The 72,089-nt window shown below is 39.5% G+C and overlaps 1 protein-coding gene across 3 annotated transcripts; it reads left to right on the forward strand.

Annotated features, from left to right (window-relative positions):
• Window positions 1-32,125: 32,125 nt before the first annotated feature.
• On the forward strand, window positions 32,126-57,195 carry UPP1 (uridine phosphorylase 1). 3 transcript variants are annotated; one of them, XM_077118866.1, is made up of 8 exons: window positions 32,126-32,241; window positions 40,859-40,926; window positions 45,968-46,082; window positions 47,633-47,791; window positions 49,931-50,045; window positions 55,519-55,728; window positions 56,047-56,193; window positions 56,819-57,194. In XM_077118866.1, the coding sequence occupies exons 2-8, from the start codon at window positions 40,880-40,882 to the stop codon at window positions 56,956-56,958; spliced, it is 933 nt and encodes a 310-aa protein (XP_076974981.1). In that variant the 5' UTR covers window positions 32,126-32,241; window positions 40,859-40,879; the 3' UTR covers window positions 56,959-57,194. The 3 variants fall into 3 exon arrangements, with proteins under 3 accessions (XP_076974981.1, XP_076974997.1, XP_076974989.1); XM_077118882.1 differs by lacking the exon at window positions 32,126-32,241 and adding an exon at window positions 32,707-32,965 and having other exon boundaries at window positions 56,819-57,195; XM_077118874.1 differs by lacking the exon at window positions 32,126-32,241 and adding an exon at window positions 39,763-39,982.
• The last annotated feature ends 14,894 nt before the right edge of the window (window positions 57,196-72,089 follow it).

Consider the following 72,089-nt stretch of genomic DNA (forward strand, 5'->3'; position numbering starts at 1 on the left):
CCATTATATCCTCAACTAATCTCCTTGGCTCTTTACTCTTCTCTTCTCCTTCTGGGACACTGATGATTCTCATATTTGTGTGCTTTGATTTGTCCATCATTTCCCTGAGATCCAGTTCAAGTTTTTCCATCTTTTATGCCATTTGCTCTTTTGTGTATTTGAAATCAGTTGTCCTATCCTCTAGGTTGCTTATTCTTTATTCTGCCTCTTCAAATCTGCTGTTGTGAGTCTCTAGTATATTTTTAATTTGATGTATAGCATCTTTAATCTCTGTGATATCTGGCTTTTTTCTATTTATTTTTTTGAATTCTTCTTTATGTGCTTCTAGTGTCTTCTTGATCTCCTTTATGTCATTAACCAACCAGTTGATTTTTTTTAGTAGAGTTATATGAACATCTTTGATTAGTTGTTCCAAAGTCTGTGTCTCCTCTGGTGTTTTAATGTGGTTATTAAACTGGGCTATATCTGTGTGCATCTTCATATGCTTAATGATCTTCTGCTATCTTTGAGGAATGTAAATGTCTTGATAGAGTTACTTTGGAAGTTAATTTTCTTCCACAGTCTAAAGCTCTGTATTTGCAGAACAGGTATGGAGCAGGATGTGGGGCACGGGGAGGGGCATGCAGTGCAATGATGGGTTGTGGTGCAAGTATAGGCATGAGTTGGGGATGCTACACTGGTGCCTGTGAGTGTGGAGTGTGGCATGCGGGGTTGTGGAGCTGCTGTACAGGGGCCATGGAGGGAGGGTGCAGGCAGGTCTTTGAGCACAGGAGCAGGGTGCAGCATGGGAGACACAGAGGTAGGGCATGGTGGGAGGCAGATGAGTGGAGCTGTGTGGATACACAGGGGCTGGTGCACAGGAAGGATATGGGTGGGCATGTGGAGCATAGGGGTCATGGGTATCAGGGTGTGGGGTATGGGACACAGAGGCTGGGGCACAGAGAAGGCATGGCATGGGTGTGTCCTTGTACAGGGGATGGGGCCTGTGGGGCTGGGAAGCAGATGTATGAGTGTGCAATTGTGGGTCACAGGTGACGGGAGTTGTAGGGCATAGGTCAGTGTGGGTGATGTTAGGTGGGTGGGGCCCTGGTGCAGGTGCAGAAGTGTGGGGCAGGGGTACTCATGTGGGGGTTACCTGGAACAGAAGTGCATGTGAGGACCTGTAAGATAAGGGAGTAAGGTGCTTGTGCCAGGGCAGGGAGCAAGGATGTGAACATTTGCTGGGCAAGGGGGTTATGGTGCAGGGGTCAAGAGGTCAATGCACAGATGCATGGGTGCCCAGTGGGGAGAATGTGGCTGTGAGCATGCATGGATCTGAGTGGCAGGGCCCTGGTGTGCAGGTGCACAGAGCTCAGAGACAGCAGGGCACAGTTGTGCCTTCATGGGCTGGGGGTGGGTTTGGCCCAGATACACAGGTTAGTGGTTGCCCAGAGTGGGGGGTACATGTGTATGCTGGTTTGGGGTGGACAGATGCTGATACATGCATGTGCAGAGCTCATGGGTGGCTGGGCAGGGTTGCCTACTGTATGGGCTGGGGACTGGTATGACCCAGGTATGTAGGTGAGTGCCTGCAGCCTAGATATGCAGGTGACTCCCTGCAGGGAGCAGGGAGATGGGTGTGTGGGTCGAGGGTCTGCTCATGGGTGTGTGGGTCTAGGGAGGGGCAGGGCAAGACAGTGTGCTTGCATGGGAGGGGTGGGTTGGGCTCGGGCAGGCATGTGTGCATGCACGGGGCAGGGATGTATGGGGGTGGGTAGTGGTGGGGGTATTTGGGGCATGGTGGGGGGGCATATGATGGGGTTCAGGTACGTGGGGTGTTATAACTGAGAAATCAGGATTTAGGGGATATTTTGATTACTGAATCATTATATAGATATTCCTTTTCTGCTTTCTGGTATATTGGAGTTGACAGAGAAAAATTTTTGAAATCTCGAAATTGTAATTCAGCTGCCTTGATCTCTGATAATGATTATATGGCCCTTATCTTCTGCCCCTGTGATTATGAAAACCTCATGACTCACCTTCATTTGTACCCAGTTATTCAGTCTTTCAACTTTAGTGTCTTGTAATCACTAAAGACAGCCCCTAATGTTTATTAATGAATGGTCTTGGGCCAGCCCAGAACTAACCCGTTTTTAGTTTGTAAGCTGCCAGGATGTGATATACCTGAAATGGAAAGGTTTTTAAAAAGGGGAATTTATTATGTTGCAAGTTTACAGTTTTAAGGCCATGAAAATGTCCAAATTAAAGCAAGGCTATAAAAATATCCAATCTAAGACATCCAGAGAAAGATGCCTTGGATCAAGGAGATGATGTTCAGGATTTCTCTCTCAGCTGGAAAGGCAGATGGCAAGAGCTGTTAGCTTCCTCTTCAGTGGCTTCCCCAGGGCTCTGTCTGTGCTGTTGACTCTGTCTGTTCTGGTGGCTCTAAAGCTTTTTCCAAAATGGTCCCTTCTGAAAGGGCTCCAATAAGCACCCCCACCTTGAACAGGTGGAGACACATCTCCATGGAAATCATCTAATCCAAGGTTACCACCCACAATTGGGTGGGTCACATCTCCATTGGAAACAATAAAAAAGATAGCACCCAGCAATATTGAATGAGGATTAAAGGACATGGCTTTTCTGGGGTACGTAAAAGATTCAAAGTGGCACACAATCCTAAATCCAAAGTAATCTTGATAACTGAGACTGGATCTAATCAAAGTAGGCCCACATGACATGTACAGTAGATTAGACTTTAATCTGTAAGTCCCCTTTACTTCATTCTGCCATTTTCTTATACATATTCTGTGACTAAGCATGTAATCAATCTGTGCATTCTCAATAATTAGATCACCTCTAAGTACATCATCCAAGGCCACTGTGCTCATTATCCTAAATCTTGCCTATATTTTCTCTAATGAAACTATTAGAATTACTGCAGTTTGGGGAAACAGGTTTTTGGCCACTAGGCCATCTGTACTTCTACTATATGCCTAGTAATAAATTCTTTCTCTCTTTGAAATCTGGTGTCTCAGGAATTGGTTATTGAGTGCATCAGGCAAAAGAATCCATGGCCTTTGTCCAGTAACAGTGTGGGGGGAGTTGCAGATCATGGGATGGGGATGGTGCATTCAAGGAACATGGCTTGGCTTACTTCCTTATCCCCATCTCCCCATCTGTGCACTCCTGAGGGCTCTGGGCCTCCATTCGGAAAGGGGAGTGTTAGGATGTTTGCACTAGCCGGATGGTCTCTGGTTCTCTGCATCTCAATTCTTCAGCTTTTGCAACCAGGGCCTCCCTATGTGGTGTAAAAGACCCTCCCAGATCACTTAGAACCTGGATTCACCATCCCAGTCATTTTCCTGTCCCTTCTCTAGCTGTTTCTTGGAGCAGAGGTGAACTAGACCTTTCCTATTCCACCATCTTCCCGGAACTTTCTTAACTTGCTTTTGTGTTCACCCTAGACGAGTGTCACCTTTTCCCTTCCCTCCTACCTTTTGAATGAGATGCTATCTGATTCATGACTCACTCAATAAAACTGTGAGATCTTAAATTGCATGAAAAATTTTTCTTTTATTACAATAAAATATAATATATAATCCTGGACAGGATCTAACAAGGGAAAAAAAAAGACTCAAAAGGACGTTATAGGGACATATGAACAAATTGGAATACAGATGGTAAGCTTTGTATCAGTGTTAAATTTCTTGAACTTGATAACTGTACTTAGATGGTTGCATAAGTTAATATCTTTGGTTTTAGGAAATGTACACAACAGTATTGAGTTCAAGGAGCATGATGTATTCAACTCAAGTGTTCAGATAATTGAAAGATTAGATAGATCAATTGGTCAATCAATAGATAGATCAGTCAATAGATAAATGATAGATAGATTGATAGAATGATGCAACAAATGTGACCAAACGTTGAAGGTGGTGGATCTGGGTATCTGCAGGGTGGGCTGTGGGACGTAGGGGCGGGAAAAGTATATATTGGAGTTCTCTGTTGGGATTAGTATTATTTTTGTAACTGTCTGGTAAACTTGAACGTATTTCAAAATAAAGTTAAACTAATTTGTTAATTAATTATATTCTCATGGAAGTGGAAAGATAAGGATGCTAATTTACTTAATGTTTACATTTTGAAGACATGGCTTCCAGGTCCTCTGAAAAGACAAACCTGGGTTGTAAATACAACAAAGTCTTATTTAGCTTTTTAAAAGATTTATCTACAGCTCAAAAGTACAGAGAAACAATTTACAGTTACAAGTTTCCTAAAAAATGCTCTAAGAAAAGGAAAGGTTGGTGGGGTGGTGGTGGGAAGTCTTGTTCCTTTTATGTGTATATATATCTGATTTGTACTTACCCTTATAGTATATGCACAGGTGTGTAAAGTACAATAGAAAGACATGACTCTCATCATTTTTATCCCTCTCACATTTTTATCTCTCTTACATTTTTATTACTCTCACTTTTTTATCCCTATACTTCCCAATACATCCTTCAATGTATCAGTCATTTCTACTATTTTTTATTTTATTTTGTTCCCACCAAATCATTTATATTTCAAAAACTCAAAGGGGGTGCAAGGGTAGTTGAGTGGCAGAATTCTTGCCTGCTGTGCAGGAGACCTGAGTTCAATTCCCAGCCCATGCACTTCCCAAACAAACAAGCAAACAAATAAATGAAAAACCAGACAAAAATTCAACAAATGGTGCTGCAATAAGGAGATACTCACATGGTAAAAGAATGAAATGTGACCCCTGCTGTACAGCATACAAAGAAAAAAAAAGCTCAAAGAAGCAAAATGTATTTATGAACCAAGAAGGCATGTACCCTGAGGCTGGGTGCCCATCCTGTATTGGGTGATAACTGTTGATGGGGTGGAGGGTGTGTATGTGTGTGTGTGTGTGTGTGTGTGTGTGTGTGTGTAGGAGAAAGAGGGGAGCATGGGGAGAGAGAAATCAGCACTACCAACGTTCCATACATATCTGAACCTTATTATTATTATAACCCCTATGCTTATTTTCCTGTATTATTGTCCTTTGTATACTGGATATCTTGTATAGCATAGAGTATATAAGTATAAGTTAGGATTCCACCAGAAAAACAATGAGTAAGATATATGTTAAGAGATTTGTAGCAAGGAATTGGCTTATGCGATGGATGGAACTGGTCAGGCAAGTCTGAAATCGGTAGGACAGCACTTGGGGAAGGCCAGGCTGGAAGTCTCAGGCACAGGCTGATGGTGCCTCCACAGGTGGAATTTCTTCCTCAAAGAAGCCTTACTTCTACTTTCAACTGAGTGCATCCAGCTCAACCAAGCTATCTGAGACAATTTCCCCAATTTAATGTCAACTGATTATAGAGCCTCATCACATCTATGAAATATGTGTATCCCTAGATGAGTGTTTAAGTTGGGAATATCACCTTGCCAAGTGGATGCAAAAACTGAAGGTCACAAGTAGTTAGTGTTCAACAAATGATTGAGGGCTTTACTTTCCTTTTTGGTCTTTCACTTTTCAAATGAAAAAATAAAGCATATATAGAAGAGAACCAACCATAAATGCACAACCTAATAAACTGTTATGAAACAAACTGTCTTGCAATCACAGCCAAGGTCCTCAAACAGAGCAGTGCTAGGAAATCCATCTTTACTTATCTGAAATTCATTTCCTGCTTTTCTTTATAGTCTTCCTCTTCCTTATGAGTCCTAGACAATATAGTTTAGCCTTGAGTTTGTTTTTCTTACTTTAAGTAAACAAAATCATACAGTATGTATTTGTGTCTTTCTTTTACCCAATATTATGTTCTTAAAACTCCCCTATCAATTGTTCATTTGTGCTATATGTGTGTTGTATATTATTACACTGTGTAAGTATATAAGTATTTTCTTTATCCATCCTAGGATTGAGGGACGGGACTGTTTTATATCCAGCTATTGACAGTGGTAATTTATAAATAAATGAAAAATAAAATAAATATTAAAAAATTAAAAATAACACTATCAAAATATTCTTGAATAAGTATCTTGCAATAGTTAAGCACACATTTCTGAAGGGCATATACCTAGGACTGGAACTGCTGGGTCATGAGATACAGTTATTGTTAATTTTACCAGATAATGATTATTTTCCAAAGTGGTTGAACCAGCTGACTCTTCTACTAGCACCTTATCCAAGAAAACATTTGGTTTTTGCCACACTTCTAAAATTTTTGCTAATCTGTAGTCCAGAATATATAAAGAACCACAAGCAAAGAAGACAGACAACTGAATAGAAAAATGGGAAGGTGCCTTGAACACACACTTCTCCAGAATATCTAATGATCAATAAACATCTACCAATGTGTTTATAGTAGTCATTCAGGGAAATTCAAATTAAAACCAGAATATCTATGATTTAAAAATAAGATAGTACAGTGTTGTGAACATAATTAACACCACCGAATTATATATTTGAGGAGAAATTTGAAACTATATATAGGTTACTAGAATAAAAATTTAGAAAGCAAACCATAGGACTTAGAGCACAAACAGTGAACCCTAATGTAAACCATGGACTAAAGTTAATAAAATTATAATAAAAATTTTTTTAAATCAATTGTTACAAAGTTACCACACTAATGCAAGGTATTAAGAATTAGGGGGTGCAAGGGTGTATAGGAACTCTATTTTCTACATGATTTTTCTGTAAACCAACCACTTCTCTAATACATATATATTTAAATGGGGGAGGGGGTACAAGTGTATTCCAGTGGTAGAATTCTTGACTTCCATGTAAAAGATCTGGGTTCAATTCCCAGTCCATGAATTTTCCAAAAAACAAACAAACAAAAATTCAATAAATGGTGCTGCAAAAACAGGATACTCACATTGAAAAATAATGAAATGTGACCTCACCATACAGCATACAAAAAAGTAAAATTGTGGGAGGCTGTGGAGACCCAGAGCCTTGGGCAAGCCAACTTTGTCCAATGTGACGCTCTCCCCACACTATTTTGTAAAAGAGTTGATGCCTGAAGGCCAGAGAGCTGGGGAAATGAAGGGAAGAAAATCTTAGCATGCCAGAAGCACCGCCCTTGCCTCACAACTTTGCTCCATACTTCATCCACCTTTGAGCATTTAATACTCACTCATATCTCATTCAGCATATATTCATAAGTATTTACAGAACAGGTATTGTTAGAGGTACTAGAGATGCGACTGCCATTAAAATAAGGTCTCAGTTCTTGGGGAAGTTCGTATTCTAACTCAAGAGACAGTGTAAGTACTATAAATCCCTTCCTGAGAAGTCCCTGATAGATCGATCCCCTTCTTCCGGCTCTGCCCTGCTAAATACAATGCTAAACCTTGGAACTCACTCAAGCAACAACAGAGGACATTTCTGAAGGGCGGTGAAAAGGTGGTGAACTGGTGAGGCCACCAGGCCTGCAGTAACAGCGGCAGGATGATGCAGTTCCCCATTCAACAGGAGAGAGAGAACAGGACCCCACGTGTCCCCACCCAGCCCCAGCAAGGAGTGAGCATGGGCAGCTTACTGGGGATTGACTGGGAACCTCTTCCCAGCAGAAAACAGCTGCCAGGGGGCCAAGAAGCCAAGGGAAGAGCTTGGCCTAATGTAGGAAGCAATCTCTATTACCCAAAGGCAGGAGAACCTGCCACAAAAATGTCTGGCTGGTTGGTCAGGAAGCCTCTTTGTCCCCATGGGATCCAGTCTCCCTGTCCCCACCGTGAGACACTGGCATGGGTGGTTGAAACTACCCAGTTGGAAAGTCTCTGTCCTCAGGGGCCCTGACCAGATACACTTGGGATGCTGAGGGGCACTTAACACTTAGGCATGCAGCCAGGGACGCCCCTTTGTTCCTGTAGGCAGCGGCCACGTGTTCAACCTAAGAGGGATAACTGCCACCCCCACCACCACCAACAACAAAAAATGAAAAGATTGAAATAGGACCTAGAGTCTCCTGACATAGTAGAAAAACTGTCCAGGTTACAACTGATAAGCCCCCATCATATCTAGATGCAGGAAATTGACACTTGAAGTGAGAAAAGATAACTATAAATCAGAAGTTGAAATTATCTGATAAAGAATTCAAAGCAGCTATTCTAAAAAGAAAAGCCTCTACAATTACAAATTCTCTTGAAACAAATGAAAAGAAATAGAAAACTTAGCAAGAAACAGAAGTTTTTGAAAAGAAACAAATGATCGTTATTGTTATATGAATGAAAAATACACTAAAAGAAATTTTAAAACTCAGACAATGGGCATAGAACTAGAGAGAGATGAAAGAGGATAGAATCAGTGAACCTGAATCAATAGAAATTACTATTTTCAACAAAAGGGAGAAAATAGGCTGAAAAATAAATAAGGACAGAGCCTCAGGGACCTGTGGAACAATGACAAAGCTTTAAAATTCATGTTCTTAGAGTTACAGAAGGAAAGGAGAGAGAGTGGGGCTTAATTTGACAAAAGATACAAACCTGCCTTTCAAAGCTGAGCGAACCACAAGTCCGATAAACCCAAATAAATCCATACCAAGACACAGCATATAAACTTGTTAAGAATATAGCCAGAGGAAAACAAACCTTGAAAGCAATGAGAGAGAAATGATATGTTAGCAATAAGTGAACACCTATTTGAATGACAGCAATTTCTCATTAAACCATGGTAGCCAGAGAAAGTGAGCCAACATTTTTTTCAAGTGCTGAAAGAAAGGAGCGATCAACCATAAATTCTATATAAGGTGAAACAATCTTTCAGGAATGAAGGGGAAATAAAGACATTCTCAGAATATGGAAAACTAGAAGAATTTGTTAGTAGTAGGCCTACACTGTAAGACTGACCAAAGGAAGTTTTTCAGACAGAAAGGAAATGATAAAAGAAAAAATCTTCTTGGAGCCTAAAAAAAAAAAAAAAGGGAGAAAGATCAACAGAGCAGAAATACGGGTACATAAAATAGACTATTCTATTCTTTATGAAATTTGTAAATAATATTTGATGACAAATAACTATTATAATCCTATCTGATACTGAAGACAACACTATTAAAAATGGGAAAGTAAAAGGAACCTAAATGGAAGTAAGATTTCCATACTTAGTAGAGTGTTGTTATCAGTAGACTGTGCTGTCACATACGCATAATGTAATACCCAGAGCAACTACTAAGAAAATTATAAAGAGACATAAATTCAATGACATAAATAAATCAAGATGTAATTCCTGCCAAAATGTTCAGGTAAATCATAGGAAAGAAAGAAAAACAGAGGAGTGAGAGACAGGCAAAGCAAATGGGAAACAAAATAAAATGATAGCTTAAACACTAAAATATCAAAGATAAAGTTACGCTAAATATAAATGGTCTAAGTAAACAAATCAAAAAGAAGAGATTGTTAGATTGGATTAAAAAAATAAAAAATAACCACTACCTAACTATAGAATGTTTAAAAGAAATTTACCTTCATGTGAGTAGATTGAAAGTAACAGGATACAAGAAAAAAAAAGGATAAACCATTCAAAAATTAATTTAAAAAAAGAGTAGGACTGGTTACATTAATATCTGATAAAGAAGACTTTAGCCTTTAGAGCAAATAAAATTACTAGAGACAAAGAGAAACATTACATGATGATAAAAGGAACAATACAGCAGGAAGATATAAAAATCTCAATGTGTAAACACCAAACAGCAGAATGTCAAAATACATGAAGAAAAAACTGATAGTGCTGGAAACTGATGAACTGTATTCTAGTAGCCTTGATTCTTGAAGATGATTGTATAACTATATAGCTTTTACAATGTGACTATGTGATTATGAAAACCTTGTGAATATACAACTAACTATGTGATGATATTGTGAGCCATTGATTGTATACTTTGGATAGACTGTATGTGTGTGAAGATATCTCAAAAATATATAAATTTTAATATTTTTATTGTAAACAAATGAATATACAACATTCTTGACATGCTTATAATCAATGGCTCACAATATCATCACATAGTTGTGTATTCATCACCATCGTCATTTTTTGGAACATTTGCATCTCTCCAGCAAAAAGAAATAAAAAAGAAAAAACTCATACATGCCATACACCTTACCCCTCCCTTCCGTTGAACTCTAGTATTTCAATCTACTCAATTTATTTAAACCTTTGTTCCCCAATTTTCATTTCTTATCCATATTTTTTACTCCTCTGTCCATATCTTAGCTACAAGGTGTGTCAGACACAAGGTTTTCACAATCACAGAGTCACATTGTAAAAGCCATATCATTATACAACCATCTTCAAGAAACACAGCTGCTGGAACACAGCTCTATAGTTTCAGGCACTTTCCTCTAGTCACTCTAGTACACCATAAACTAAAAAGGCATTATCTATATAATACGTAAGAATTACCTCCAGGAAAACCTCTTGACTCTGCTTGAAATCTCTCAGCTACTGACACTTTATTTTGCCTCATTTTTCTCTTCCCACTTTTAGTCAAGAAGGTTTTCTCAATCCCTTATGCTGAGTCCCAGCTCATTCTTGGATTTTGATCCCATGTTGTCAGGGAGGTTTACATCCCCTGGGAGTCATGTCCCACGTAGAGAGGGGGAGGGCAGTGAGTTTGCTTGCCGTGTAGGCTACGAGAAAGAGAGAGGCCACATCTGAGCAACAAAAGAGGTTCTCTGGTGGTGACTCTTAGACTTAATTTTAAGTAGGCTTAGCCTATCCTTTGCAAGGATAAGTTTCATAGGGGCAAATGGGGCTCGGCCTATTGATTTGGTTGTCCCCACTGCTTGCGAGACTATTAGGAATTCACCAAATGGGGAAGCTGAATTTTTCCCCACTTTCTCCCCATTCCCCCAAGGGGACTTTACAAATACTTGTTTATTCACTGTTCAAATCACACTGGGACTCATCAGGGCATCACACTAACCTGGACAAACCAACAAAATCCCACGCCCTATTCAAGGTTCCATGTACTTATGGTGTTCAGTTAAACTGTCCATATAAGTTAAATTAGGAAATGCATTAGTGAAAATATAAATTTTGTACCAAATAAACATTTCTTGCTTTAGTCTCACACAGAAGTTGAAGTTTTTAAATTATGAACGACCATCTATTTCCAACACAGTGCAATACTGACATTCTTTTGTACTTCTTAATGCAAAAACATTTTTTAACTTGTACATTTAGTCACTATCATTGTACACTGTAGGTATTCCTAGATTATACCATCTCAGTCTTTATCGTCTATCTTTCCTTCTGGTTTCATATGTGCTCCCAGGCCATCTTCCTCTGTTATTCTCACATTCAGTTTCATTCAGTGTTACTTACATTATTGCGCTACAATCAGGTAGATTGTATTATCTATTCATGAATTTGTACCATCAGTCCTGTTGCACAATCTGTGTCCCTTCATCTCCAATTACCCAATCTCTACCCTATTTCTATCTCCTGATAACCTGTGTTCTTAACTGAAATTCTCCAAGTTCACTAATTAATGTTAGTTCATATCAGTGAGACCATACAGTATTTGTCCTTTTGTTTTTGGCTAATTTCGATCAGCATAACATCCTCAAGGACCCATCCATGTTGTTACATGTTTCACAGCTTTATTCTGTCTTGCAGTTGTATAATATTCCAACGTATATATATACCACAGCTTGTTTATGGACATTTGGGCCATTTCCATCTCTTGGCAACTGTAAATAATGCTGCTATAAACATTGATGTGGCAATGTCTGTGTCCTTGCCCTCATGTCCTCTGAGTAGATACCTAGCAATGGTATTGCCGGATCTTATGGCAATTCTATACTTAGCTTCCTGAGGAACTGCCAAACTGCCTTCCACAGCAGTTGTACCATTTTACATTCCTATCAACAGTGGATAAGTGTGCCTCTTTCTCCACCTCCTCTCTAGCACTTGTCATTTTTTTGGTAACAGCCATTCTAGTGGGTATGAGATGATATCTCATTGTGGTTTTGATTTGCATTTCCCTACTAGCCAGTGAAGTTGAGCATCTTTTCATGTGCCTTTTAGCCATTTGTATTTTCTCTTCTGAGAAGTGTCTGTTCATGTTGTTTGCCCATTTTTTTTTTTTAAACATGGGCAGGCACCAGGAATCAAACCTGGTTCTCCAGCATGGCAGGCGAGAATTCTGACACTGAGCCACCGTGGCCCACCCCTTTTGCCCATTTTTTAATTGGTTTGTTTGTCTTTTTGCTGTTGAATTGAACAATCTCTTTATACATTCTGAATACTAGACCCTTATCTGATATGTGGCTCCCAAATATTGTCTCCCATTGCATAGGCTGCCTTTTTACTCTCTTGACAATGTTCACTGATGCATAAAAGTGTTTAATTTTGAGGAGTTCCCATTTATCTATTTCTTTCTTCAATCCTCATGCTTTGGATGTAAGATCTAGGAAACCACCTCCTATTATAAGTTTTATAAGATATTTCCCTACATTTTCTTCTAGAAGTTTTATGGTCTTAGCTCTAATGTTTAGGTCTTTGATCCATTTTGAGTTAATTTTTGTATAGGGTGTGAGATATGGATCATCTTTCATTCTTTTGCATATGGGTATCCAGTTCTTCAAGCACCATGTATTGAAGAGACTACTCTGTCCCAGGTGAGTTGGCTTTACTGCCTTGTCAAAGATCAATTGTCCACAGATGAGAGGGTCTATATCTGAACACTCTACTCAATTCCATTGAATATCTATCCTTATGTCAGTATCATGCTGTTTTGACCACTGTAGCATCGTAATACACCTTAAAATCAGGTAGTGTGAGACCGCTGACTTTATTTTTCTTTCTCAGGATTGTATAACTATATAGCTTTTAGAATGTGACTGTGTGATTGTGAAAACCTTGTGAATACATAACTAAGTGATGATATTGTGAGCCATTGATTGTGTACTTTGGATAGACTGCATGTGTGTGAAGATATCTCAATAAAAATATATATTTTTAATGCAGCCTGAATAAAACCTCTCTCTCAGAATATGATAGAGGTAGACTGAAAATATGCCAGGTTGTAGAAGATCTGAACAATAAAATCAACCAAGAAGATCTAATTGACACATAGAGAATACAGCATCCAATGACGTCGGAGGACACCTTTTTTTGAATGCTCATGAACTATCCTTCATAATAGATCATATTCTGGACCATAAAACCAACCTCAACAAATTTAAAAGAATTGAAACCATACAGAGCATGCTCTATGAACATAATGAATCAGATTAGTAATCAATAACAGAAAGGCAGCAGGGAAATTTCTAAGCACATGGAGCTTAAACAACATACTCCTAAATAACCTATGGGTCAAAGAGGAATTCTCAAAGTAAGTGAAAAAAAAAACATATACCTGAACAAAAATGAAAGCATAATATATCCAAATATATGATACTCAGCTAATGCACTGCTTAGAGGGAAATTTCTAGCACTAAGTGCTTAAATGAGGAAAAACCTCAAATCAATAGTCTAAGTTTCCAACTCAAGAACCCATAAAAACAAGGGCAAAATAAGCTCCAGTGCAGCAGACATAATGACCAGAGCAGAGACCAATAAATTGAAAATAGGAAACAATGAGAAAATAAATGAAACAAAATGCTGGTTCTTCAAAAAGTGTATAAAATGAATAAAGTCTTAGCAATACTGATAAGAATAAAAAGAGAGAAGACATGAATCACCAACCTCAGGAATGAAATAGGGGACTGTATTAGTTAGGGTTCTCTAGAGAAACAGAATCAACAGGGAACACTCACAAATATAAAATTTATTAAAGTGTCTCACATGACCATGGGAATGCAGAGTCCAAAATCCGCAGGGCAGGCTGTGAAGCCAACGATTCCGATGGAGGGTCTGGGTGAACTCCACAGGAGAGGCTTGCCAGCTGAAGCAGGAGAAGAGAGCCTATCTCTTCTGAATCCTCCTTAAAAGGCTTCCTGTGATTAGATTGAGCATCACTCATTGCAGAAGATACTCCCCTTGGCTGATTACAAATGGAATCGGCTGTGGATGCAGCTGACGTGATGGTGCTCTAATTCTATGAAATGTCCTCATTGCAACAGATAGGCCAGCACTTGCCCAACCAGACAAACAGGTACCACCACTTGGCCAAGTTGACACATGAAGCTGACCATGACAGGGACATTGAAGTAGATCCTGTAGTGATTAAAAAGAAAATTAAGGAATACTATTGTGTTAGTTTGCAAGTTGCTGGAATGCAATATACCAGAACTGGAACAACTTTTAAAAAGGGGAATTTAATAAGCTACAAGTTTACAGTTCTAAGCCTATGAAATTGTCCAAACTAAGGCATCCAGGTAAAGATACCTTAATTTAAGGAAGACTGATATATCTGGAACACTTCCATCAGCTGGGTAGTCATTTGGCTGGCATTTGCTGGTCCCTTGCTTCTGGGCTTCATTGCTTTCAGCCTCTGTTCTGTGGGGGTTCCTCATCTTGCTTCTCCAGGGCTGACTTTCATCTCCTGGCTTACCTTGGCTCTCTCCAGGTTCTGGCTTGCTTAACATTTCTTGAGAATGTCATCTGGGCTCCAAGCATCCCCTAACATCCATGTTTCTATTCTCCAAGCATTGGCATCTGTGTCAATTCTGCTCAGAAGTTTCTGTCAGCTCTGCCATTTTTCTAAGCTCTCTCCAAAACTTTTCCTCTTTTAAAGGACTCCCGTAAACTAAAATAAGACCCACCTTGAACAGACTAACCTACATCTCCATCTAATCAAAAGGTCATACACACAATTGGGCATGTCTCATCTCTGTGTAGTTAATCTAATCAAACCTTCTGCCCTACAATATTGAATTATGATTAAAATAAATGGCTGCTCCCACAAGATTAGATCCAGATTAAAAAAATTTTTTTTCTGGCATACGCAATGGATTCAAACCAGCACAATTATGAACAATTTTATGCCCATGAATTTGACAACTTAGAAGAAATGGACCAATTCCTCGAAAACACAAACAACCCAAACTCAATCAATATGAAATAGACAACCTAAGAAGTCCTACAACCAATAATACAACTGAATTTAAAAGCTCCTGAAAAAGAAATTTCCAGGCCCAAATGGTTTCACTGGAGAATCCTACCAACATTTAAAGAAGAATTAATGCCTATTATTCATATTCACCTCCAGAAAATGCAAGAGGAGTGTATTAGCTAGGGTTCTCCAGAGAAACAGAATCAGCAGGAGATATCTGTAAATATAAAATTTATAAAAGTGTCTCACATAACTGTGGGACTGTAGAGTCCAAGGTCTGTAGGGCAGGCCGCAAGCTAGCAGTTCCAGTGAAGGTCCTCAATGAACTCTCAGGAGAAGCTGACTGGCTGAAGCAAGAAGAGTGATTGTTTCTTCTGAATCCTCTTTAAAAACCTTCCAATGATTAGATTAAGCATCACTCATTGCAAATGCAATCAGCTGTGGATGCTGCCAACATGGTAATGATTTAAGTCCATGACATGTCTTCATAGCAACTGATAGGCCAGTGCTTGCCCAACCAGACAACTGGGCACCAATACCTGGCCAAGTTGACACATGTATCTGACCATGACTAGGAGGGAATTCATTTTTCTCAAGAGGAGGGAAATTCCCAACTTATTTTATATGGGTATTATCACCCTAATATCAAAGCTAGATAAAGTCAGTACCAAGAAAGAAAATTACAAATCCATATTTCTCATTAACATAGATACAAATATTCAAGAATATATTAGCAAACCAAATCTAATAATGTATAGAAAGTATTATAGGCCATAACTATGTAGGATTTATGCCGGGTTTGCAAAGTGGCTCAACCTTTGAAAATCAATCAGTGTAATTCATTATACCAGCATGCTAAAGAAGAGAAAAATCATTTGACAAAATTCAATATGCAATCATGATTAAAACCTTCAATATGTTAGGAATAAAAGGGCACTATTTTAACTTGATAAAGAGCAGCTACAAAAAAAAATAAAAAAGCCCTATAGCTAACATTATATTATTAGTGAAAGATGGAATACTTTCCCCTTAAGATCAGAACAAGACAAAATGTCTGCTCTCATCTCTAGTGTTCGATATAATACTGAAAGTTTTAGCCACTGCAACAAGGCAAGAAAGCAAAATAAATGGCATACTGATCATAAAGGAAGAAATAGAACTGTCTCTAGTTTCAGATGATATGATTGCCTATGTAGAAAATCTCAAGGAATCCATAACAACAACAAGAAAGACACATGCGCTAGAAAACTCTAGATCTAATAAGTGAGTTCAGCAAAGTAACAGGATAAAACACAAACAAAAATCATATATCTATATAATATGCAGAAGTTGAAATTTAAAACACAATACCATTTACAATATTTCCAAAGATAGTGAAATAGATAAACTCATAGAAAGTGTACAGGATTTGTAGGCTGAAAATGATAATATGCTGACAAAAGAAATTTGAAAAAACTTAAAAATGAAGAGACATGCTGTATTCATGGATTGGAAGACTCAATGTGTTAGTCTGCAAGCTGCCTGAATGCAATATACCAGAACTGGAGTGGTTTTTAAAAGGAGAATTTAATAAGCTGCTGATTGGTGTGGAACACCTCTGTCAGCTGGGAAATCACATGGCTGGTCCCTTGCTCTTGGACTCCATTGCTTTCAGTTTCTGCCCAGGTGGAGAACCCTCACTTTGCTTCTCTGGGCTGGCTTTCATCTCTCAGCTTCCTGTGGCTCTCTCTAGGTTCTGGTTTACTTAACATCTCATGGTGATGTCTGCTGGGCTGCAAGAATCTCCAAACAACCATGTCTCTGTACTCTGAAGTAACTGTTCTCCAAGTATCTACTTCTCTCTCTCTTCTCCATGTGTTGGCATCTGTGTCGGCTTTGCTCTGAAGTTTCTGTTGACTCTGTCATTTCTGTCTCTCTCTCCAAAATATTGTCTCTTTTAAAGGACTCCAGTAAACTAATCAAGACCCACCCTGAATGGGCAGAGTTATATCTGCATCTAATCAAAAGGTCACACTCACAATTGGGCACGTCTCATCTCTGTGGAGATAATTTAATCGAAGTTCCTGCCCTACAGTATTGAATTAGGATTAAAAGAAAGAGTTACACTGACAAGATTGAAACAGGTTTTTCTGGGGGAATATAATTCTTTCAAATCAGTACACTCAACATAGAAAAGATGTCTGTTCTTTCTAAATTGTTGTATAGGCTTAATATAATCCCCATAAAAATCTCAGCAAAGTTTTCACTAGACCTAGACAAGCTTATTCTAAAATATGGTCAAGCACAGGCCCTAGAACAGCTAAATTAACCTTGACAAAGAAGACTACTTTGGGAAGAATGATTCTACCTAATATTAAAGCCTAATATATTTTGCAATAGTCAAGACAGTGCAGTATTGACAGAGATGGGATAGACACATAGATCATGGAAATAGAATATAAAATCCCTAAATAGGTTCACACAAATTTACTCAACTGATTGTTGACAAAGGTACAAAAGTAATTCAATGGAAGATGGACAGACTGTTCAATAAATGACACAGGAGCCAGTGAACATTCATAAGCAACTGTAAACCAAGATTTATACCTTATGCAGAAATTAACTAAAAATATATCATTTATTTAAAAGTAAACCACAAAACCATACAACTTTTAGAAAACATAGGATAAAATTCTTGAGATCCAATTTCAGGCAAAGAGTTCTTAAACTTGACACTAAATTCATGATGCAGAAAAAGAAAACTTCATAAATTGGCTTCGTCAAAAAATATTTTGCTCTGGGAAAGCTCAGATAAAGAGGATGAAAAGACAAACTAACTCTGGGCCAAAATATTGGCAAATTACATATCCAACAAAGAACTCATATCTAGAATACCAGAAGAACTCTCAAATATCAAAAATTTAAAAAAATCCAGTTAAAAATGGGTAAAAGACATGAACAGATGTTTCACTAAAGAGGCTATACAGTTGACATTCAGCATGTGAACAGATGCTCAGCATCATTAATTATAGGTAAATGCAAATGAAAACTACAGTGAGAGACTGTATGCAGTGAAAACCACACACCTCTCAGACTGTATGCAGTGAAAAATAGTGACAGCAAAAAATGTTGTTGAGGATACAGAGAAACTGATTCACTCATTCAATGCTGGTGGGAATGTAAAAGAGTACAGCCACACTGGAGAGCAGATTGGCAGTATTTTGTACAACTAAACATACATTTACCCTGCAACCCAGCAATTGTACTCTTGGACATTTATTCCAGAGAAAAGAAAATTTATGTTTATGCGAAAACCTGTGTAGCAATGTTCATAGCACTTTTGTTTATAATAGTGTAAAACTGGAAAGAGTGCAGACATCCTTCATGAGTGAATACTGGTAAGTCCATACCTTGGAATATGACTCGGCAATAGAAAAAAGGAATGGACTACTGATACATGCCACAACTTGGATAAATCTCTGGAGAATTTATGCTTAGTGAAAAAACCCAATCCAAAAATTTATATATTGTACAATTCCATGTATGTAACATTTTCAAAATGACAAAATTTTCAAAATGGAGGACAGATTAGTGGCTCCCAGGGCTTAGAGTTGGAGAGGAGGTGGGGAAAATCTCAACACAAGGAATTCTTGTGGTGAGGGAATTTTTCCGTACTTTGTGGTGGTATCACATGCAATCACATTGTATGAGTGAAATACACACACACATACAAGTGAGTACAGGTAAAACTGGAGAAATTAGATTGGTGATATGTATCAACATCAATATCCTGGTGTGGGGTTTTACTATAGTTTTGCAAAATGTTAACAAGGGGGAAATCTGGCAAAGAGTACAAGGTTTTTTCTGTTTTGTTCCTTATAACTTCTTAATATACTATTATCTTCATAAAATATCACAATGATCCCAATGAAATTTCAATTAGAGAATTAAGATGAGCTCACAGGCTGGAATTACAGGAGTGGGGTGCTGGGAGGTGATTGTGAGTTAGAGAAGGCCTCTCTGGGAGATGATCTTTGAGTTGAGACCTGAATTCGGAAGGAAGAGAATGTTTTTGGCTGAGTCAGCAAACACCAGTGGGAAGGCCTTGAGAATGAACTTAGTGTGTTCAGAGAATTGGAAACAAGATGAGGGGTAGGGGTAGGACAGTCCCTGAGCAAACCTGTGTGGGACTTAACTCCTTCATCAGTTGCCTAGATTTCCCTACAAATTGCTTTTCCCCTTTCCTAAGCTGGTTTCCTATTGCATTTTAGAAAATGATTAGCAAATTATTTAATGTATGTCAACAAGCCTTTGAGGGTTATTTATGACAACAGGGAAGACTCGGCCAACCTGAATTTTACAAACAACAAATCTTAGGGTACTGAATGGTTAAATAAGAGAAGTGAGAGAAGGAGGGAAAGTGCAATTTTAAAAAAAACCACCAATTATCATACATTTTCTATCTTATCAGGTCCTCCCAGCCACCATTCAGAATGGGCATTACTCCATTTGATGTAGGGTCTGAACGCAGATGCTGTGCAGAAGCATGAGGTTTCAATGACATCTTCAGCCCATCATTGTCCTTATGCTTTTGGATTCCTGGGCTGGGAAGTTCACAGAGGTCCTGCATTTTCAATCTCAGGCCTCCATTGAATGGGTAACACTTGCATTCTGTCGGTACCACCTTCTATAGCTTAAGACCAATAGGGCAAGAAAAGGCCAGACACTGACATCTGTTTTAGTTAGTTAATGCTAACAGAATGCAATATAACAGAAAATGGGCTGGCTTTTATAAGGGGGTTTATTAAGTTACAAGTTTACAGTTCTAAGGTGATAAAAATGAACAAACTAAGGCATCCAAGGAAAGATATCTGGACTTAAGAAAGGGTGATTGCATCCAGAACACATCTATCAAGTGGGAAGGCACATGGCTGGCATCTGCTTGTCTTTTGGCTTCTGGTTTCAAACAGCTTCCCTAGGGGAATTTTCTTTATGCATCTCCAAACATCTCTGTCTGTGTTGGCTCTTTTTCCAAAATGGTTCCCTCTTAAAGGACTCCAGGAAGTAGAGTAAGACCCACCTTGAATGGGCAGAGACACATCTACATGGATCACCTAATCGAAAGTTTCCACCCATAATTGGGTGGATCACATCTGCATGGAAACAACTTTATCAAAAAGATCTCACCCAAACGATAAGACTGCCCCCCACAAGTGTGGATTAGTAATGAAATAACATGGCTTTTCTGTGGTACACAATAATTTCAAACCAGCACACCATCCATCTGGTTCCTGGGAGTTAACCGTAAGCATTTCATGGGGAATGTTTTATAGTTCATTCCTTTTCTGTAAATATGAAAATGACTGGGAAAATCTCTGCACTTTTTTTCCCCAACATCAAATGTCTCTCTCTCACTGGCAAGCCCCAATCATAGAAATCTACCACTTCCTTGGCTGTTAGTTGGAAAAGCAGGTTACCATGGCAAAGGTTGTGCTCTAGTTCCTCTGTGGCTCTAGCCTGGATAAACAGGGAAAGCTAGGACTTTATCACACCTGCCCCTAAGCACAAAGAACCAAGCCTCTAAGAGCTGAGAGGTGGACTTCTGGGTGAGCAGAATTTGAATAACTCTGCAAGGGACAGAAAAATGCTTGCCATCCACATGCAGGGCAGGCCAGTTTGACTACTATGTACCCCAGAAAAGCCATTTCTTAATTCTGATCCAATCTTGTGGGGTCAGACCTATTATTTAGGGTGGAAACCTTTGATGAGATTGTTTCCATGGAAATTGGCCACTCAATTGTGAGTGTGACCTTTGGTTTGATTACTTCCATGGAGATGTGACACAACCAATTGTGGGTGTGGCCTTTTGATTAGGTAGAGATGTGACTCCACCCATTCAAGGTGGGTCTTGATGAATTTACTAGGATCCTTTAAAAGGGAAATATTTTGGAAAAAGATTTAGAGCCAATATGAGACCCAGATGTTTGGAGATGCAGAAACAAAATGCTCCAGGGAAGGTGTTTGAAGCTGGAAGCCAAATACCCCAGCAGATGCCAGCCACATGCCTTCCCAGTTGACAGAAGTGTGCTGGACCCATCAGTCTTTGTTGAGTCACAGTATCTTTCTCTGGATGCCTTAGTTTGGACATTGTTATAGCCTTAAAACTGTAAACTTGCATCTTAATAAATTCTCTTTTTAAAAGCCATTGCATTTCTGGTATATTGCATTCTGGCAGCTTTAATAAACTAGTACAAGTATTCTCCTGGAAAATAAGTACCATTCTGTATGGATTTTAAGGCCTTGATCTGAATTCGTCTCCTGAGTATATTCTTGGAAAATAAGTAATTGTTCAATGAAATTAAGTATACCTGCTTAACTGCTAATTGGTGTGTTACCTAGGTATAGTAAGTGTTTAATGCTTGTTTAATTGCTAATTGGCATGTTAAGTGTTTAATGACTGTTTAATTGTTAGTTGGTATGTTTAGTGCAGTTACTAATTGGTGTGTTACTTAAATAACATTTAAATAAGGGTTAAGTGGCTGTTTAAATTTGTTAGTCGGTGTCCTACTACATTTGTATTGATCGAGTGTTCCTAATTGGTTACTGATTATGGAAATTCTTTAAAAAGAGAACCTTTGGTCTATACTGAAAATTGAAAAGACTTTAATTATGAGTCTATAAATAAAAGAGTTTATTTATTTAACATAATCTGGCATCAATATGGGAAGTTCTGAGAAACTAACTGTATTAGATTGCTAAGTGCTGCTGGAATGCAACATACCAGAAATAGAATAGCTCTTAAAACAGGAATTTATTTACTTACAAGTTTACAATTCTAAGGCCATAAAAATGTCCAAACTAAGATATTCAGATAAAGATACCTTACTCAAGAAAGGCCAGTGGGAAGGCATGTGATTGTTGGTTCTTTGGCTTCTGGTTTCAAAACAGCTTCCCTGGGGATGTTTTCTTTCTGTATGTCTAAATGTCTTTCTCTATGTCAGCTCTGAAGCTTTTTCCAAAATGGTTCCCTCTTAAAGGACTCCAGTAAGCAATCTCATCTTGAATGGGTGGGAGGCACATTTCCATGAAAACCACCTAATCAAAAGGTCCCACCCACAATTTGGTGGGTCACATCTCCACGAAACAATTTAATCAGAAATATCCCACCCAACACTATTGAATCAGGATTAAAGAACATAACTTTTCTCGGGGTACATAACAGTTTCAAACTGGCACACTAACTTTCTACTTGTGTCTATAGGCCTGTTCAATGTATACTCTCATACCTCTGAATGGCAACAGCAAATTTTATTTGAACTACTTGGAAATAAATAGGTATCATTACATAAATATATAAATTGGTACTTCTGAAGTAAAAAGTAGAAAAGAAAAACTCTCTTAGGAGCAAGACTCAAAAGCCTTAGTTTTGTAACCACAGTAAACAAACCTGGACATTAGAAAGAAACAGAAAGAAATCACTTGTCCTCACTTAAACATTTAAATTCTAGTTTAACAAGCCAGGTTTCATTCTTTGTCTCACCTGTCTCTGCCCCAAGGCCTACCCACCTAAAGCAGTTATGGGGGAAGGGCTAGGCAGAGAAAGATGAGGAGGTGTGGTTAGAATTCTTTTTTACTGGGCCTGGAGATTAGAAATGGTAAGCCCAGAAAATGCTAAAGAATAAGGCATGTTTGCTAATATTATTTTTTCCCCCAATAACACTTTTGCAATGGTAACCACAGTAATTAGATCATTACTAAAATTTAAATAGCCTCAGGATAAGAGTAACTGAATAAAATCTAATTACCAAATCTCAGTAATTATAATGAAAGGTCTATGAGAGATAAGGAAAAGATTTCCTGGATTTAAGCCTGGGACAAAGTAAACAATTACAATGTATTTTCCAGAACTTGATAGTCAACATATTTTAAAAATTGTTTATAATTTTAAGATAATATGAAAACAAAGATTTTTTTCAACCACTGATGAAAAGAATTTTATGATACAATTTTGAATTGAACAAATGTGGTTTTATCCTGCTTGGATATGTTTTCCCTAAATTTATACCAGCTTACTTATAAAATAAGATAGTATTATATATACATCTCAAAATTCCTCTAAAAATTAACCTACTTTTAAGTTTTGCCAGTTTGAATCTGTCATGTGCTGGTTTGAATCTGTTGTATACCCTGAAAAGCCAAGTCTTTAATCCTCATTCAATATTGCTGGGTGAAACCTTTTTGATTGTTTCCATGGAGATATAACCCACCCAATTGTGGGTGGTAACTTTTGATTAAATGGTTTCCGTGGAGATGTGTCTCCACCCATTCAAGCTGGGGTTGCTTACTGGAGCCCTTCAAGAGGGAATCATTTTGGAAAAAGCTTTAGAATCCACAGAGTCCATACAGCCAGGGACCTTTGGAGATGCACAAAGAAAATGCCTTCAAGGAAGCCATTGAAGAATCTTGGAGAGAAAGCTTGCAGACATCATCATGTGCTTTTCCAGCTGAGAAAAACGTCATTAGCCTTCTTGAGCCAAGGTATCTTTCCCTGGATGTCTCAGATTGGACGTTTTTATAGCCATGCCTTAATTTGGACATTTTCATGGCCTTAGAACTGTAAATTTGCAACTTAATAAATACTCTTTTTTCAAAAAGCTGTTACATTTCTGACATATTGCATTCTGGCAGCTTATAAACTAAAACACAGCTGAAATTACATAAACTGAAAAATATACCTGGTAATGATGACACTTATAAAATATAATTAAATAAGAATATGCCAATTGTCATGGTTACATTCATGTGTCAACTTGGCCAAGTGGTGGTACCTGTTTGTCTGGTTGGGCAAGTGCTGGCCTGTCTGTTGCAATGAGGACATTTCATAGAATTAAATCATGATCATGTCAGCTGCATCCACAGCTGATTCCATTTGTAATTAGCCAAAGGGGAGTGTCTTCTGCAATGAGTAATGCTTAATCTGATCACTGGAAGCCTTTTAAGGAGGATTCAGAAGAGAAAGGCTCTTCCTGTCTTGGCTGGTGAGCCTCTCCTGTGGAGTTCATCCAGACCCTCCATCGGAATTGTCGGCTTCACAGCCTGCCCTGCAGATTTTGGACTCTGCATTCCCACGGTCATGTGAGACACTTTTATAAATTTTATATTTGTGAGTGTTCCCTGTTGATTCTGTTTCTCTAGAGAACCCTAACTAATACACCAATGTTTCAAATATGTCTCATTTAAGAAATCAGTTAAGTTTAGTAAGACTATAAATGGATTTTTAATAACCTTGGTTACCTGGATTTCAAAGAGTCTGGCTTTTTAGTTAGTTTGCCATTTGTTACCTCAGTATGTGAAAAAATTTAAATTTGTAGTGACTTTTTGTTAATGCCAATCAGTATATTTTTGTTAGTAAATACTGGCACAAAAAAGGAAAATGTAATTTTTAGTTTCAAAGAGTTTATATTCTAGTGAGAATATACCTATACCCGTGCATACTGTAAGACAGTAATAATAATAGAATAAAAATGCTAGAAAAATTTAAAAAGCAGATAAACAAAAATGACCTAAGAAGACCTCAGAGAAGAGATACACTTCAAAGATCTTTACATAAGAAAGTAGCATTTGAATAAAGCTCTGAACTAGTTTGTAAGAAGCCACAACTTAATTTTGTAAACTAACAAATTTCTTGTGAATAATGATGAAAAATTTGAGTTTTTTTCTGGATATAAACTTTTATTTCAAATGTGGAACATCTCTGATCTTTGAAGGTAGTGCTGAATTGGGCTGAGAGATTTTAAGCACAATGTAAAGTAATCATTTGTGTTTTATGAGTATAAAGTATCTAAATGCCTAACTGTAGTTGAAACCCAAGCAAAAGCTTTGTGAATTTGTTATTAAATATGTTTCCAATTTTATGCAGTCTGGATAAATAAAAACTAAGTGGGATAGATAATATTTTCTTAAAACATTTTTTATTGTTAAATATAATGTACATAAATGAAGAGAAAGAAAAAGCAATGATTTTCAAAGTACACTTCAACAAGTAGATACAGAATAGATTTCAGAGTTTGTTAAGGGCTACCATTCCACTATTTCAGATTTTTCGTTCTAGCTGCTCCAAAACGCTAGACAAGAAATTTTTTTCTTTTTTGTGAAAAATAACAAATATCTAAAAAGTAATAAATTTCAAAACACATCGCAACGATTAGTTGTAAAGCAGATTTCACAGTTTGGTATGGGTTACAATTCCACCATTTTAGGTTTTTACTTCTAGCTGCTCTAGATACTGGGGACTAAAAGAAATTTCAATATATGATTCAGGAATCATACTTGTTTGTTAAATTCTACCTTCTCCAACGTCCTCTCTTTTTTTAAATTGATAGAACAACATACAAACACAAACATTTTTAACATACAAACATTCCATATATGGTATACAATCAATGGCTCACAATATCACTATGTAGTTGTGTATTCATCAACATGATCATTTTTTTTAGAACATTTGTATCACTCCAGAAAAAGAAATAAAAATAAGAAAGGAGGAACTCATACATACCATACCCTTTACTCCTCTCTCTCATTGACCACTAGTATTTCCACCTACCCAATTTATTTTAACCTTTGTTCCCCTTATTATTTATTTTTATCCATATTTTAAATTTATTTATCTATATTTTTTACTCATCTGTTCATACCCTAGATAAAGGAAGCATCAGATGCAAGGTTTTCACAATCACACAGTCACATTGTAAAAACTATATCATTATACAATCATCTACAAGAAACAAGGGTACTGGAACACCCTTGTGTCCAGCTCTACAGTTTCAGATACTTCCCTTTAGCCACTTAAATACACCACAAACTGAAAAGGGATATATATAGTGTAAGAATGACTTCCAGGATAACATCTCGACTCTGAGATGTCTCAGCCACTGACATTTTATTTTTTCTCATTTCTTTCTTCCCTCCTTTAGGTCAAGAAAGTTTTCTCAATCCCTTGATGCCAGGTCCCTCCTCATCTTGAGATTTCTGTCACACAATGCCAGGGAAATTTACACATCTGGGAGTCATGTCCCGTGTATGTGTGTGTGTGTGTGTGTGTGTGTGTGTGTGTGTGTGAGGGGGAGGGCAATGGGTTCACTTGCTGTGTTAGCTTAGAGAGAGAGGCTATATCTGCACAACAAAAGAGGTTCTCTGGGGGTGACTCTTAGGATTAATTATAAGTAGGCCTAGCCTATCCTTTGCAGGAATAAGTTTCATAGGAGCAAATCCCAAGATTTAGGGCTCAGCCTTTGATTTGGTTGTGCCCACTGCTTGTGAGAGTATCAGAAATACTCCAAATAGGGGAAGTTGAATCTTTCCCACTTTCTCCCCATTTCTCTAAAGGGACTTTGCAAATTCTTCTTTATTCAATGTCTAAATCACTCTGGGATTTATTGGGGCATCATACTAACTTGGACAAACCAACCAAGTCTCATGCCCTATTCAAGATCCCCTATACTTATGATGTTCAACTAAACTGACTACACGAGTTAAATTAGGAAATCTAAATTCTGCAACAAACAAATATCTCTCCCTTTAGTTTCACACAGAAGTTGACGTTTTAAGATATGGACAATATCATCCTTTACCCAGTCTTCCGATTTACCTTAGTCCTATCCAAATCAGCTTCATTCATATTTCTATTTGATGTCTGATCACTTTTCCAACTTTTTAAAACAGTTCCTGTATGTGTTCTGCTGACTTTCATAGCTTCAGAGCTATAACTCTGAGTTCAAAGTGTCACATAAATAACCAAAGTTTCTGGGAAAGACCATATTATATACAAACAGCTCAGATAGTATTTTTATAATTTCCCATACTAAAATGATCTTACTCTCTGATTAAAAATGAATTTTGTTTATACATTGTCTACAAGCCCTGAATGAATATAGAAAGTTATAGGTTTATAAAAAATAGATTCTGTCTGTCATAGTCAATGATGACCAAAAATTTAACAAGCCCATTTATTATATATTTCATCAAAAGAAAGCTTTTCTGTCAAACAAGGTATTCATACAAAACTAAATTTAGTTTTCTCCCTGTTAAAATGACATTTTCTCCCTGTTTGTCTGCTCAATGTAAAGTTTTTTAAAAAGTTTTTTTCTTAGTCATCCAAGTAGTCTGTCTAGAAAACAAAGATTTTTACATCAGAATCATATCTGTGTTAATGTTTACGTTGGCCTTATCATCCTTTATTTCAGAAGACATGTCTTCTTACTGTTAAGGGAAAAATTTGTTCTTTCACCTTGTAAAAGTAAGGTGCTAAAATAGTTTAACATATTGCATGGGAGATGTTTCTGTAGTTATTACAGTGGTAAAGGGATTTTCTATGAGTAAAATGTTATTTGCATATTTAGAAATTGTCTGAAAATTCCTAGAGACTTGACAATGTTCTCACTGTCCGTGTCATATCCTGATTCTAATCTGCATGACGTTAAACAGTGGTATATTGTGGTTTCTCATGGTTTTAGTTATTCTTAGAAAAAGGCTACAGATCATACAAATAGCCAAATTTACTTGTTGCACTGCTTTGCTCTAATGCTTCTCTAAACGTAAGTGTGGTCATCTATAAGTCAGAGCTTCATCTGCAACAAGGAGACACTTTATAGGAGTGGCAGGACAAATATATAAATTATATTTTATCTATTAATTAATGTAATTCTGGAAAATGTGTAAAGTTGAAATAGAATAAAACCTATATTATGGCTTGTCAATATAAGACAACTGTCGAATATTTTTATTTCCGAAAGTAGCTACACTTAAATTGTAAGCTTTAACTGTTATTTTTAAATTCTAAAGTTCTTTGCTCTTTGTATAGCCTGGTAGTTCCCTGGAACTTTAAGTATCTGCATGACACCTGAAACTCAGAGTGAGTTTTCCAGCATCGAAAGGCAGCATTACCCCATACAGCAACTGTTAAAAAATTGAAAAAGAGATTAGACTCCAACTAGAGATGTGGCTGAAACCAATCTGGTTAAAACTAAGGTAAATCAATATATAAACAAAAAAAATTACTATTGTCTGTGTTTTAAAGTTTTAATTTTTGTGTGACTACAAGAAAAATATTTATTTTGTCCAAAATTCAAATTTTCTGTAGCACACTATGTAACTTAATCAAACAACCTTACTTAGGTTAAATAAACTAGTCAGTTTATTTAAACATCCTAATTCAGCTTTATTTGATATTAAACCTAGAATAAGAAATAAAATATTAATATTCTGTACAAGTTAATTTATATCATGATGCATTTCAGAGTATTTCGTGCAGAAAATAAGAATGTATTTGCAAAGTCCCTTGCGGGACTGGAGAAAAAGTACTATTAAATTTCTCCACTCAGAGAATTCCCTATATTTTCTCAAGCAACAGGTGCACTGTGTTAGTCAGGGTTCTCTAGAGAAAGATAACCAACAGGAGAGATCTGTAAATATGAGGTTTATAAAGGTGTCTCATGCAACCGTGGGAATGGAAGAGTCCAAAATCCATAGGGCAGGCTGTGAAGCTGGAGCTCTGATGATGGGTCTGGACAAACTCCACAGGAGAGGCTTGCTGACTGAAGAAGGAGTGAAAAAACTCTTCTTCCTTAAGTCTTCAACTGATTGGCTTATCTAATTGGGGAGACATGCCTTAGTTGATCACAGATGTGATTAGCCACAGATGCAATCAACTGACTGATGGTATAATACACCAGCCTTCCGGTTTATCAACCAGCCACGAAATATCTTTACAGCAACAGTCAGGCTAGTGATTGCCCGACTGGACAACTGGGCATAATCATTTGGCCAAGTTGACAACAGAACCTAACCATCATAGACACCTAACTCAATAGCTTCAATCTTGGGACTTGCCCTTAGGAAACTTATTTCTGTAATAGCAAACCAAACCTACTTATAATTAATGCCTAAGAGTCATCTTCAGAGGACCTCTGCTGTTCTCAAATGTCATCTCTCTCAGCCAAACTCTGACCTTCCTCTCTATATGGAACATGATTTCCAGGGGTAAAAGTCTGGCCCTGGTATTGTGAGATATGACTCTCAGGAATGAGCCTGGCCCTGACATCATGGGATTAGTTGACCAAACTGGGGAAAAGCTGCAATGGCTAAGAGATTTCACATTGAGTTGATAAGTCATTCTGAAGGTTACTCTTAAAGTTTCAGCCAGATATTGCAAACTGTCTCAGTGTAACAAACCCCAACCAGCAGCACTCATTGAAACCCTGAAAGATATCTTGGCCTCTATAAAATTTTAACTAAGTTTGTTTTTCAGAGACTTAAAACCTCCAGATTGTTCCAAAACCAGATAAGCTCTGAAACCCAGAAATACCAGTCTCTCAGAGGACAGCAACCAGTTTTATCCTTTTGCCCCTTACTCACAATGCCCCTTTTCAATCTTGAAGTAATTAGAAGAGTTGTTTCCTAGATATCCCTCAAGATTAAGAGATAATTATCAATGAGAGGGAGGAGTTACAAATGAGAAATTGGGATTAAAGGGATGATTTTCATTACTGAATTATTGTGTAGATATTCCTTTTTACTTTCTGGTGTATTAGAGTAGACAGGGAAATACCTGAAATCTTTGAATTGCGATCATGCTATCCAGATTTTTGATAATGATTGTAGAGGCTTTATCTTGTTCCCTTGTGATTATAAAAACCTTGTGACTAACCTTCACTTGTACCCATTTATTCAGTTTTTCAACTTTGAAGTCTTGTGATCACTAAGGACAGCCCCTAATGTTTATTAAGGAAGAGTCTGAAATCAGCCCAGAACCAACCCACCCCAAGTCCAAGTTATCTTGATAACCGAGACTGGTTAAAATGAACCCATCTGACATGCACAGTAGCTTAGACTTTAACCTACAAGGCACCCATACCTCATTATAACACTATAAGTCATGCCCATCCATCATACTAAGGCCACCATTTTCTTACATATGTTCTGTGACTGAGCATGTAATCACTCTGCAAGCCCAATAATTAAATCAACTCTAATTACATCATCCGGGGCCACTGTACTAATTATCCTAAAATCTGCCCATCTTTTGATGCTATAAAACTACAGAACTACTGTAGTTCAGACAGATTTTTGGGCTGATAGTCCATCTGATCTCCTGCTATACACCTAGCAATAAACTCTTTCTCTCTTTCAAACCCTGGTCTCAGGAATTAGTTATTTGAGCACACTGGGCAAAACAGTATACTACCCAAACAGTGCTAACTATTTGAAAAACACTTTTTATTTTTTGCGATTTTTGTCTTTTAAGTGGTGTTCTAGAAACCCTGTTTTAGGGTATTTCTGCCCTCTTTGAGTGTATTCTGGAGACCTTATTCATAGGGTTTCTGCCCTTTATGTGAATTGTGTTCTGGAAAGTGGCAGCTCCCCTTGGGATAAAAGGGAAGAGCAACTGATTCAAGGAAACTAGGAATGGGGCTGAGGCAGTTACCATCTCAAAATAATATCAGCTACACCCTTTTGGGGAGCCTAAAGGAATCTAGAAAGATTGGAGGCCAGAACCTGACAAGCAGTGGGATACCATTATTTGGTGTAGTCTGGCCTTACCTGATTCTGTGTGAAACCTCTCCCAGAGGCACCTTCCCTCTTCTCACCTCAAGCCCTCTCCTCCTCCGGACCCCTACTGCTCTCCTCCAAAGGAGTGCAAAGGCCCTCAGGGAGCAGTCTGGCCCATGGGAATACTTTGCTGGCTTGGTGCCTCCCATGCTTTTTACCTTTTAGCTGCTGCTGGAAGTGAACCCAGCTGGTGGCTGAGTGTGCTGCCTGCGGGGAAACATTGATGACTCAGTGTTTTTCAAGCATGCCTTAGAAATGGCCCAACACCGTTTCCAGTCTATCCTTGAGACAAGGGTTTCACTTTACAAAAAAAGGTCCTTGATATTTGCTTGATTTCCCTTTTTATGTGCTGCCTCTTGAAAATGAAGGAATATGAATCCTTAATTTCCAGCAGGTCACACCCACTGCTGTGAATCTCCACAGAGATTCTCAGGAAGTGTATGTCCTTTTTGGAAAGCAGATAGATATTTGATGTGCCTGCCCACTCCCAGGACTGGCCCACATCCTCTTCCTCCCCAAGTTCCTTGACTTCTCTCAGAGTGCATGTCAGGGAAGCTAGGACAGGTAAGCCTGTGATGGGACCAGCAGAAGCTTGTGAGAAGGAGAGGGAAAAACAAGAAAAACAACAGCAGGCGATTCCTGGGCATAGTTGTGTTTGTGTTTGTGTGTGTGTGTGTGTGTGTGTGTGTGTGTGTGTGTGTGTGTGTGTGTAAGAGAGAGAGAGAGAGAGAGAGAGAGTGTCCCTGGACCCAGAAGGTGGGGAAGTTCTGTAGTCTTAGCTGAGTGACTGTGAATGAGTCACTTCCCTTCTCTAGGCCTCCATTTCCCTAGCCAGTCTGAGGGGGGTGTCTCAGGTTCTTGGATCTTCCCCCAGCTACTGGAAAACGCACAAAGGGAAACTGAGGGAATGCTAGGCTGAGGGCCCACAATGCTGACCACCAGTCCAAGGCACATTACCGGAAAACACTGTCATGTCTCTGGCACTTTCTCTCAGTTGGACTTGGCACACGAGGTGGGCGAACCTCCCCACAGACCTGGTGACCTTGGAACTTGGGGCTGGTCAACGATCCCGTTTGTTCCAAATTTCCTCAGTTGTAAAATGAGATTAAATCTGGGGTACTTGATGAGTGGTTTAATGAGTGACAGGAAAGTCTTCTCATTATTTGTAGTTATCCACCTGCTCCAAAGAGGCGAGGAAACACTAGCAGGCAGAGGTTCCTGGGGACTTGCTGGGGCGTGGCTGCGGGTGGGTGGGTGAGGAAGGAGGGGGTGGGGTAGGGGCGTGTCCGGGAGCGGGCGGCCCCAGCGCCGGCTGCTGAGACACTGGAACCCAGGCGCCCGTCTATGACCCCGGGCGGTGACCGCTGGCGTCTGCGTAGTACCCGCCAACTTTAAGCTGAAATTCACGCTGTGGTCATCTTATTTGAATTTCTCCGCCCGCCCGGCAGCAACTGCTCCGTGCTCTTTCCCACGCGGTCTGTTCCGCCATCCTCCCGGGAACAGCCTTGGCCTCGCATCTACCACTCCCCGGACACAGTTCCCCATCCCCCCACCCCCAACCCCCACCTCCCGGGTGCGAGAAGCCTGTGTCACAGGCATCACTGTGAAAAGGTGGTTCAAAGGGTCTATCTCACAGGTTCCTGTGCAGGACGCTGCCAGCCGGGACTGACCGGTGAGTACGCGCGACCAAAGTCTCCGCGGCAGAGTGCTTGGTCGTCTGCTTTGGCAGCGTACCCACTTAGCCTGCTGGGGAGGTAACCAGGGCTCTGGTTTACCAAGGCCGTTAACTGGGAAGGGGGTGCGAGCTGCGGACCGGGGAGGGTGAGCGGGGCCTGGGGAAGGTGTACTGAGTGGGAGGGTGTTCGGAGTGGGAGGGTGCGCGGAGAACGGGTCTGGGATAGGGTGCGTGGAAAACAGGGGTTGGGGAGAGTGCGCGCAGTGGGAGGGTGGGCGGGGAACGCATCATTGGGAGGGTGCGCGGGGCCGGGGGAGGGTGCGCGGGCGGCGCGGCAGGGGAGGATGTGCTTCCTCCCGTCAGCCCGCAGCCGGATATCTCAGTCCCTGGGCGAGGATCCCACCTCATGGAGGTGACCTGCGGGTGGAGGCCAGCTTGGAGCACAGGACCCGGGCAGTGCAGCTTGCGAGAGCGCCGCCCCTCGGCAGTCCCGAGCCCAGATGCGAAGGGAAGGGCGGGAACCCCTTGAAACGGGCTGGGCGCCTGCAGAAGAATAGAAAAGACTTGATAGCGACGTCAATGGGAAGTGGAAGTCCTCGCTCCGCCTCCTTTTTTTCTTGGGAGAGGGAGTAAAGTTACATTTTGGAGAATGGTTGGTAGCTTTCAGAGTTCAAAGAGATTTAAGTATACATAAATTTCAACATTCAACAAAACGTTGCAGGTAGGTATTGACAGAGTCGTCAGGCAGCTCTCAGGAGGAATTTTTCTCTTTATTATAGGGCACAAGTACTAATTTGCATGGGGGGGTTGGGTCTTTTCACGATTCTTTTATATGACAAATTGTTCTCAGATCTGGAGGGGCTCAGAGAAAGGAAGGGGCTCGCCCTGTCTGCCCTACCGGCCCCACTGTGTTTCCCTCAAATCTGCTTTCTAAGCTGCGCTGCAATAATTGTTTTAAACTGCAAATCTCTGATCATCGCCCCCTACCTAAAATCTTTCAAAAATCCCCACTCATCCACAGGATGATGCTCTGTTTTTTATTATGATGCTCCACTCCTCTGAGCTGGCCTTTGACTCTCTCCTCAATTTTACCTCCCCACGCTGAGCTGTGCCATGTCTCTCTCCATATTTGCCTCCTTGCTTTTGTTTATGCTGTTATTTTTGTGTCCAGTGCTCTCCTGTCCACATTTTCGTCTGCCATATCTTTGCCTTGCTGATCCCTGGTGTTCTTTAAGAATCCATCATTGCCCCCATTGCGTCTCAGGTTCTATCTGTCCCTTATACATGGGACGCTCACTTTACCACCTTGGTTTGCCAAGGTGAACTGAGCTTGATCTTCTCAGGGTCCTGGAGCTCTCTCATCTCTCTGCAGATCATACATACCCAAATAGATGCTTTTGTACAGAACAGAATCTAAACTGAACAGGTACACAATAAGGATCCAGAGGGGAGCAACTTGTTGTTCTTGTTAATTCCCCAAGTTCTCTCTTAAGTTATATATTTAAATGATTAATATATGAAATGCTTAGCACTCTGTGACATCTTACAGGTACTAGTAAGTACCTTTTATATTATCTGTTACTGAAATGATGAAGGCCTTCACCCCAGTGGACTGAAAGTCCTGAGGTCCCAGATTTCACCAGGTTGCTGAGGTAATAGCCAAGCCTCTTGGTGGAATGGGGCAGGAGAAGACAGAAACCAAATTGAGCTTTTCCTGTGTGTGGACAGAGGCTGCAATAGACTATTTCAGAGAGGAGGTTTGGCAACTGGCTTTTCTCAGCCCATCAGTACGCAGGAAATGGGAGGCTGCAGTAGGATTCACTCTCAGATAATGACCAGGCTGAAAACCTCTTTTCTTTTTTTTTGTTCTTTCACATAATTAAATATATTTTATTAGAAAATGAACTATGGATAGTTTCTCTGTTAAAGAAAAAATATCTAGAAAGCATACTAATTTTAATTCAGAAAACAATTTATAAAGCAATTGTCAGACTGACAATAATGAGAGAAGATGTCAATAAATAAAATCAGAAATGAGAGGGGAGTCATTACTGCTGACCCCATAGAAATAAAAAAGATCATAAGAGGATATTATGAACAACTGTTACGCCAGTGAATCAGACAATTTAGATGAACAATTTTCTAGAAACATATGAACAACTTACACTGACTTGAAAAGAAATATGACTTCAATAAACCAATCATGAGTAGAGGGATTGAATTAGTCATCAAAACCTCCAAACAAGGGAAAGTCCAGGTAGTTTCACAGGTAAATTCTACCAATTATTACAAGAAGAATTAATACCATTCCTACTCAGACTCTTCCAAAAAGTTGAAGAAGAGGGAACAGTACCTAACTTATTCTATGAAGCCAACATCCCTCTAATACCAAAGCCAAATGAATATACTACGAGAAAATAAAATTGCAGACCAATCTCTCTAATGAATAGAGGTGAAAAAAATCCTCAACAAAATACTTGCAAATCAAAACCAACAGCACCTTAAAAGAATTATACACCATGATCAGGTGGGTTTTATTAGACGTATGCAAGGATCATTCAACACAAGAATATCAATAAGCTTAATATACCACATTAACAAATCATAGGGGAGAAAGCATATGATCATCTCCATGATGCAGAAAAGGAATTTGAAAGAACCAAACTCCTTTCTTGATAAAAATACTTTGAGGGATAGGAATCAAAGGAAACTTCTTCAACATGATAAAGGGAATGTTGTGAAAACATGTCAACTATGAAAAACCCACAGCTAACAACATGCTCAATGGTGAAAAACTGAATGTTTCCCTCTAAGATCAAGAAAAAGACAATACCCACTGTCACCACTGTTATTCAGTGTTGTGCTAGAAGTTCTAGTTAGAGTAGTTAGGCAAGAAAAAGAAATAAAAGCACCTGAATTGGAAAGGAAAAACTAAAACTTTACTATTTGCAAACGACATGATCCTGTATTTAGAAATTCCTGAAAAATCTACAAGAACGATGCTAGAACTAGTAAGTTCAGCAAAGTGGCAGGATACAAGATCAGCATGCAAAAATCAGTAATGTTCCTATACACTAGTAATGAACTATCCAAAGGAGGAAATCAAGAAAAAAATTCCATTTACAATAGTAACTAAAATAGTAACTAAAAGAATCAAATATCTAGGAATAGACTTAACCGAGGGTGTAAAGGACTTATGCACAGAAAACTATAAAACATTCTAAAAGATATCAAAGAAGACTGAAATAGATGAAAGGACCTTCTGTATTCATGGGTTGGAAGGCTAAATATCATTAAGATGTCAGTTTTATCCAAATTGATTCACAGAATCAACACAATTCCAATCAAAATTGCAACAGCCTACTCTGCAGAAATGGAAAAGCCAATTATCAAATTTATTTGGAAGGATCAGGGGTCCCAAATATCCAAAAACATCTTGAAAAAGAACAAAGTTGCAGGACTCACACTTCCTGACTATAAAGCATTTTATAAAGCCACAGTGGTCAAAACAGCATGGTATTTGCATAAAAATAGACATATTGATCAATGGAATTAAATTGAGCATTCAGAAGTAGATCCTTACAACTGTGGTCAATTGATTTTATTTTTTATTTTTTAAATTTTTGAAAATTATTTCTTACTGTAAAATAAAACATTATACAAAAAAGCAAGAAATTTCAAAGTACATTGTAACAAGCAGTTATAGAACAGATTTCAGAGTTTGGTATGGATTACCGTTCCATAATTTTGGTTTTCTCCTTCTAGCTACTCCAAAATACTGTAGACTAAAAGAAATATCAATATAATGATTCAGCAGTTATACTCATTTGTTAAATCCTAACTTCTCTGTTATAATTACTTCTACTTTGATTCTTCTCCCAATCTTAGGAATATTTGGGCTCTGCCCTTTCTAGCTTTTTTATGTTGGAAAGGGAAGTCAATAAAATGGGATGGGGGTGGAACTAGTTGATGATCTGGAGAGGCTGGCTCCTCTGAATTTCAGGGCTTATCTGGCCTAGGAACCCATCTGGAGGTTATAGGTTTCAGGAAAGTAATCTTAGTTTGTGAAACTTTTGTAGAACCTCAGATACAACCCTAGTTGTTCTTTAGTGGTCAATTGATTTTTTAACAATTCTGCCAAGTCCGTTCAATTGGGACGGAATAGTCTCTTCAAGAAATGGTGCTGGGAGAACTGGATATTCATATATAAAAGAATGAAAGAGGACCCCTGTCTCACAGCTTATACAAAAATTAACTCAAAATGAATCAAACGCTTAAATATAAGAACAAGTATCATAAAACTCCTAGAAGAAAATGTAGGGAAGCATCTTCCAGATCTTGTGGTAGGTGGTGATTTCTTAGACTTTATACCCAAAGCACAAGCAGCAAAAGGAAAAAATAGATAAATAGCACCTCAAAATTGAATACTTTTGTGCTTCAAAGGACTCTGTCATGAAGGTGAAAAGGTAGCCTATTCAATGGGAGAAAATTTTTGGAAACCACATATCCAGTAAGAGTTTAATATTCAGAATATTATATGAAGAAATCCCACCATTCAACAATAAAAAAGATAACCCAATTTAAAAATGGGCAAAATACACAAATAGACATTTTTCCAAAGAGGAAATACAAATGACTAAAACGTGTATGAAAAAATGCTCAATATTGCTAGCTGTTAGAGAAATGCACGCCAAAACCCTAATGAGATATCATTTTGCACCTAATAAAATGGTCAGTATTAAACAGAAAACTACAAGTGTCGGAGAGGATATGGCGAAATAGGAACTCTTACTCATTGCTGGTAGGGATGTAAAATGGTACAGCTGCTATGGAAGACAGTTTGGCAGTTCCTCAGGAAGCTAAGTGTAGAATTGCCATATGATTTATCAATTCCACCAGTACATATATTGAAATGTACTAGTGAAATGAAAAGCAGGTTCAAACAGATATTGCACATCGATGTTCATAGCACCACTATTCACAATTGCCAAAAAGTTGGAAGGAACCCAAGTGTGCATCAACCAATGAATGGATAGGCAAAATGTGGTGCATACATATGGTGGGGCATACATTATTCAGCTGTAAGAAGGAATGAAGGCATGATGCATGGGGCAACATGGATGAACCTGGAGGGCATTATGTTGAGTGAAATAAAACAGACACAAAGGACATATATTGTATGATCTCACTAATTTTGAACTAAATAGAATGAGCAGACTCATGGAGTTAATATCTAAAATACAGGTTACCAGAAGATAGACTGAGGTTAGAAAATGGGGAACTGAGCTTAATTTGTGCTGAACTTTTAAAATAAGGTTGATTGTAAATGTTTGGAAATGGATAGAGGTGATGGTCACACATTGTCATGTCTGTAAATAGCAGTGCTGCATTGAGTGTGTGATAGTGGTTGAAAGGGGAAGTTTAGGGTTGGGTATATCACTAGAAGGAAAGGAAAGGGGATAAAACATGGGCCTGTATACCATAATGAACGCTGTTGTGCATGATGAAGGTGGGTTGATAGTACAAATACAAAAAAATGTTCTTCCATGAATTAGAACAAATGTATGTCACAACTTCAAGGTATTAATGATAGGAAAAAATGCACCTAATACAGACTGTGGACCATAGTTAACAATGTCTTATTGTTCTTCTATCAGGTGTAACAAAGATCTCACACAGAAGTTAAGTGTCAGTAACAGGAGGGTGTAAGGGATATGGGCTTTTTCTTTTGGAGCTTTAAAAATGTTCTAAAATTGAAGAAATTGCTCTAAAATTGATTGTGGTGAATTATACTGAGAACCATTGATTATATGCTTTGGATGGATTGCATTGTGTGTGAATAAAACTGTGCCGGGAAGAAAAAAGGCAATGGAATTAAAAAAATACAATTGTCAGAACTATTTCCCCAGATTCTATAAATAACTTCTTCTAGATTAAAAAAAAAAAAGAAGAAGAAAAAAATGAAAAGTTAAACTGAATGAAAGAATCTCCTATCAGTTAAACTGATGGAAAATCTTCATCACTATGTCCTCAATTTGTAAAAGCCAAGCCCCATTACCAGAGTTGACCCTGGGTCCCTGAACTCCTCCCTTCCCTTTTTTGAAACTAAAACCTAGTGGGCTGAACCTCTCCTCATTATTACAGGGCACCGCAACAGGCAATGGACCTCATTTCCTGACTCCTTTGAAGACTGGAAAAAGGAATGTGGCTTTAGTCTTTTTTATTGTTGTTGTTGTTACTTGGAAGCCTCTTTGAGATTCAAACATGGCCCCTAGTCCCTAAATTGCTCTTTTCCCCTTCTCACTCATCCCCAGTGTCTCCTTTTATAAAACGGTGAATACTTTCTCCCCACTCCAGGACTCACCTATGGGCCTCTGGGAAGAGAGGGTCCACCTACAAACTGATGTGATGAGAAATAAATGGCCAAAGGGTTTTTTTCCCCTGCATCCTCCCCTCCTTGTCACCTTCAGAGGGTGGGTGGGATGACCATATAATTTGTCCTCCAATCCCTGATTGCTCTGAGAGTGAAAAGTGGGACTCTTGTAGTTACACCAGGACTCCTCAGGAGTACATACGTGCAAGCCCAGTCTCTACCTTTAAACGTCCTAAGTTTGCTGAGCTGGGAGCTTTCCAAGCAGAATATAACACCCGCCTGGCATTTTTTGTGGTTAAACAAAGTGTCATTGAGTGCAGGGTTGTGGGGGATGAGTAAGCCCTTGTGAAGCTCACAGTCAGAAGGGGGAGAACACACTCATGCCAGGAGTAAGAGGAAGTAGGGAGCAAAGCTGTCCCAGGAGCAGTGACTCAGCGAGGAATTCCCTCTGGGTCTGGTCAGCAAAGGGCAAAGACCTCACAAGGGAGGTAGTTTCTCAGCTGATCCTGGGCTTCTCTGATTCATAGGAAATAAATGCAGCCAAGCGGAGAGAGAAAACTCCCTGCCCCTGCAGGACCAGATAGAGTGTTTTCTTCAGGTGCTTCCTTTTCTGAATATAGGGTTTGGATTCTCTCTGAGGAGCCTTCCAGGGAAACACTGGGCATTCTCAGATTCAGGTCTTGGTGTTCTCAGAAGCTGCCCTATGGGATGCTGCCTCTGACTCTTCCTCTGCTCAAGTTCCCTGGGGCTTCCACCCTCTCCCTCCAGTTCTGCACCTCCAAAGGAAAAGGCAGTGGCATGGCAAAGACATGGCTGAGTGGCAGAGTCCCCAGAGTAAGCCCCAAGCTGTCTGTCCACAGGGGCTGTTGGTGCAGGGAGCTATTTCCTGGAAGCCAGGCTGCTGCAAAAGCCCAGCAGACTGTAAATCTCCTTAATGGATTCTGTAGCGGGTCTGAAATTATCACCAGAAGTCTATGGCTTAGAATCCTTCCAGAAGGCATTATGGGGGAAGCCCTACCCTCAACCCTCCTCCCCTTTCATATGCATGCAGGGAAAAGGTGGCCTCATTTTGGTCTCCTCCTGGCCTTGTCCCTTCCATAAATAGTCCTTCTTTGCCCTCCGTATGACTTTCGTTCCCCTTGGTGATACTGGGTGAGGGGTGATGCCTCTTTAAAAAACTCATTCCTTTCCTCAGCTTCCCTTGGCTGGCCTCACATTGTCAAAGAAGTATTTTTAGGTGCTAAGGGAGAACAAAAACCCAGGGACAGATAAGGCAGCAATTACAGTAAACTCTGTTCTAAATCCAGCTACTATACTCTTCTCTCACCTTGAAAATTTACTGACAATTTCAAGATGTAAACTAGGGTAAGAGATTTATAATTCCTTTTCTGCAAAACGGGACCTCTTTGGTTTTAGCTGGTGGGATTCTAGTTTTTTGGTAAGTGATTGGTGAGATGGAAGGCTGAGAATCCTGTAGTAGAAATCATAGGATTGGAGTCAGGGAAATGTGGCTCAAATTCCCAGATTTCTGCTGACCATCTTTATGAGTCTTGGATAATTACTTATTCCCACACTGTAAAGCTGCTGGGGGAATTGGGGTGGCTTGACAGGTGTGAGGTTTTCAGGGATGCTGGACTTTGTGAACCAAATTTGAAATGGGAATCTTCCCTTCTCTGGTATGCTTTGAAGAAATTGCCCCTTTTCACACAGAGAAATAACTTTAGGTGGGTTTACCAATTACTGAGCTGCACAGAAAACTCATGGTGCCATTATGCATATCTAGTTTTATTCTTCATTGGGCTTTGGTGTGGTGGCCAGTACCTTCACTTCCGTCCAGAGCAGGTCTTCAGAGCCACTCCCCAGGGTCTGGTGTCTTTGCTTTGCATTAAACCTGGTTCCTCCCTCCCTCCTGAGCTGCCCTGGAAATCAGAAAGAGAAAAAAGTTCTAGAAGGGTGTGGCAGAGAGGTGTGGTTTGTTGGGTAAATAAGAGGTCACCCTTGTCATGCTGAGAAATCAGGAAGTAGAGAAGGGTTTTCTAGATGAGTCTGAGGAGCCAGGCTCATTTTGGTTTGGGCATATTTTTGCTACCTCCTCTGTGAAGTTAGCAGCCCTCTAAATGTGATATAAATGTGTAAAGAATTCCACGCACCTGTTTGTTAGTGTGGCTTCGCTGGCTATTGGCATGACCCTTGTTCTTTTAAGTGGACTTATTCCATTCTGTATTCTGTGCTCATCTTAAGGTCTGACTTTAGCTAAGAGAAATGGCTGCTGCAGGAACGAAAACAGAGGAATCCGAAAATCACCACAGGTAAGGCTCTGACTGCATGCCTGGTTGTACTTAGTTCGCTCCGAGCATTTTTCCAAGCGCTTGACATTTATTAATACATTTGGTTCTTGGGACAGAGAGTGTGGCTCTCCTACAGGGATTAATGGTTTGGCTAGGCTGGTAAAGCAGATGGTTAATGGCCTCTGATGTCTCGTGCCAGAGTCTTAGCTCTTCCCTACGATGCTGTGTCAGGAAACCGGGCAACTCAGTGTTCAACTCTGGGTCTAGTGGGGCTTAATCTTCTCCATAGCCACTCTTCTTAGACACTGTCCCTTGCTTACCTCCTGGCTCTTTTTGGGTTGTGAATCTTTTCCTTCTTTCTTTGCAGTTCTCCCTAATTCTAGTTTGTCCTACTTGTGACCCTCTTTTATGCCTGGGCATTGATAGAAAAAGAATGTCTTCTACTAATTCTGATTCTTACGTGGACTTTCTTCTAAATCCACTAATTTTTCCAATTCATTTGTAAATGTTCAGACTTCTTCACCACCCAGTTGTCCATCCATCCCTGCTAGGGGTTTCCTGGGAGGTTCTTCTGTCCAGATTCAGTCCTGATTGCCTGCGACCTTGACAACACTTGTCTTGTCATGAACCTCTGGGAGCCCTTGCCTTTGTCTCTGTGATGCGGCCTGGTCTGCCCCTCTGTCTCCTTTGTTCCTTCTCTGTGAGAAATTGCTCAGGAATCTCTCTGTGACCTCTCTGAGACCTCCTTCACCTCTCACGTGTTTGTCACTATCCAGATCACAATTATACACGGACCACCTCCCGTCTCCTTTCTTCCTGTTAGTTTCTAGTACTTACACTCTAGCGTTTCCAGTGCCTTTTGGACTTGATCTGGACTTAATAACTCAGATAACTTTTAAATTGAACTATCAGCATCCCTGGTGCTTGTCAATCACTGACAACCAAAAACACGCAGTCCCCAGTTTCTGAAGGTTCTCATCTCCCATCCCTGCCCCCAAAATGGTGCTGGCCAGGTTGTGGTAGAGAACCAGTGGGAGCCTAGGGCAAGAAAAAGGTAGAAGAGAGGGCTGGGGAATGTGATGCAACTAAAGGTTGGGGAGTTATTCCTTCCTTGTAAGTCTTATTTGCTACCTTGTTTTATTGCTGACTATTCATTTGCCATATACTGTCCTCAGAGAGGCATGCAGTGCAGTGGTTAGAAGGCTTAATCTGACCCATGGAAGAAGCCCTGCATCAACCTCTTAACTAGTGATGTGAGCTTGACCCTTTAAAATAGCCATCATAATAGTGCCTAATTGATGTGTTTCTTGCGAGCATTAATTGAAGTGATTTGTACTAGTTGTTAATAATATAATTTCTATGGTAAAGTTGAAAGCTTTTTATGAGTAGAACTGCATCACTCATTTTTGCCCAGCATAAGACCTGGCACTTGGCTGATGCTCTTTGTTGGATTTTCTTGATGGGTTCCTTGATCTCTCCCACCCCTTGCTCAGCTTTCCTTGCCTCACTGACTCCCTTCTCGCATTCCCTTATAACCCCCACTTCCCCATGAATTCCTCTCTTAAGATATTTGGAGCAGTTTATATAACTGTTATAGTATTTTCTCTTCCCTTCTGAGAAATTCCTGGAAACAGAAGCCAGCTTTCATTCTTTTGCATCTCACACATTCCTTTACCATAGTAGATATAAAATGACTGTGTTAAATGAATAAATAACAGAATAAACCAAGGTGAAAGTTATTTGAAATTGTATTGTAGATTACAGAAATATTTTTTTCCAAGTAATATGTTATTTAAAAATACTTCTATGTGTATTTCCTACCCATATTAAGTGTAGTTACTAAGTTTAAGAAATTTAATATTGATATAAAATGTACAGTTTATATTTCAGTTGTTCCAATAATGTATTTTTGGGCATTTTCCCACATAATATGACTTTGATTTGTTATTTTAAAGTTCTTTGAAAAAAATGGAGTACACTCCAGTTCATTATGGTACGTGCCAGTTTATTTATTTTTAAAATCACTCCTGTTCTTCATGATTACACCACATTTCCTTTTCCTCCTCCTCCTGGAATCAAGGAGAAAAAAAGCTTTTCTATTTTGAAATGTGTGACACAGTTGTCTTAATCACATCCTGTTTTGTCACTGGTGGTGCATGCCCATTAGTTCTTCTGTTGTTTTGTGTATTCGTGACATCCTGAAGGAGAATGAGCCTCATAAATTATATTAAAAAGAATTGTCATTAAATGAGCTTAAAATGCTGGGTCTGTGTATGATTGTCCTCATTTCAGACTGGCCTACAGATCAAAAGGCTTGCTGGAAAAGTGTAGAGATTCCCCAACTATACACACTTTTGGATTGGTCCCTTTAAAAATGCTTCCCTGCTTCTGGCCCCCACTTCCTACCCTTGGCCTAGGAGAGTCAAATTAAACATGAATCTGGATGCTCCTCTTATCCAGGGTATGGACAGATGAGGAAAAAAAAAAAATATATATATATCTATATACACATATATGTATATATAGATATAATATAAGAATAAAAATAAATAAATAATAAGGGGAGATAAAGGGTAAAGATTGGGTAGATTGCAATACTGTGGGTCAATGAGAAGGAATGGTAAAGGTTATGGGATGTGTGAATTTTTTTTTTCTTTTGATTTATTTTTCTGGAGTGATGCAAATGTTCTAAAAATGGTCATGGTGAAGAATACACAACCGTGTGATGATATTGTGAGCCACTGATTTGCATAATATGGTTGAACTACATGCACGTGTGGATATTTCTCAATAAAAATATTAAAAGAGACACACACATGCGCGCGCACACACACACAGACACACACACAAACCATGAGTCTGGAGAGCAGTGTAACCTAGTTGGGGGGATGTGGGGCTCAGGGCAGGCAGGTAGCTCTGTGCCTCAGGTGGGCCACCTGACTTTCCTGAGAGGTTTCCCACCTCCACTTGGGATGCAGGCCCAGCCTGCAGTTGGCAATCCATAAGTGACCTCTGCTGCCAAGATTCTGCCTTCATTTCCCCTTCATTTCATCCCCTCTCTGCCTTTTCAGCCCATGCCAGCAGTACTTCTGCCCAAACAAAATTCTCAAAAACCATGTTGATGAATGTAATTAACAGCTCTGAATTACATATTTGAATGTGATTAATAGGGGGGAAATTTTAAGTTGTATATTTGTTACTAGAATAAAATTAAAAAAAAAATCCATGTAACTGCACAACATGCAGTGAACCTTTAGTTTAAACACGCCCCCTAGTTAATAGCATAATTATAAAAATGTACTTTTACCAATTGTAACAAATGTACCATATCAATGCAAGGTCTTAATGATAGGGTGGTGTATATGTAAACCCACAACACACAACTTCTCTAATTAAAAAAAATGACAGGAAAACATGTTCGTTTTACGTGTAGTTAAAGGGGGTTCAGACCATCAGATGAAAAGATAACTTGCCCATGATACTCTCCACCAGCCACGTGGTCCTCCGTGCCCTGACTCTTTAATCTTTTCTATATCAGCCTTTTAAAATGTTTGGGTTTGAGTTTATTTGGATCCCACTCTAGGGGAATAGGGAGGAGGGGAAATTAGAGACAGACTAGAAAGAAAAAAGCAGTTGGATGTAGGAAGCATGAGAAGTAGGAGCCTTTTGTGTCTGGAGCCCAAGTCTCTGCTGGTGATGCTAAATGCCAGATTTCCACTTTGCTGTGCCTCTCTCCTGTGTGTTATGGGGATTCAGAGATAGATAAGACATGGCCATTGTCTCTAAGAGTGTTTGTTACTGGAGATCATTACAGTTGTTATACTAATTGTATACATATATACATAAATATATATGTGGTATAAATTATTTTATATGATTAATATATTTTGTGTATTATGCAAAATATATTAATTATATACGAATTGTATAAACTATCTAAATACATAGAAATTATTATAGTAAAATACAGATAAGGTACAATAAGTATCTCCCAGAGAGATGGAGAACAGATGAGATTGCCGTGGGAGAGGCCAGAGCAGAGGGCCAAGGTCTAGAATTGTGATGCTTTGCTTGGGGGGCCAGGAGGACGCAGACAAGGACCAACCTGGGGCCAGGAGAGTCCCCTGGGCAGTTTTGCCAGGGGAAAACAGGGTTTCTAGAACAGTTAAAACTTATTAGGAATTGATTGTGGCGATGAATGCACAACTATGTGATGATACTGTGAGCCATTGATTATATATATTGGATGGATTGTATGGTTTATGAGTCTAGTAGTGAGGGAATGGAGGCAGGAAGTTTTAACAGTCTTAGATGTGTCCTTAGCAGTCCCTTTGTTGCCTAGCAATGTTCACTGTCAGGACTTTGAAAGCAAGCTGAAGATGGTTTATACATCTGTTTGGGTATATGAAAATTATTTTATTTTCTAAAAATTTCAATGGCCAGCAGCCTAGACTAATCATTCAATGAACACAATTTATTTGGAGCCATCGGATGATGTGTCACACAGGGTCAGCTTGTCCATCTATTCTTTGATGGCTTCTAGGTTTGTTCTTCACCATCATTTCCTTCTACATCGTCTCCCTGGACACTCTATTTCTCCCATGCTTTCAATTTTCACACAATAGCGATGACAGTGAGATTTGTGCTATGCTTCAGATCCATATCAACTGCCTTTTTAGATGCCTCCGCATTTCTATGTTTTCAAAAGTAAATGCACAATCTTACCACTTGGCTTTTATCTCTACCAGGTAGATTCCCTAACTTCATTGGTGACACCACCATTATGAAAGCCAGAAATCTTGGACTCATTCTGGGTTTACCAAGATGATCAATCAGACCGTCCAGTGGTCTTTTATCCCCATAAATTTTCCTTACCATTTACTCCCATTGCCTTTGTTTGAGACCCCCCCACTTGCTCTGGAGTGCGTGCTAGACTCTTCTGGGTTTTCCATCCTTGAGCCCACCCACCTCTCAGGTTTTCACAGGTGTTCCTAAAGGTGCTATTCCTTAAGTGCTGATCTGTTTTTCTGTATAAACTCTCTGCTTTTTTGTTTTATAACAGTGATACCATTCAGCTTTTAAATACAAATATTGCAACAATGAAAGAAGATGTTCTATACCATTTTAGCCTCAGCACCAGTACACATGATTTCCCAGCTATGTTTGGAGACGTGAAGGTAAAAAGCAGGGCTTTTCTTTCTTTAATATACTGTTTATTGTAATGTCATTGAATTGTAACATATGGTAGTTACAGCTCAATTGGGAGTTGCCTTAAGATCCGCTCCTCCTAGCTTATACAAGTAGACCTCACTTGAGAAGGTGGAGAGGTGACAGATGACAACCTTCATGAAAAGTTAAATGTTTCCCCAATTCTTGAAGTTCGTTACTTTTCGGGTATATGCGCTAGCAAGTAACGAAGCTATTGTAATTACTGCCATGTTTATCCCTAATTGATCTCTTACAAATTTAGCATGTAATTGAAACAATATAAAATAAAGTTGCTAATGCTTGCTAGTAGAATGGAAGCAGGAGATATAACTATCTCCTTGAGAAGTAAGGAATGATAACAGTCATTAAGAAACATTGCTGTTTGTAATCCAATTGAGTATTGATATTCTGTTTTGTTAATTGTCTTTAATGGTTTATTTTCAAAATGTAGTTTCTGGTATATTTTTTCCACAAGGACTTAAGTTCTTTGGTTCTGATTTATCATAATACAGACATTAAAAATGCCCAATCACTAAAAATAAATATAGACTAAGTCTTAGAATTAATAATCAAAATTAACCAAGGACACTAGATTCCATTGCTGCCATATGGGATCATAAAATAACAATAGAGTTATGTCCCCTCAGCCGTGTTTTCTTGGGTGGTATTAGTTGCAAACTGTGGGACAAGTTTCTACGTGTACTTCTTTCATTAAATTTCCATTCAGCCCATTAAGTTTATTCTAGAATTGTTTTTCTCTAGGCTATGGAAATTCCTTTTTCATGTTTAGAGACTAATAATTCTTTTCTCTCACCATCAAATGCTTTAAAACCTGGTTATTTAGTTGCTTTTCTGCTAAAACAACATGAAATGTAAGTTTTGTTATGATGCTTTGCAGACCAAAGGTTTTACTTCTCTGAGAGTAAGGTGCCCATGATAGCTACTGCTTACTGAGCCCCTGTTAAGCCTCTGGCTCCTCCCCTGCACTGGCTTATATGACCCTTAAATTACCAGGTGAGAGGTAGCTATCATTACCCCATTTTACAGGTGGGTTTTAGGGGTCCCTGGTCATCCAATTAATAGGTAGGGAAATGGGGATGGAGCCCATACCATCCCATTCTCAAGCTCAGTCGCTTTCCAGTCTGCTGAGCTGCCTGCCTTTCCAGGTGATGAGGGAAGGCAGAGCATTCATGGAACCTGGAATTGTTTCTCAAAGACAGAACAAATGAAGTTCTGGTTTCCCTGTATTTTGTGGACCTGAATACAGCATCCAGCCCGGGCCTCCAGTACAGAGCAGTAAGCCTGTAAACCAAGCTTAAGTGTGCATCAGACTCACCAGGAAGGCTTGTGAAAGCAAAGGTTACTAGGCCCATGGACATAGTGGGTTGGGGGTGGGGCCAGGGAACTTGCATTTCTGTATTAGAGCAAGTTCATCCGTGATGCTGAGATTGCTGGCCTGGGACCCCCACTTTGAGAATTGGTGTGATAACACTGTGCTGATGGGGTTTCTGTCTGGCAGTTTGTGTGTGTTGGTGGAAGCCCTTCACGGATGAAATCCTTCATCAGCTATGTGGCCGAAGAGCTGGGGCTTGGACATCCAGGCAAGGACTACCCCAACATCTGTGCAGGAACCGATCGCTATGCCATGTACAAAGTAGGGCCGGTGCTGTCCGTTAGTGTGAGTACCTGCCCCTGCCCCCGGGCTACCCGTGTTCTGTGTGTAGGCTCTGAAAGTGTCCCATGTCTCACTCCTCTGCGCACTCAGAGACATTTAACTGTGGAAGAGCTGGTCTCTGAAACACCTGTTCATTGTATCAGGCTGGGAGCCAGCTGAGCCAGCAGCCGTGATGCAAAGAAATGGGGCCTGACCCCTTCCTTCGAGGTTCAGTCTCCATGAGAGACAAATACACACAGCAGTCTACCCAACGAGGGGCTGGTAGGTGTAGGGGAGGAGCTGGCACAGGGTTTGGTGGGAGGTATGAAGAGAAGGTCTCCTGCTTGGACCTGGGCACGAAGAAGAGTTCTCCGGATTCCCTCTGCCACCTCATGGTGGGTTATTTCACACAGATTTTTATTTTCCCACGTGAGTGAACCCAGGCGTCTCTAACATTTTACCAAAGGTTACTTGTTTTCCTTTATAAATAACAATATAAATGAAATACTCCATAAAGTTTGGAAGGATATACCTCTTAGGAAATGCACATGGAAATATTAGGTGTTCAAAGAACAGGAATGTATACAACCTACTCTCAAATATTTGAAAGGAGATAGATACATAGTTAGGTGGATAGATAGTGTTTTAATTTTCTAAGTTACTCAAGAACTTCCATGAGCTGAGTCTGGTTAAACAACAGAAATTTGTTTGCTTAAGGTTTTGAGGTAGGAAAAAAATCCAAATTAAGGCATCAGCAAGGCAATGATTTCTTCCTGAAGACTTGGTCCTTAGTTTGTCACATGGCAAAGCACCTCATTTCCTTTTCTGGGTTCCATTGGTGTTCAGCTTCTTCCTGTGGCTTTTTTTCTCTCTTTATCTGAATTTCACTCCACTTTTAAAGGTCTCCAGTAATAGGGCTAAGTCCCATCCTTAATTGATGAGTGGACCATAACTTGACTGAAATAACCTCATCAAAATGTCCTACCAACAATGAGTCCACACCCATAGAAATTCGGTTTAAGAACATGTTTTTTGGGGCATATTCAGCTTCAAATTAACAGAGATGGATAGAGAGATATAGATGAATGGATGTATGTATGTATGGATGGAGAGATGACAGATGGATAGATTGATGATGATGGATAGATTGATGACTGATAGGTTTTTGGACAGGTGGATACCAGATAGATACATCTGACAAATGTGGCAAAATGTTAGAAGATAGTGCATTTGTGTATCTGGGTGGGGAGGTATGTTGGAGTTCTCTCTGTGGGTTTTGTATTATTTTTGTGACTATCCTGTGTTTGAAATTATTCAAAATAAAATTTTAAAATGAATGAATGAATAAATAAATAAATAGGGCATCCTGCTTATTGAAATGTAAATCCTTATCTCTTTGGTCCCCGGAGATTTCCAGAAGTATCAGCTACCTTGAAAGCATTTAGTGAGCCAAGACATTCAGTTATAGATGATGTATTGAAGTACTTCCTCTGTGTAAGACACTGTGACAGATAGATTCTAGGACCTGCACAGCTCTCCCAAATAAATGAGAAGTACTGCAGGAACAGTACCTGGAAAATGCTAAGATTCCATGGAGGGGCACCTGGAAGATGGCGCACTGGGAGAGCTGCTGAAGGAAGACAGGAGGAGGGTGTATTGGTGACACATTTCCAAGGGGGGGAAATGATACAAGCAGAAGTAGAGTCAGGAAGGCAAGGAGCATGTTGAAGGGCCAGCAAGTTCTTAATTTGGTTGAAGCAAAGAGTTTGGGAAGAAGAGTGGAGATGAAACTATAACAGATGTGTGTCTAGGGCATGGCAGAGTGGGTGGGCATTTGTGCAGAAGGTTGTGTTTGTTGCAACAATAGCAGTGGGTGCTTCCTCTCTGAGTCTCCATTTCCTTGGTGGTTGTCCATCTCACAGATTGAAATGGATAACGTATCACAATTCTGTGCAAACTTAAGCTTCTGAAAATACTCATCTTATTTAAATTTATATTTTGATATAAATATTTATATTAAATGAATTTATATTTTGATATCTTCCATCCCCTCCATGATGAGCATAATTAGATTGAAATATACCACATGAGAAGTAAATCAGAATAGACACAGGCAGACGTACAGTCTTGGGTTTAACATGCACCATCTCTTCCCGATTTCAGCACGGCATGGGCGTTCCATCCATCGCGATCATGCTTCATGAGCTCTTCAAGCTGCTGTTCCATGCCAGGTGCTCCAATGTCACCATGTTCCGCATCGGCACTTCCGGCGGGATAGGTAAGGTCTGCAGAGGATCTCTCTTACCTGCATAGGGAGCATTCCATGGAGAACGAAGGCTTTGAGTGGAACCTGAGCTTCCCTGTAGGTTGTCCAACATGGTGTGGAATTTGGTACAAAGATTTTTTTTTATCTTGGCTTTGTTCTAGAAAGCTTATAGTCAGGAAGTGTGAAAAGGAACTCGTTTGTGGTTTTTTGGTCCATTCTGTTCTCCCAAGAGCATAGAGAGACAGTAGGACATCGATATGAAGAAATCTGCCCAGCTTAGATTACATCCTTTGTCCCTTCTGGTTTGATTCTTTCTTTGTATTATAATTTTAAATACCCCTTTCTCATCTGCCTTTCTCCTTTGCTTACTTCTCCTCCTCTCTACTCCTTCAAGGATTTGAAGTACCTTATGAGAAAACCTACAGGGAAATCAAAGAGAGAAGAGGTAAAATATGAAACAAAGATGTGTTCTTAAGTAAATTGGCTAAAAGTTCTCAGTCCACTATATATATAAAGATGATGGAAAAATAATAGGATTCCATTAGAAAGTAAAATATTAAGAATTATGTTGAATTACTATATGCAAATGGTTGTTTGGCAAATGTGTTTTAAATTAGTTGCTGGATTCTTTGAGGTACCAACACTGTTCCAGTCCTGCTAAGAACTGGGGTTCCAGCAATTCTTGCTCCCACTGAGGAGCTTGGAGTCTAATAGAAGGAGTCTGTATTAGTTCCAGAGCCAGATTAGCCTTGCTCTCATAGCCCTAGGCTGCATACATTTGTTTCCTGCTGTCCGGGCCTGACCTCTTCTGGGTTTACAGTAATGCTATAATTTGGAATTCCTGACTATAAAAGGCAAAAAAAGTGCTTGTTTTAAAAGGGGGAAGAAAGTACTTGCTTTAGACCTCAGTTCTTCTGGGTACCTTATCTCGTGTTTTTTTTTTTTTTTTTTTTCTCTTTCATCATATAGAAACATTGATGTAAAATCTGCATTTGTATGATTATAAGTCAATGCTTTAAAAAACTTGTTCCTGTGAAAACATACAAATGGCCAGGAGCTCTTTCAGTCATGCTGATTTACTCTCATTACACCGAGCAGGTCTGCAGGGCTGTGCACATTGCACTAGCATCTCCCTAGTACTTGAGCAAATGATTCTTGAATTCTTGACTTGGGGGTATTTTTAAAATCAGTGATCAGAGAGGATTCTGGAGGTAGTTGCGTAGATTTTGAATCTCCCTAAAGTGCCCTATAAAAATGGAAAGAGCAACTAGATAGCAAACCCCAAGCCCCTGGACAATATTGATATGAGTGGGAGAAGGTAGAGATCCCCAAAGTGGGAACAAGCAGCTATGGAATCTGTGCTGGAGGAAGCACAGACCTGAGAACAGGACAATCCCCAAAGACCAACAGGTATGCCCAAGAAAGTGCAAGACCCAGTTTGAGAAAAAAGGGTAAAATTAGGAGGGGTTTTTGCACACCCCAATTGGAGAGTGACAGCAGGGATGAGATTAAAGTCTGACAGGGCTTGAATCTTCTAGGCCCTATGAATGCACAAAGGCAATCAGCAGAAGCTTTCTTCCACGATGAACCTCAAAGCGGGGAGGAATTGCTGAGAGGAAGATCTAAATTGACCATGGCAGGGACAAGAGCAACAAAAGATGGAGAAAGTCTGGAGGAGCATGTTGGGGAAGGAGAAGAGAGCCGGAAGATCTTAGCAGCCACCCATATTTTTGAAGGTGTCGAGACAATGAATGAGCTCTAGAAAAGCTCTCCTGACTAATTCCTTTTATCCTAAACATTTAGGAAAACCACTTTCACATAAAAAAAAAAGTATCAGGGAAGGATCATGGTCAAATCTCATGCAAGGTTATTAAAAGAAAATAGAATAAGATGTAGAACAATTAACATGAAAATGCTCATGTAGAATAATAAACACAAAAATATTCTAGGAAGATATACCCAGAAAACAAGTATATGCTGAAATCTAATGTCATATAAACCTTTAGGAAAACAAGGTTGTTCAGTAGTTGGTAATTGCTAAAGTTGGATTTTGGGTACAAAAGATTCATTACACTATGCTTGTCTACTTTTGTTTTTGCTTGAAATCTTACCTAATAAAAAATTGCAGAAAAGGAATGAAGTGAATAAGTTCTGGTAACCGCTATTGTGGAATGGAGGCAGCAATTAAAAATGTGCAATGACTAGAGAGACAAAAACATTTGAGAAAGAATAGTGAGGTTACTGGAAATTTTCATTTTCTTCTTTGTGCTTTTCTCGTTTGTATTTTCCACAATGATTTTGTATTAATTACTTACATAATCAGAAAAAAATCATCTTAATGAGGGAAAATGGATCAGCACTTTTTGCTTAGAGGCATACTGGATGTGATGCTTGCAGTATTTTTTTTTTTTTTTAACTTTTTATTGTGGTAACTTGTACAACTCAAAATTTCCCATTTTAACCTTTTTCAGGTATACAATTCAGTTTGTTAATTGCACTCACAATTGTGCTACCATTGCCGATATCCATTTACTCCAATTTTTTTCTTCACCCCAGAAACTCTACACCCATTTTGTAATAATCTCCCCACTCTTTTCCCCATCACCCTTCCCTTCCCCTTTCCCTGCTGGCCCTAGTAACCTATAATCAGTTCTCTGGCCCTATAAATTAGCTCGTTTTAGGTGTTTCGTAAGTGAGATGTCATATAATTGTCTTTTTGTGTCTCGCTTATTTCATGAAACATGATGTCTTCAGGGTTCATCCATGTTGTCATATGCATCAGGACTTCATTTTACTGCTGAATAATATTTCATGGTAATAATCTTCCATAAGGTATGGCTATACCACATTTTATTTATCTATTCATCTGTTGATGGGCACTGGATTGCTTCTACTTTTGGCTATTGTGAATAATGCTACCATGAACACTGCTGTATAAATATCTGTTTGAGTCTGTGCTTTCAATTCTTTTGGGTATATACCAAGAAGCAGGATTGTTGGGTCATAGGTAGATCATTTTCAACTTTCTTAGGAACTGTCAAGCTGTTTTCCATGACGGCAGTTCTGTTTTACAATGCCACCAGCAGTGTTTAAGTGTTCCTATTTCTCTGCATCCTCACCAACACTTATTTTCTGTTTTTAATAATAGCTATTATAGAGGGTATGAAGTGGTAACTCATTTTTTACTGTGTGTGTATATGTTTTTAAAGCAGTTTTATTCATACACCATGCCATCTCATTGTGGTTATAGTTTGCATATCCTTGATAACCAATGATGTAGATGTCTTTTCATGTTCTTATTGGCCATTGTATATCTTCTTTGGAGAAATGTGTGTTCAAATCCTTCACCCATTTTTTAATTTGACTATTTGTCCTTTTGTTCCTGATTAGTAGCAGTTCTCTATATATTCTGGATATTAAACCTTTATCAGATATAAGGTTAGCAATTACTTTGTCCTATTCTGTAGGTTGCCTTTTTTGCTTTTTTGATAGTGTATTGGTGTAAAAAGTTGTTTTTTTTTTTTTTAATGAAGTCCATTTTATCTGTTTTTTCTTTTGCTGCATATGCTCTTGGGTTCATATCTAAGAAGTCACTACCAAATCCAAGATTATGAAGATTTTCCCCTTATGTTTTTTTCTAGGAGTTTTATGGGTTTAGTTTTTATATTTTGGTCCTTGATCCACCCAGAGTTAATTTTTGTGTGTGGTGTGAGGAAGGCATCCAACTTTATTCTTTTGCATGTGAGTGGATGTTCAGTTTTCCCAGCACCATTTGTTGAAGAGACCATTCTCCCCAAGAAATGTACTGGCACCCTTATCAAATAAAATGGCCATGGTTGTATAGGTTTATTTCTGAAATTGCAATTCTATTTTATATGTCTGTATGTATATTTCTATGAAAATACCATGCTGTTTTGATTACTGTGCTTCTTTGAGGTAAATTTGAAATTGTTAAGTGTGAGTCCTCCAACTTTGTTCTTCTTTGCAATATTGATTTGGCTATTTGGGGGCCCTTGCAATTCTGTATGAATTTGAAGATTGGTTTTTCCATCTCTGCAAAACAGAGTCCTGGTCTTTTTGATAAGTATTGTATTGAATCTGTAGAGGACTTTGAACAGTTTTGGAATCTTAACAATATTTAATCTTCATATCCATGAAATGGGGGGTCTTTACATTATGTAGGTCTTTTCTTTCTTTCATCAGTGTTTTGTAGTTTTCAGTGTACAGGTCCTTCACCTTCTTATTCTAGGTATTTTATTCTTTTAGAAACTGTTATGAGTATAATTTTAAAAATTCTATTTGCCCTTTATCATGCTGAGGAAATTACCTCTCTTCCTACTTTTCATGTTTTTAATCTTGAAACTGTATTGAATTTTGTCAAATGACATTTCTGTATTGATTGAGTTGATCATGTGATTTTTTCCCCCTTCAATCTGGTATTACATTGATCGATTTTCCTGAATTAGGAAGAGTTCCTTCCTCCTCTTCAACTTTTGGAAAACTTTGAAATGATTGGTGTTAATTCTTCTTTAATATTTGGTAGAATTCACCAGTGAAGCCATTTTTTTTTTGGCCACATATTACATTTTTATATTTTGTAGTACAAACATTCCATACATGGTATATAATCAGTGGCTTACGATATCATCATATAGTTGTGTATTCATCACCATTTGCATCATTGCAGAAAAAGAAATAAAAATTAAAAAGAAAAAACTCATATATCCTATACTCCATCTAGTATAGTATTTCCAATATTTTTACCCCTTATTCCCCCTATTATTTATTTTTTTATCCATGTATTTTTGCTCATCTGCCCATAACCTGGATAAAAGGAGCATCAGACACAAGGTTTTCCCAATCACACAGTCACGTTGTAAACATTATATCTTTAATCAATCATCTTCAAGAATCAAGGCTAGTAGAACAATTTTGATGTGCATAGACAAAGACATACATATTTTTTGCTTGGGTGGACCAGTCATCAGTCTCCAGAGACCTGCATTGAGAATGCATGCTGTGGTTAGGCCAAGCCTCAGGGACCTGTGCTGAAAATGTGCATGACTACCCACCTGCCACCTCGAGTCTATCAGGCCCCGGGGGCCTTGTACTGGAATGCTCAGGCCATGCTGAATCACTGCTGTGCATCTCATAAATTGAGTATGGGGTAGAGTGTATAAATTTATCCTGTTGCACTCCTGCTGTTAGTTTTTTTTTCTTTTTTATCCTTTTCAGTGTTTGTTGAGTTGTTCTCTAGTCTTGAGCATCTTCCAGAGTTTAATGATAGTTGATTCTGCCCTTTTTATTGCTTTTTGTAAGTGGGGACTTTCATCAGTATGTCTTATTCTGCCATCTTGGCAGATATCACTCTGCGATGCTTATAGTATTTTAATTCATAGATGAATCATTTTCCTCCCTAACGTGCTGCAGCTGTGTCTTTCCTAGGTCCATCCTGAGTAGCCATGATGTTTTATTCTTGCTTCAGGTCTGGAACCTGGCTCTGTGGTAATAACCCAACAAGCAGTGGATGCCTGCTTCAAGCCAGAATTTGAGCAGATTATTCTGGGGAAGCGAGTCATTCGAAATACAGACCTCGACAACCAGCTGGCAGAGGAGTTGATGAAGTGTGCTAAAGAACTGAATGAATTCACCACCGTTGTTGGAAACACAATGTGTACCTTGGACTTCTATGAAGGTGAGATGGACAGATGTACGAGGAGGCCCGTCTTGGCCAGGGGCCTTCACTGGTCTTATGAGCCTTTTCTCCCACCTATGGGCTATGGCTTCTGCCTCAGTGTCTCCATAATACCATGTTCCTTTCTTGGTTGCCATGTTTCCACCATGGTTGTCATTATTAGCGGCTGAGTGGACATACGCTTCAGGGCAGGGACTGGATGGATCTTACATATCTGTGTCCATGTGGGGCACCATGTTGGCATGCAGTAGAGCTTCAATACACTCATGTGTTGCAAGTATCCAAGTCAAAGTCTCATGTCTTCCATGTGCCCTTCAGGGCAAGGCCGTCTAGATGGTGCTCTCTGTACCTACACAGAGAAGGACAAGCAGGAGTATTTGAGGGAAGCCTATGCAGCTGGCATTCGGAACATTGAGATGGAATCCTCAGTCTTTGCCGCCATGTGCAGTGCTTGTGGTATCCGAGGTAGGCTGTCTCTCGTGGGCCTTCAAGCTCCTTCCTTTTCTGTTCGCCTCCACTGTGCTGGTTGAAGCCTTGAACACTTCGCCTCTTCTCTGTGCTTCCCACTGCCATTGTCTGCCTCTGTCCACCCTGTCCCTTGTCATCTTTCCTCCCACAGCCCTGAGCTCGGTCAAATGATAAAATGTAAGATTTTCAATATCCCTGCAATGACTTTCCATGCCATTAAATGAGCTTAAGAAAGATTATGAAATGACACGTCTCAGCTCAGATCAGGCTTTTCTGCCCAATGAAATTGCTACCAGTCCTACCACAAAAATTGTAGTTAATTCTGCTTCCCAGTTTCTAGTCATCTTTCTAGATCCAACTCTTTCTTTGCCTTTCTGGGTCTTTAATTGTGAGAGCAGCCCTGAACTGGGCCTGGAATTGGCTTGAGAATTTCACTGGGAGACAACAAGGTGGGATGGTGGAAGCTTCCTCTCTGTCAACCGACCCTTAGTCTTCACTGTTGGCCTGTTTGCCTGAGAGGATAAGGAGAAGTTACTTCTCACTGTCAGCTCTTATCTCATGCCATCTTGGTGAAATAAATCCATTTGCCTTTGACTCGATATGGCCCTCTCTTCCGGTACAGCGGCCGTGGTGTGTGTCACTCTCCTCAATCGCCTGGATGGGGACCAGATTCTCAGCCCCCATGATGTCCTCATGGAGTACCAGCAGAGGCCGCAGCGACTGGTGGGCTACTTCATGAAGAAGTGCCTCAGCAGATCTTGACATACTGGATTTGCTTCTCTGTAGACATGCTCTTGTGATTAATTGCCAATAAAATAATTGTCCAAAATCTCCTTTTGTATGACTTCGAGCGTCTCTTATGTAATAATTCAGGGAATTTGGATGTATTTCAAAGGGAAGGGATCATGAGTTAACTACACAAATTATTTCTGTTTTTTTTAAGCTTGTTAGAACATTTTTGTTTTTTTACTACATTAGCCTGATCTGAATATTCCTCTGAATATTTCCAGGGAAAAAATTTTAGACTTTTGTGTTCTTATGGTTGCTAGATTTTGTTACTAAACAAGAAATCTAATAATAGTGTCAGAAAATTCATTTCCTGCTGTATTTTTAAAATTCTATCTACCTCTTGTAATGAGGGACCTTCTGTAATGAGATATCAGGAGTTTGGAAAATAAATTAAAACAAATATCTATACATTTACAGCTTCCAAATTACATTCAGTCAAATTTCTGGAACCTTCTACATCATCTTACTTAAACGTTGATAATTCTGCAGTCCGTTCTCCACACTCCTAGTGTAAGATTGATCTTGATTCAAGTTTTTATAGACTGGTTAATATGGTTCTTGCTTTAATTTAGGTTGTCCCATTTGCTGGCCCAGGGCCTATTGGTCTTAGACCTATTCCTGCCCTCCCACTAATTCCTGCAGGCTGCATGACCCAGTTTCCATGTTTCTTAACCTCCATCTGGGTTTAATCATTGGAAAGAAGGGGAATCCAGGGCGTTCCCTCACTGTCTGTCTTGAGTGATATCTGGTGATACTGCTTCATGGACAGGTCCAGGCTACCCCATCCCCTTGTCCCTCTAGCCCAGGGCTGGTGAGGTCTTAGGGAGTCACTGGCTGCTGTGTAGCACCATACTCCCATGTGACTTCTCAACTCTTCTATATCTGTGTGACCAATGTCTGGTATGTACTTTGAGTTTAGGTTTACTGGTTGCACTCTATTAGCGGCAGCTCTTGGCAGTTTGACACGTGACCTTTGGGGAGTGCACTGATGTATGTCAGAACCTTGATATAGATGTTTGTGCATGGGCTGTGGTCTATGCATTTCCCAAAAAGCCTTTTCTCTATAATCCTGAGATGTTACCCTAAATGGGGATGGCTAAACAAGCCATTCCATATGTCCTGAGGACAGGGCACTGCTGTTCAGTTGTCAGTACATCAGTAAGCAAGATAGACACCCTGCCCCAACCCCCAAACAAGCCCTCCCAACCTGATACCCCAGGGAGTTTATCTTCTAATGCTGTTGAGGCTACCCTCCAGACTCCTTCAGGGTGGAAAATGAATCTTCATAAATTTTCCCTCAGATGCCTATTGAATGGTGTTTTGGTTGCTAAAGCTACCAGAATGCAATATACCAGAAATGAGTTGTCTTTTAAAATGGGATTTATTAACCTACAATTTACAATTGTTAGGCTATGAAAATGTCCGACTCAAGGCATCAGCTGGTTGATACCTGGACTCTGAAGACAGGCTACTGACATCCAGGACCCTTCTGTCACATGGGAAGGCATATGGCTGGTGTCTGCTGGTCCTTCTCGCTTGGGTTTCATTGCTTTCATCTTCTGGCTTCAGTGACTTCTTCTCTCTGCTTCTGTGGGTTCTTCTCTGAATTCATCTCTTAGCTTCTGTATGTGTGCCTTTTATGAAGGACTCCAGTAAGAGTATTAAGATCCACCTTAATGGGGTAGGTCATGTCTCAATTGAAATAACCTAATCAGAAGGTCCCACCCACAATAGGGCTGCACCCACAGGAATGGATTAAAAGAACATGATCTTTTCTGGGGTACAAGACAGCATCAAATTACCACAAGTTATTCACTACATCTAATTTAAGGCTGTCCAGGAGAAAGGAGACCAGATGGGTGGGATTCAAACAGCGCTTATTAGGCTAGCAGAACCTGAGAATGGGTCTGTCCATCTTGGTGTTCTGGGTAGTGCCGGGAAGACTGGTGCATGTCGGGCTCTAGCCCAGCTGTGCTGCAGGAAGAAGACTGCATTCCACTGACCTCAGGTGCCATCGTGCTCCGTTCTGTTCCCAAACTCCTAATTGTGGTCAGGCTTCAACTGGATGTTGTCATGACCCTTTGGAACAGGTCTGTTAGCCAGACAAACCTCTACTACCCTGTGCGAGGTCCAGTCTCCCCACTGCCTCAGCTCTCCTGGAGCTGGCACAGCCAGGTCCTACGGAGTATCTCATGCAACTGAGAGCATCCCATCTATCCCATCTAGCTGCCACATAGATGGCAGCTTGTTCCTTTGTGTGCTTGATCAGCCAACTAGCTAACCAGTTTCTCTCCAGGCCCTGTGCTGGGCAGAGATACAGGTGAAAGACAATCTTCCTGGCACTTAGGACACTCACTCCACACATTTTGCCCCAGCCCATGTTGACCAGTCACAGTTTTCCACAGCAACAGAACTGACAGGTTGTATATGTGTAATATATATGTATACGTATTTGTATGTATATACATGTGATGTATATGCATTTGTTTATGTGCTCCCTGTATATATATATATACAGGATGTGTGTGTGTGTGTATTAAGAGATTTATTATAGGAATTGTCTCTCGTGACTGTGGAATTGGAAAGACTGAATTCCACAGGGCAGGACTCAAATGGGAAATCTGATAAAGGTGAGGAAGAATTCCCCAGGAGAAACTGACCTGATGGAATCCCCCAACTACAGTTTTAGTAAGTCAGAGAAAAAAACCAGGAACTGTTGGTATGCTAATGAATAGGACTTAAATGTAAAGAAGAGGCCATTTTTAACAAGAGAAACATTTGTCCCTCTTGGAGGTGTTTCATTCTGTAGTGTCTGAAAGTCTCCTGCTGGTTCTCTTTCTCTACCCACTGCTGGGGGAGAATCATGGAACCTGTTTTCTGAAAACAATCCCTCATGAAGGTGAGGCAGAGGGTGAAGCTTCTATTTGTTTGGTTTCTTCGTGGTAAAGAACTTCTTTGCATGCTTTATGGGAGTTAGTGGAAATCTAAAGGGTGTTTAGAGGTTTCAGAGAAGCCTCTTGGGCAGTTTCTTCAAACCACCAGGCAGTAGAAACCATGCTGCCCTCTTCTGGTTGTACGAGGTAGGGCACATTATTCTGCCTATTGGAACCCCGGTTGACTTGTAAACTCAGGGTAATAAAACCCACCTTACAGGGTTGTGCAGTCCAGTGGTGAGTGCGTGAGGGCCAGCCAGCGCCTGACATGGAATGCTGGTCAAACAGGGTATTCTAGTTTGCAAGCTGCTGGTATGCGATACACCTGAAACAGAATGGCTTTTAAAAAGGGGAATTTATTATGTTGCAAGTTTACAGTTCTAAGGCTGTGAACATGTCCAAATTAAGGTAAGTCTATGAAAATGTTCAAAGTAAGGCATACAGGGAAAGAGACCTTGGCTCAAGAAGGCCGATGATGTTCAGGCTTTCTCAGCTGGAAAGGCACATGGTGATGTTGGCTAGCTTTCTCTCCTCATTTCATAAGGCTTCTTCAGTGACTTCCCTGGGGCTCTGTCTACTCTGCTGACTCTAAAGTTTTTACTAAAATGGTTCCCTCTTAAAGGCTCTAGTAAGCATCCCCACCTTGAATGGGTGAAGACTCACCTCCATGGAAATCATCTAATCCAGGAAGCAACCTCACCTTGAATGGGTGAAGACATACCTCCATGGAAACCTACAATCAGATCACATCTCCATGGAAACAATCAAAAAGATTCCACCCAGCAATATTGAATGAGGATTAAAGAACTTGGCTTTTGTGGGGTACGCAACAGATCTAAACTGGTACACAACAGATTCAAACCAGCAAAACTTAAAAGTAGGCTACTTTTTAGAGGAATTTTGAGAACGTACTTATAATACTAGCTTATTTTATAAGCAAGCTTGTATAAATTTAGGGAGAACATACCCAAGCAGAATAAGATCACGTTTGCTCAATTCAAATGTGATTTGATGAAAACAATAAAAAAGACCCACCAGAAATACTGAATGAGGATTAAAAGATACGGCTTTTTTTTGGGGATACATAATAGCTTCAAACTGGCACACGTGGTACCTTGTTCTGTTTGGGTAAGAATGACCATACTTTTAAATACGACTACTGAACATGCAGACTTAGTTGGGGTACTGTGATCTCTTTGGAGCTGCTTGTAATAAATGCCCTCAAAGAGAGATTCCTTAAGAGACGGCTCCAAACACCATCCTATTCCTCATTCTTCATTAGTATGAGGTATTCTTCATTCCTCATTCTTTTAAATTTCCTGACCCACCCCCCACAATATGTATAATTGGCCAGGTTGCTTTGTACCTTCCTGCTAACTTGTGCTCCTTGCTGCCTCCTCTGCCCCTTCTTTCACTTGCTGGGATGAAGGAAGCCGACATGGTTCACTCTTAGTGCATTTCTGCAATTCAGAATGAATTAAGACCGTAACTGGGTCTGTTCTGATGGAACTAATTACTCTGCATTCTGAAAAACATTGTCAGTTATTTCATCCTACATTTTCTTCTAGTGTAATTCTTTTTTTAAAAAATTTTTTATTAATTAAAAAAAATTACAAGAAACAAACATTCCCAACACATACACTCAGCAATTCACAATATCATCACATAGTTGCATATTCATCATCATGATCATTTCCCAGAACATTAGCATCAATTCAGAAAAAGAAATAAAAAGACAACAGAAAAATATAACAAACAGAAAAAAAAAATTTTTACAGGCCATACCCCTTACTGATCCCTTTCATTGATCACTAGCATTTCAAACTAAATCGATTTTAACATTTGTTCCCCCTATTATTTATTTTTATTCCATATGTTCCTCTCATCTGTTGACAAGGTAGATAAAAGGAGCATTCACAATCACACAGTCACATTGTGAAAGCTATGTCATTATTCAATCATCATCAAGAAACATGGCTACTGGAACACAGCTCTGCATTTTCAGGCAGTTCCCTCCAGCCTCTTCATTACATCTTGGATAACAAGGTGATATCTACTTAATGCATAAGAATAACCTCCAGGATAACCTCTCGACTCTGTTTGGAATCTCTCAGCCATTGACACTTTGTCTCATTTCACTCTTCCCCCTTTTGATCGAGAAGGTTTTCTCAATCCCTTGATGCTGGGTCTCAGCTCATTCTGGGATTTCTGTCCCACACTGCCAGGAAGGTCCACACCCCTGGGAGTCATGTCCCACGCAGATAGGGGGAGGGTGGTGAGTCTGCTTGCTGTGTTGGCTGGAGAGAGAGGCCATATCTGAGCAACAAAAGAGGTTCTCTTGGAGGTGACTCTCAGGCTTAATTTTAAGTAGGCTTGACCTATCCCCTGTGGGGTTAAGTTTCATATGAACAAACCCCAAGCCTGGGGGCTCAGCCTATAGCTTTGGTTGTCCACACTGCTTGTGAGAATATCAAGAATTCAACTTAGGGAAGTTGAGCTTTCCCCGTCCTCTCCATTCCCTGAAGGGGACTTTGCAAATACTTTTCCACTCACTGATCAAATCACTCTGGGATTCATCAGGGCATCATGTGGACAAACCAACAAAATCTCATGTCCTATACAAAGTTCCATGTACTTAAGGTGTTCAATCAACTATCTACATAAGTTATATTAGGAGATGCACTAGTCAAAGTATAGATTTGTACCAAATAAACATTTTTGCTTTAGTCTCACACATTAGGTGAAATTTTAAAATATTAAGTACCATCTATTTTCAGCACACTGTAGTAATGACATTCTTTTGTTCTTCCTTATGCAAAAACATTTTTTAAATTTGTACATTTAGTCACTATCATTATACACTCTAGGCATTCCTAGATTACACCATCTCAATCTTTATCGTCTGTCTTTCTTTGTGATTTCATTTATGCCCCAGCCCTCCTCCCTCTATCATTCTCATATGCAGCTTCATTCAGTGTTTTAGCATAATTGTATTACAGTTAGGTAATATTGTGCTGTCCATTTCTGAGTTTTTATATTCAGTCCTGTTGCACAATCTGTATCCCTTCAGCTCCAATTACCCAATATCTTACCCTATTTCTATCTTCTGATGGTCTCTGTTACCAAGGAAATATTCCAAGTTTATTCACTAATATCAGTTCATATCAGTGAGACCATACAGTATTTGTCCTTTTGTTTCTGGCTAATCACACTCAGCATAATGTCCTTAAGGTCCATTCATGTTGTTACATACTTCATAACTTTATTCTGTCTTACAGCTGCATAATATTCCATCTTATGTAAATGTCACAGTTTGTTTAGCCAACTGTCTGTTGATGGACATTTTGGCTGTTTCCATCTCTTGGTAATTGTTAATAATGCTGCTATAAACATTGGTGTGTAAATGTCCATTTGTGTCCTTGGCCTCGTGTCCTTTGAGTAGAGACAGCATATAGATGGGTCCTGTTTTTCAATCCATTCTGTCTGACTATGTCTTTTGATTGGGGAGTTCAATCCATTAACATTCATTGTTATTACTGCATGGGTAGTACTTTCTTCTACTATTTTGCCTTCTGGATTTTATATGTCATATCTAATTTTCCTTCTTTTTACCTTTACTCTTAGTCTTCCTTTCTACACTCTTCTCCACACCTCTCTCTTCTGTCTTCGTATCTGTCTCTAGTGTTCCCTTTAGTATTTCTTGCAGAGCTGGTCTCTTGGTCACAAATTCTCTGTGTTTTTTTTTCTGAAAATGTTTTAATTTCTCCCTCATTTTTGAAGGACAATTTTGCTGGATATAGAATTCTTGGTTGGCAGTTTTTCTGTTTTAATAATTTAAATATATTATCCCACTGTCTTCTCGCCTCCATGGTTTCTGTTGAGAGATCTGCACATGGTCTTATTGGGCTTCCCTTGTATGTGATGGACTGCTTTTCTCTTGCTGCTTTCAAGATCCTCTCTTTCTCTTTTACCTCTGACATTCTGATTATTAAATGTCTTGGAGTATGTCTATTTGGATCTGTTCTCTTTGGGGTATGCTGCACTTCTTGGATCTGTAATTTTAAGTCTTTCATAAGAGTTGGGAAATTTTCAGTGATAATTTCCTCCATTAGTTTTTCTCCTCATTTTCCCTTCTCTTCTCCTTCTGGGACACCCACAACATGTATATTCATGCGCTTCATATTGTCTTTCAATTCCCCGAGTCCCTGCTCATATTTTTCCATTTTTTTCCTATAGTTTCTGTTTCTTGTCAGATTTCAGATGTTCCGTCCTCCAGTTCAGAAATCCTATGTTCTGTCTCTTGAAATTTACCATTGTAGGTTTCCATTGTTTTTTTCATCTCTTCTACACTGTGTCTTTCATTCCCATAAGTTCTGTGATTTGTTTTTTCAGTGTATTCTTTTTGTTCTTTCCTTGCCTTCTTTATATCCTCCCTCAATTCATTGATTTGGTTTTTGATGAGGTTTTCCATGTCTGTTCGTACATTCTGAATGAATTGTTTCAGCTCCTGTATGTCATTTGAATTGTTGGTTTGTTCCTTTGACTGGGCCATATCTTCAATTTTCCTAGTGTGATTTGTTATTTTTTGCTGGCGTCTAGGCATTTAATTACCTTAATTAGTTTATTCTGGAGATTGCTTTCACTTCTTCTTTCTAGGGTTTTCTTGCTGGATGAATTTATTGTCTATCTGTTCTTTGACATTACGTTCAGCTTTATCTGGACTTTTAGCTTAAATTTTGTTTAACAGAGGAGAATTTTTCAGTTCTTGTTTCTTGCCCTGCTTGTGTGGTGCCTTCCCCCCCACACACACTTAGGAGGGTCTACTTAGATATTATAGACCCCAGCCAGATTTTCCCAGACCAAACTGGCCTCCTCTCAGGAGGAAAGAGTCACCTGCATCGGTTTTCCTTGAGGGTGAGACCCAGCAAGTTGAAAGACTTTCCTGTGAAGTTTCTGGACTCTGTTTTTCTTATCCTGCCCAGTATGTGGTGCTTGTCTGACTGCAGGTCCCACCAGCATAAGATGATGCGGTACCTTTAACTTTGGCAGACTCTCCCTGCTGGGGGCGTAGTGGAGACAGAGGAGAGGTTGTAGGCTGGTTTTAATGACTTCAAATTACCAAGCCCTGGTGTCTGAATTCCTTGATGGAGGGATTCCACCTGGATGGGTCTTCACTCCTCCCCTGGGGGAAGGTACAAGCTCCAGAAAAGCCCCCAAAAGAGCTCACTTCTGCCTATGCCTGGGGCAGTTGCAGCCTGAAAAGTCCTGTCACTGTATCCAGAGGCAGTCAAGCCTTTGTAGATACACAGCCACAAAAACCTCTGTTTCCTTCTTTTTTTCCCCCCCTTTTTCTGTCAGTCCTGCCCCCTTGGCGCTGGGGCAAAAATGAGCAGCCTCCGCTTTGAGGTTCACCTAAGCTGGGGGCCTATTTTTAGTAGTCAGAATTTGTTAATTAGTTCCACAATTGGCGTTTGATTGTGCCCAGTCCCTGCTGCTGGTAAAGTCCTTTCCTTTCCCTTCTGGGAAGTGGCCTGTGGGGGAGGGGTGCTGGCTGCCGCAGCTTTGGGAACTCACGGTTCTGGGGGGTGCTTGCAGCCGGTCCAGCTGGTCCAGACTGGGGTACGCTGTGTGTCTGGTCACTATCGTGGCTCTGGAAGCTGTTCTGTACCGTTTCTGGTTATTTAGTAGTTGTTCTGGAGGATGAACTAAAATGTGCACGTTGTTAAGCCGTCATCTTGACCCGGAAGCCTTCTAGTGTAATTCTTAAACGATATGCTCAGAATAGGTTCCATTAATGTTCAAATTAAACTTTACTCGTAGGATGGTCAGGCACTTTGGAAAGAGGGAGAAGGGGAAATTGCTAATGATTTATTCAAGAGTTTACCACCTGAAACCTGTGGCATTCTCATTTAATCAGCTCACTCTCTAGCAAGATGGTGGTGATATAAAATTCTGCAAGTATTGCCTTGTCTCTTCCTGCTGACTTACCTGGGCTCATTCCCTCTTTTGCTCCCTTTCTCCAGTTCCTTCACCAGTCTCAAAGCACCTATAAGAATGCTGCCTCTGGGCAGAAATAAAAAGAAGGATGATTGATTTTTTTCTAAACGACAACAGGAACAATTCTAGATTTTAGAAGAAATGCCTCTCTCGTACCTTTCTCATTGACACAGGTTTTAAGGCCAGATGCCATGACTTATGATGCAGAAATTCTACCCAGGGCCTAGAGAGAATTGTTTTCTTGTACTCCAGCACTTGTGCCCCAGAATATTCACAGCAGTGATGTATGTCTTCAATAGCAAAAGCCTAGTGCCCCCAAATATCCATCTACGAGGGGATGGATAAATGCAATTTGATATATTAAAATCATTGTAATAATGCAGTAGAAATGAATGCATCATAGACTCAAACATGGATGTGGAAAGATTGCACAGGTATAACTTTTATAAAAATATTTTTTGTCGACAAATCTTCACACATGTACAGTCCATACATGGTGTATAATCAGTGGCTCACAATAACATCACTGTTGTGTATTCATCACCATCATCATTTTTGGAACATTTGCATCACTCCAAAAAAGAAATAAAAAGGAAAAAGAAGAAATTCATACATCCCTATCCCTTACACCTCCCTCTTGTTGGCCACTAGTATTTCAATCTACCAAACTTATTTTACCCCTTATCCCCCCTATTATTTATCTAATTTTTATCCCTGTTCTTTTGCTCATCTGTCCATGTTCTGGATAAAAGGAACATCAGACACGAGGTTTTCACAATCACACTCTCACATTGAAAAAAGTATATCGCTATACAATCGTCTTCAAGAATCAAGGCTACTGGAACACAGCTCAACAATTTCAGGTACTTCCCTTCAGCCACTCCAATACACCAGAAACTAAAAAGGGGTTATGTATATAATGCATAAGGATAACCTCCAGGATAACCTGTCAACTTTGTTTGAAATCTCAGCCACTGAAATTTTATTTTGTCTCATTTTCCTCTTCCCCCTTTTGGTCAAAAAGACTTTCTAAATCCCATGATGCTGTGTCCTGCCTTATCCTGGGAGTTCTGTCCCACATTGCCAGTGAGATTTATACCCCTGGGAGTCATGTCCCACGTAGAAGGAAGGGAGGGCAGTGAGTTCATCTGCTGAGTTGGCTTAGAGAGACAGGTGACATCTGAGCAACAAAAGAGGTTCTTTGGAGTTGACTCTCAGGCATAATTATAAGTAGGCTTAGCCTATTCTTTGCAGGAATAAGTTTCATAGGAACAAACCCCAAGATCGAAGGCTCAGCCTATTGATTTGGTTGTTCCCACTGCCTGTGAGAATATCAGGAATTCTCCAAATGGAGAAGTTGAATATTTACTCCTTTCTCCCTATTCCCCCAAGGGGACTTTGCAAATATTTCTTTATTCACTGCCCAAATTACTCTGGGATATATCAGGCCATCACACTAACCTGGACAAACCAACAAGATCTCACGCCCTATTCAACAAGATTCCACGTACTTATGGTGTTCAACTAAACCGACCTATTTGGGTAGGTAATGCCCTACCCAAAAAATAAATTTTGCACCAAATAAACATCTCTCCCTCTGGTCTCACACAGAAGTTGAAGTTTTAAAATATAGCTGATATCATCTTTTCCCTTGCATTCTGATCTACCACAGTCCTATCCAGATCAGCTTTATTCATATCTTTGGTCAGAGTCTGATCACTTTTTCAACTCTTAAAAGTTCCTGTGTGGAGTACTGCTGACTTTCAAAGCCTCAGAGCTCTAACTCTGAGTCTCATGCATCACATAAATACCCAAAGTTTTGGGGAACAACCAGGTTATCTACAAACAGCTCAGTATCTCAGAATTTAGAAATAATAGTTACAAGTCCTGAATATATGTGACTGCTGTAAGAGCCTATAATCTAGGACCCCTTTACAATAGGTCCAACCTGATAGCCCATACTCTTGACTTCAGTTCTCTGAGTTTGTATATGATAGTTAGTCCATATGAGTAAGGCATGATAATATTTGTCTTTTTGTTTCTGACACTTCGTTCAACATATAGTTCTTAAGGTTCATTCACCTAGTTGCATTCCTTCTTGTGGCCACTCAGTAGTCCACTGTACACACACAATGTGTACAGTTTATACACATGTTCCCCCTTCCATTCTTCAATTGTTGTACCCTGAGTGGATTTGGAACACTGCTGCTAGAAACACCAATGTGCAAACGTCCATTCGTATCCCCCCACTCAGTTCCTGCAGGTATAAGTTGAGCAACGGGGTTTCAGGATCATATGGCAACCCCACATCTAGCCTCCTGTGGAACTGCTACACTGCCTTCCAAAGGGCTGCACCTGTCATTTCCCTACTGACAATGAATAGGCCACCTCTTTCTTGGCATTTTCTCTAGCAGTTGTTTTTCTCTTCATTTTTAAACAGTTTTTAAACACCATACAATCCAACCTAAGTAAATTTCAAACAGTTTTTAATATTTATTTATTTATTTATTTATCGGCATGGGCAGGCGCTGGGAACCAAACCTGGGTCTCCCATGTGGCAGGAGAGAATTCTGCCTGCTGAGCCACTGTGGGCCAGCCACCAAACAGCTTTTAAATGTCATACAATCCAATCTAAGTAAATAGACATGCCTTCCCCACCATAGTCTATCTGAAGACATTTCCTTTGCTTTTACATAGAATCCATAACCCTCCCCCATGCCCCCGCCTGTTGACATTTAGTTTTGACATAATGCCTTTGTTACAGTGTAAGCATATCACAATACTACAATTGACTATAGACCTTAGCTTGAATTGATTGTACCTTTTCCTATTTACCATCTGTGCTGGTTTGAAAGGATTAGGTATCCTAGAAATGTCATCTTTTAATCCTAATCAGTCTTGTGGGAGCAACCATTTCTCTTAATCTCTATTCAGTAATGTAGGTTGGAAACTTGATTAGGTTATTTCCATGGAGATGCGACTCACCCAACTGTGGATATGAACTTCTGAATTGAGGGAGATGTGACTCTATTCATTACAGGTGAGTCTTGATTAGTTTACTGGAATCCTTTGAATGAGAAAGCATTTTGGATAAAGCTTGTGAACAGCAGAGCCATGAAGCAAAGAGCCCATGCCACCAGAGACCTTTGGAGTTGAGGAAGGAATATGCCTCCAGGGGAACTCCATGAGAGTAGCCAGGAGAGAAAGCTAGCAGATATCGCCATGTTCACCATGTGCCTTTCCAGTTGAGAGAGAAACCCTAAACTTCATTAGCCTTCCTGAATCAAGGTATCTTTCCCAGGATGCCTTAGATGTGACATTTCTATAGACTTGTTTTAATTTGGACAACTTTATGGTCTTAGAACTGTAAACTAGCAACTTAATTTCCCTTTTAAAAGCCATTCTGTTTCTGGTGTATTGCATTCCAACAGCTAGCAAACTAGAACACTATCCATTTTCAAAACCTTGGAATGTTGACATTCATTTGTTCTCCCTCATGCAAAAAGATTTTTAGCTTTGTACACTTAATCAGTGTACAATCACCATCATTGTCCACTCTAGGCATTCCTAAGTCATATTGGCTCAGCCTTGTCCTCTATCTTTCCTTCTGGTTTCATACATGCCCCAGTCTTTCTCCCTCTATCATACTCATATTCAGCTTTATTCAGTGTACTTATATTATTGTAGTACAGTCAGGTATTATTGTGCTATCCGTTTCTGATTTTTTACAACCAGTCCCGTTACACAATCTGTATACCTTCAGCACCAAATGCCCAATCTCTGCCCTATTTCTATTTCCTGATAACCTGGGTTCTTAATTTCAACTCTCAAAGTTCTCTCATTAATGTTAGTTCATATTGGTGAGACCATACAGTTTTAGTCTTTTTTTTACGGTTAATTTCACTCAGCATAATGTTCTCAAAGTTTATCCACATTGTTACATGATTCATGACTTTATTCTGTCTTATAGCCGTGTAATATTCCATCATATGTATATACCACAGCTTGTTTAGCTACTCGTCCATTGATGGATTTTGGGTTGTTTGCATCTCTTGGCAATCATAAATAATGCTGTTCTAAACATTGGTGTGCAAATGTCCACTTGTGCCCTTGTCTTCAGTTCTTCTGAATATATACCTAGTAATGTAATTGCTGATCATATCACAGTTTTATAGTTAGCTTCTTGAGGAGTTGCCAAACTGCCTTCCAGAGAAGTTGTACCATTTTACATTCCCACCAACAGTGGATAAGTGTTCCTCATTCTCCACATCTTCTCCAGCACTTGTAATTTTCTTTTTTTTTTTTTTTTTTCATAATGACCATTCTAATGGGTGTCACATGATATCTCATTATGGTTTTGATTTTGCATTTCCCTAATAGCCAATGAAGTTGAGCATCTTTTCATGTGCCTTTTAGCCATTTGTATTTCTGCTTTTGATAATTCTGTTCATGTCTTTTGCCCATTTTTTAGTTGGATTGTGTGTCTTTTTGTTCTTGAGTTGAAGAATCTCTATGTGTTCTGGATACTAAACCCTTGCCTGATAAGTTGTTTCCAAATATTGACTCCCATTGTTTAGGGTGCCTTTTTACTTCCTTGACAAAGTTCTTTGATGCATAAATATGTTCAATTTTGAGGAGATCCCATTTATCTATTTCTTTTTTCAGTGCTTGTGCTCTGGGTGTAAGGTCTAAGAAACTGCCTCCTATAATAAGATTTATCAGGTATTTTCCCTACATTTTCTTTGAAAAGTTTAATGGTATTCACTCTAGTGTTTAGGTCCATTTTGGGTTAATTATTGTATAGGGTGTGAGATATGGATCCTCTTTCATTTTTTTGCCTATGGAAATCCTGTTCTCCAAACATCATTCGTTGAAGAGGCCTCTCTGTCCCAGATGGGTTGGCTTGACTGTCTTATCAATGTTCAATTGTCCATAGATGAGAGGATCTATTTCCAAACATTCAATTTGATTCCATTGTTCAGTATATTTATCTTTATGCCAGTGCCATGCTGTTTTGACCACTGTAGCTTTGTAATGTGCTTTAAAGTCAAGTAGTCTGAGACTTCCCACTTCTTTCTTCTTTCTCAAGATATTTTCTAGGTATTTGGGGCACCCAGCCCTTCCAAATAGATTTGGTAATTGGTTTTTCTATTTCTGCAAAGTGAGTTGTTGAGATTTTAATAGATATTTGTGCTGGTTTGAAAAGATTTGTGTACCCTAGAAAATTCATGTTTTAACCCTAATCAACCTGTAGGAGCAATGGTTTCTTCTAAACCCTATCCAGTACTGTATGTTGGAAACTTAAATTAGCTTATCTCCATGGAGATGTGAGTCAATCAAGTGTGGGTATAAAACTTGATTAGGTGGAGACATATCTGCACCCATTCCAGGTGGGTCTTGATTGGTTTTACTGGAATCCTTTAAAAGAAGAAGCACTTTGGAAAAAGCTTGAGAACAACAAGAGAGAAAGCCAGGAGATTCTGAGAGCGCATAGAATGCTGCAGAACCATGAAGCAGAGAGTCCACCAGCCTGCAACTTTTGGAGATGAAGAGGGAAAACGCCTCCCAGGGTGCTTCATGAAATAAGAGGCCTGGAGAAAAAGCTAGCAGACTTTGCCATGTGCCCTTCCAGCTGAGAGAGAAACCCTGAACATCATCTGCCTTCTTGAAACAATATATATTTTCCCTGGATTTCTTAGATTGGACATTTCTATAGACTTGCTTTAATTGGAACATTATCTCAGCCTTAGAACCATAAACTAGCAACTTATTAAATTTCCCTTTTTAAACACCATTCTGTTTCTGGTATGTTGCATTTTGGCAGCTAGCAAACTAGAATAGGTTTTGATACCAGAGGAGTTGGGTGCTGCTGTGATTTGCAAACACCAAAATGTTGGTGTTTTTGGATAAAGGATTTTATCCAAATGGATAAAGGGAAGATTTTGGGGGAGTTGTGAGGAGTTTAATAGAAAAGGCCTGAAATGCTTTGAAGAGACTATTGGTAGAAATGTGGATTCTAAAGATACTTCTGATAGGGCTTTGGACAGAGATGAGGGACATGCTATTGTAAACTGGAAGGAAGGTGAGCCTTGATTTAAAATGGCAGATTATCTGTCAAAATTGATTAGTAGTTTTGGCTGGAAGGCAGATTTTAAAAGCCATGAACATGGATAT

This window comes from Tamandua tetradactyla, chromosome 1, assembly GCF_023851605.1.
Source record: "Tamandua tetradactyla isolate mTamTet1 chromosome 1, mTamTet1.pri, whole genome shotgun sequence".
Classification (NCBI taxonomy): Eukaryota; Metazoa; Chordata; class Mammalia; order Pilosa; family Myrmecophagidae; genus Tamandua; species Tamandua tetradactyla.

Excerpts from the sequence above, each read along its gene's own strand:
- UPP1 (XM_077118866.1), top strand. The coding sequence starts at position 40,880 with ATGGCTGCTGCAGGAACGAAAACAGAGGAATCCGAAAATCACCACAG. Across the intron at positions 46,083-47,632 it reads CTATGTTTGGAGACGTGAAG|TTTGTGTGTGTTGGTGGAAG; the intron begins GTAAAAAGCAGG and ends TCTGTCTGGCAG. Across the intron at positions 47,792-49,930 it reads GGCCGGTGCTGTCCGTTAGT|CACGGCATGGGCGTTCCATC; the intron begins GTGAGTACCTGC and ends TCCCGATTTCAG.